The sequence below is a fragment of the Podarcis bocagei genome, assembly GCF_964188305.1.
Source record: "Podarcis bocagei genome assembly, chromosome: 1".
In the NCBI taxonomy this organism is placed as follows: Eukaryota; Metazoa; Chordata; class Lepidosauria; order Squamata; family Lacertidae; genus Podarcis; species Podarcis bocagei.
The window spans coordinates 136,174,499-136,246,245 of NC_138125.1; the positions used below are offsets into that span (position 1 = coordinate 136,174,499).

Below are 71,747 nucleotides of genomic sequence, written 5' to 3' on the forward strand. Positions count from 1 at the left end.
CCCTAAGCTATACATTAGAGACTGGATTCTCTGTCGGACGTAGATTCCCCACCACATGGGAACAAAAAGGGCAGTCCTCCAGGTATACCAGACACAAGCCTTTTAAGGCTTTACCTAGGCCAGCTCCCATTGCTCAGTTCCTGCTCCTGCCAACCTAGCAGTTCAAAAGCACGTCAAAGTGCAAGTAGATAAATAGGTACCACTCCGGCGGGAAGGTAAACGGCGTTTCCGTGTGCTGCTCTGGTTCACCAGAAGTGGCTTAGTCATGCTGGCCACATGACCCGGAAGCTGTACGCAGGCTCCCTTGGCCAATAAAGCGAGATGAGCACTGCAACCCCAGAGTCGGCCGTGGCTGGACCTAATGGTCAGGGGTCCTCTTACCTTTACCTTTAGGCCATTTACAGTGTAATGCTTTTGGTGTCAGCAGAAACATACTTGTTTTTCCAGGCTTTTAATAGATCCATCCACAGCAGTTGTTAGTTTTATGACACTTTAGGGTCCACAAATGGCCATTATTTAGCTTTTAATCTACTTTCTCCTTATTTGTATTAGACCAGACCCCCATATATAGGGGGGGGGGAAGTCCCTTTTGTCCCTGCTTTCTAATTTGTTGATTCTGTTATGCCAATTTAGTACCCATCAGGCATGGATGAGCACACCTTGGGTGTTTTTGTTTGTTTTTGTTTTTTTAAAATGACCCCCACCAATGTGCCCTTACTAACAGGCTAGAAAAGAAATTAAAGCAATTGTAAAGTCCCATCATATACCGTATTTTTTGCACCATAACACTCACTTTTTTCCTCCTAGAAAGTAAGGGGAAATGTCTGTGTGTGTTATGGAGGGAATGCCTATGGGTGGCATGCCTACGGATTTTCCTCCTCTAAAAACTACGTGCGTGTTATGGTCGGGTGCGTGTTATAGAGCGAAAAATACGGTACTTTTTGGATTGTTGCCCAATATATCTGGAGTAGGCAGATGTGGTTTGCTTGTGGAGTTTTCTGGTTTTGTACAAATCTCAGGGATCAAATGAAAATATATATCTTCCTCCATCCTGGAGTGCACCAGAAATGTTTACAAGGACAACCAGGAATGAAATAAATGAAATAAAAGCATTTATTGATCTTGAATGTAAGAAAAAAATCTCAAAGCATAAAAAGAGGCGCATCAGAAAATGACAGTTGATCCACTCACTCCTCAAACACCAAAACAAATAATCTGAAAACCTGAGTGGAATGGTTTGGAACACAATTTTCCCCAATTTATCAGATTATCCCCATATCGGGTAAACCTGAATCGACAGTGGGGAAGCATTGTGGTTGCTGTTGTTTGAGGGTAACATCATGTGGACTATTCAAATTAAATGGGAACACAAATAGCTACACACTCCCAGTAAACTCCAGTGTGGGCAAGCCCTTAATTCATTTCAATAATGGTTTGTCTGTTCTTACTGATGCTGATATGTATTGCATTTATATGCTTGTAACCCAGCCTGGGATCAAGAATGATAAAATCAATGATACTCTTAATATTTCTTGTAAGCTGCTTAGAGGTTTTATTATAATCAGACAGTATATCAATTTTGCTAAATAAAATAAAATAAATATTTCCTAAACAAATTAACAATAAAACCAATAAATATGCTTTCCCCTTCCGTTGAAGAGCAAGTTCTTGAGGTCTTTAGTTGTGATTTATTTGAATTTTATGATAAAAACATGTTTGAGTCAATGCTTAGAGTGACCATGGCTATTTTAAACCTTCACATTTTGAGAAGGTTTTATCCAGCAGATTCGTTACTCCTTGCAATACAACCTGTTGAATAGGAGGCATGTTCCACAATCTGGGTTGAGAGTTCATTTTTTTGGAATCTGAGAATTCCAAAATAATTTCATATCTCATATTTAAGAGATCTGTTCTGGCAAGACTTCAGTAGCATACAATAGTCACACCTCCTTTGCAAATGGGCCCCTTTTGTTAGGTTTAATAGCGTTTCCTTTCTTGTAATGTTTCAGTTAAGTCCAAAGATTGCCTGTTTACTTAAGGAAAGTAGCCATCAGATTGTGACCTCAGCCCATATTTATGTCTAAGTAATAATGCACAGGAACTGGACCATCCAAACCATGACCTCATGGGTATCCAGAGATGGAAACTTCAGTGAAGTACACAATATACCACACTGAAACTTTGTTCCAAGTACTGTAGCTACTTAATACACTGGCAACCCACTGTACTTCTATGTTGGGGGTGGGATAAATGTTTAGTTGGAGCCGGGGATTAGTTTAATTTTAGTTTTTTTGTTTTGTTTTGTTTTTGTTTAGTTGCTACTGTTTTACTGGTGTGTTATATAATTTATATTTTGTTCTTAAGGGGAGAGGGCTAGGGCTGCCTGGGAGTGGGCCTCAGTCAATAGAATGGCTGGGGCAGGTTCCACAGGGGGGGATGTATTGGGACACCCGATCTCAGTGATCACGTGTAGGAGGAGGAGTTACGCTAAGACCAGACCATGTCATTACCGAGGAGGCAGGTTTAGTCATTGTTTGAAGACTATCCCTGCCTCTGGGTATGGTCTTGACTGGAAGGATACTGGAATCACCAAGGGAGACCCACATGACCTGAAGGTGCTGCTGTGCAATGCCAGGTCAATGATTCACAAGACCACTGCCATCCATGACTTGATCAGGGATGGAGGACTTGACCTGGCATGTGTGATAGAGACTTGGTTGGATGAAGCAGATGGGCCTGTCCTTGCCACTGCTTGTCCACCAGGTTTCTCTTACACACAGCAACCCAGGTCATGTGGGAAGTCATTAGTTTACACCAGGCGTCCTATTGGGAAGACCCAGTTTTCTGAGTGCATGTTCTGGAAGTTGGGCAATAGGGTTCCATCACTGTGAGAAGTGAGGTTACAGGAAACCAGGCAGAAGGCCTTCTCAGGACAGTGGTACCTCGGGTTAAGTACTTAATTCGTTCCAGAGGTCTGCACTTAACCTGAAACTGTTCTTAACCTGAAGCACCACTTTAGCTAATGGGGCCTCCTGCTGCTGCTGCGCCGCCAGAGCACGATTTCTGTTCTCATCCTGAAGCAAAGTTCTTAACCTGAAGCAATATTTCTGGGTTAGCGGAGTCTGTAACCTGAAGCGTATGTAACCTGAAGTGTATGTAACCCGAGGTACCACTATAGTTGCACCCGCCCTGTGGAACGCCCTCCCATCAGGTGTAATGGAAATAAACAACTATCTGACTTTTAGAAGACATCTAAAGGCAGCCCTGTTTAGGGAAGTTTTTAATGTCTTAAGTTTTATTCTGTTTTTAGTGTTCTGTTGGGAGCTGCCCAGAGTAGCTGTGGAAAGCCAGCCAGATGGGTGGGGTATAAATACTGATATTATTATTGTTATTATTATTATTAGACATGGGTGATTTAGCAACACCCAGTTCTTACTGTTCTGCTTCAAACTGCATGCAGAATGCTATTTGCAAAGGGAAAGCTTGAGGTGACAAGAGTTCGTGGCTAGAGATGAGAGGCAGACCGCAAATGGCTACAGCAATCTACATTGGACATGAGATGCCGAGAAGACAGCTGTGGAATGGGTGCCCTACATCTGGGGTAGCTGCACTCCTGTTTTGCTGTGTGTGTTTGCACGTGCTTTAAAAAGCAAATTAAGCCGAAATGGGAAAAGGTGGGAGGAGAATGTTTTGTTCACAACATCATCCAGATACTCCATAAACCACGGCTATCCAGCAATAAATGTTCAGGGCAGAAATAGGTGTCATCTTCATTTCCTGCCTCTCACATCTTTGAAATGGAAGTAACAATGCTCATCTACCTCACATGGCTGTTGCAATGGCTGCAAGATAATGTATGCAAAGTGTTCTGAATTCTGTTTAAAAATTAAGGAATAACAGTATTTTGCTGTATAAAAGTAAATAATTTTAATCTTCATGCTGTGTAAACAGCAAGTTATAAGCCATCAATAAGAATGTTCCGATGCCATGGACATGACAGTTATCCATCTCTCTGTCTCACATATTGGCGACTTATGGACTGCATGCAACCCTTGACAGCTTTCTGTGCAGCCCACAGACCCCTTCCCCCCCTCCCCTTGCTACCCAGTTGCTTGGGGCTGGAAACAGTTGAAGAGCAGATCCTTGGCTGCTTCTATATAGCTGTATGACCAGAAGTTACCTCTTCACTGGACTGAAGACTGACTTTTCTGGGGGGTTTTTTTGCTTCTTGCCTGTAATCTCCTTAGGGTGTGTTAAGTGAACAGGTATACTTAACATGCTTGCAGTGCTAAAGGAGATTTAAAGATCTGAAACTGTGCCATGGTGATTTTCCTACCGTACCTTGCCTTATTCTTAAAAATGCATTCCTGTCTGGTACTGATAAGAAACTTCCTGTCTTTCATGTCATTTCCAGATGCTTTGGGAGGTTTCCTTTTATGTGGCACCCAGGGCCTCCCACCCCTTTTCTTGATCCCGCTTTGCAGATAAAGGATAAAGGAAGGTCTGCCATGTGGGCACCCATGGGACAGTCAGTGAACACAGTGGCGTAGAGTGGGGGGTGCAGGGGGGGCGGCCGCACCGGGCGCAACATCTGGGGGTTAGGGTTAGGGGGCGCAAATCCATGGGTTAGGGGGCGCAAATTACTTGCCTTGCCCCGGGTGCTGACAACCCACGCTATGCCACTGAGTGAACAAGCTGCATGCGCAATGCCCTCATGGCAAGACATTTGCAGACCCAGGACACTGAGCGCAGCCTCCCATGTCTGTGCATCACCACTCCAAACGCTTCCTGCAGATGACCACAGGCCCAGGTCTTGCCAGCAGCACCATACCTTTGAAGGACACGGCTTTTCCACAAGCCTTGGCAAGCGACAGTCCTCGGGATTCTTAAGGAGAAGCCATGTGCTTCATGGCTTTATGATGCTTTGCACAGCCCCAGTGAACTGCCTGCTCACAACTTCTTTTCACCTGGGCAACCAAATGGAGGTGGGAGCCTACCCAGTTGATTATTGCTTGTTACTTTGATGTGGAGTTGAGAGACAATGGAGTCATTCAGTCCCCTACATCAGTGTTTCCCAACCGGTGTTCCGCGGCACACTAGTGTGCCGCGAGACACCGGCTGGTGTGCCGTGGGAGGGAGGCGGGCGAGAGGCGGCGGCGAGAGGCGGCGGCGGCGAGGATCCGCGTCGAGCCGGGGGCGGCTCCGCGGTGGTCGTGCCGAGCGGCGGGGCAGCGCGCGCAAATGGAGGAGCGCGAGACAGCGGAGGAGGAGGAGGCCGGCATGTCCGGGCAGCAGCAGCAACAGCAGCAGCAGCAACTCCCGGCGACGGCTCCTCCTCCGCCCGCTATCGCAGCCGCCGCCGCCTCAGCTGCCGCCGCCGCCTCAGCTGCCCTCGCTCTGCTGCCTCCTCCCACCCCGGCAAGGGGGAGGGAAAAAACGTTCACTTTTGTGCGTCCCTCCCGGCGTGACGCTGCGCGCTGACGTCACGGGGCGGGGCTTTAATGGTGGTGTGCCGCGAGATTTTTTTCCGGTAAGCAGGTGTGCCGTTGCCCAAGAACGTTTGGGAAACACTGCCCTACATGTCTACCTGTGGGATTTAATTGCCCTACAACCTTCTGTGCTGTTGATCTTCCATAACAATGGCTCTGGTTCGCTTACTCAGGGGAAAGCTGTCTCTCAGAGTTTCTCTGCCTCTGCAGAACACCAGCCCTCTGATTTGAACTTGACTAGCTGATTTCTCTAGCAACCCTAGAGGAATTTTATTTACAGTTTCAATAACTCAGAAACAGGGGAACCTATTACATTTCTTCAGTTGTTTTTTACGATAAGGGTTTCTGGAAAAAGAAAAAAGTGAGAATAGTTTATTTCCTCAGGATTGGCCGGTTCTTTATTCATATTCAATTGAATTAATTGTCCTCTATCATGTTCAACAAATCCCAAAGCAATCAAATAATGCTTAGCCCACTTCTTAGAGCTCTCCATTTCTGAAAGCCTTGTTTAGCTCTTGTTAAACTGAACAAGGCACACTGGGGAGGAGCTGGAACAGTTCAGCTGGTTTATGTAAAATGAGCTTTGATTTTCGGGAAGGAAGTCGTTTGTGTGTTTTGCTTGAGAGCAGGCACAATCAGTACAAACCCAAGATTCTCAGGAGATATGGAAGGGTGTGGGGAATTTTTACCTTGGCTTTCTGTCAATATTCTGCTTACTTGGTGAGTTAAAAGTACATTTCCCATTATTGTACATCATGTTCAATTTTGGTTTTCCTGTAAAGTTTTCCCCCTTCACACAAGGCTTTTAAGGAGTTCAACTAAGCCTTAGATCAGCGGTGGAGGACCAGTGCTATAGGTTATTTCATGGGGGGGGGGCACATCCAACAACATGCCTAACCATCTCCTATGGGCCAATCTGAGCACAGGTCTTGCTGTGGAGACAACCAAACTCATATTAGAGCACATAACTAGCCTTACTGTACGACAGTGAAAGCAGCAACGAGGGCCTGATTTGCTGCTTCCAATTCATCCTCAGGTGATCTCCCAGCAGAGCTCTTCAAGGCTGTCTGTAGGCTGTTGACACCTGCATTAGTAGGTGGATCCTGGGGGCACCCCAGAGACCCTCTATGATTTGCTCGCTAGGCACTTTGAGGATCAAGTTGTTCACCTCTGTAGTGAGCCAAACACCACAACAGATGCACCTCTGAGTCAAGTTTCCGATGCTCCACTGAGCCCTGCTTTGTGGGATCACCAGTTCCACTTTTTGCAGCCTAAGGACCCTGGCAAGATGCTTGTGAGAACACGGCGCCCACTGGTGTGCCCTCTCGACCCTTTCCCTTCATGGCTGATCAAAGATGGCCAGGAGGTCCAAGGTGTGGTGACTGCACTGGGGGAGGGGGGCTGCTACCTTTAAGCAGGTGTCGCGGCAGGCGCTCCTTTAAAAAACCACCACCTTAGACCTGATGGCATTGAAGAACTACTGCCCAGCTGCAACAAAACAACCCCTTTTTTTGGACAAGGCTTTCCAGAGGATTGTGGCACAGTGGTTGCCGGCATTCTTGGGAGGATACTGATTATTTAGACCTATTCCAATCTGGGTTCAGGCCAAGATTTGAGACTGAATCCACCTTGGTTGTCCTGGTGGATGGATAGAGCCTCATCTTTTCAGGAAGGGACGGGGAAGTGTGACCATACTGCTCTTGCTTGATCTCTCATCGGCTCTTGATTCCATGCAGGATGTTATCTTCCTGGACCATCTATGAGTCTCAGGGGCACTATTCTGCAGCAGGTGCTGTCTTCTGTTTCTGAAGGTAGGATCAGATTAATGTTTTTGGCCCCTTGGGTCTTCAGCTAAGGGGTGCTCCAATTCTATTTAACATCTATATGAAACTGTTGTGAGCTGTTGCCACAGGAGTTTTGGAGCCAGGTGTCACCAGCACGCTGCACCATCTGAGTCAGGAATGGCTGTGCAGGCTCTTGACTGGTGCTGTCCAGATGCAGAGGTCAGGTGGGTAAGACTAATAAGCTGAGTCTGGATCTGCTCTCTGTGGGTGAGAGGTGTGGGGGTCCAGGAATTTGGTACAATGGCTGCCCTGGATGACACACAGCCTGAAGGGGCGCTCCTCGACCCATCTCCGTCACTGGAGGCGCAGGTAACTCGAGGGGTGGCTAGGAATGCCTCTTACCAGCTCTGGTTGCTAAGACAGCTATGTAGGGCTGTTCCTGGATCAGGGCAGCTTGGCCAGTTGTCCATGCATTGGTAACCTCAGTGCTGGACTGCTGCCATGGGCTCTGTGTGAAGCTGGTACAGAACATGGTGGCTAAGTTGCTTGTGGGGAAATACTTCTGCTAGCACAGCTTCAGCTGGTGGAACGGGTGATGGAGTCTCATGACCAAAAGTTCCCTTCACCATTTGCACTGGACTGTTGCTATGTTTGGATTCAGACATTTACACACACAGTGGGCATACATATTTAACATAGAGTGCAAAATAAAAAGCAGTCTATTTCATAGTGAAACTGCAGGAATGAAGACATTGTCTGGCTGCAATGTCTACCAGGCTGTTCTTTTTCTGACATGCCCAAGGGCTCTAGCTAGCTCATCCATCTGAACTTCAGCATAATGAATTGGCTTATAGCAAACAACAAAGCTACCCTGCGAGCTTTTCTGTATTGGTGAGATGGTCACCCTCTTAGAGAAATGTCTTGATAGAGAAGGAGGAAAGAATAAAACAGATCTATGCCAAAGTTACACCGCTATGGACGGAGAGGAAAAGTCAATGTTGGCTCTTGAGTGAGAAATAATGGCAGCCCTAGGTGGGCAGTTGGCAGTGCAGCAGCACCACCACCTGGAGGAAAGAGGAAACGCAGGCCAAGCGAGGCTGAACTACGCTCCAATCCCTCCTGTGGCAAATAAACCTGATTAACTGCTAGGAATTCAAAATGACACAGACCCATGCAGAGCCCATCTACCTGTTCTCACAGTTAAGCGTTTAATGCAGATTAAGCCTCTTCCAAACTGCATATTATTAATAATAATTTTATTATTTATACCATGCCAATCTGGCTGGGTTTCCCCAGCCACTCTGGGCGGCTTCCACTACACATAAATGCATAATTGCAACTTTCATTGTTAGAAGGGAGTTGTTAACTGCTGCTAAAGAAAGAGTGATCTTAGAAATTATAACTGCTCCATCCATGAGAATTAGCTGTCAGGCAGAACAACCCCCGTCCCACCCATGCACTGTTCTGCGGGTCCTGACACATGCATGCCTGCCAAGTAATAGGGTTCGTTACATGAATCCTGCCCAAGTTTTTTTTACTGATGATAAGGGGCTTGTGAGTGAGAGCAAGGCTTGCCTGAGAAGGTGGGGCTGGTTTTTTGGTAATATTTACACATTACCAGAAGCATTGAATTCACAAATGTGTGCCTGGCAGAGTGTGTTACAAATACAAAACCAGGGCATCTTTCCTATGGTAAAAGTACATGGAAATCTACCTAACTCATGCACCGCCAAGGCCACCTGAGCCTCCGGGAACAGTGTAGATTCCAGGAGCACCCCCAAATTGTGAACTTGCTCCTTCCAAGGGAGAGCAATCCTATCCAGGACAGGCTGTCTCCCTACCTCCGGACCATGAGGACTTGTCTTTTCAGGATTCAACATTATTGGTCCACATCCAGCTATGGGCATAGCCAGGATTTTTGTTGGGGGGGGGCAGAACCTCAGATGTGTATTGATTTAGGGGGCAGCTGCCCCCCTTCGCTACGCCTATGCATCCAGCCCCTCACCACCTCCAAGCATTTTAACAAATCTCCCAATGACAGCTCCCAGAAGCTTCCTTTGGATGTTACATAGCACAGGGGCCAATATGGAGCCCTGTGGGACACCCCAGGATAATTCCCAGGAGCCCTTTAAGACACTGCCTTCCTGAGACACCAGTGAAGCATCCTCCAGTGGCCAACAGTTCCAAAAGCTGCAGAGAGATCTAGGAGAACGAGCAGGGTTGCACTCCCCTTAACTTTCTCCTGACAAATGTCCTCTTTTTAAAATGATTTTATTGAGTTTTTGATGATTTTATACATATAAAACAAAACCATTTCAAACATTAAAATACAAGGTTGTTTCAAACCTTCGAACCTCCCTCCATGGGTTCCATATTTAGATTTAAGTTTACTGCATGTTTTACCCTTATCCATTTATCATAGAACCATAATTACCACAAATAATTCCACATTACAAGTGTCATTACATCCCTGCCAAACATTTTAACTGTTTACAGTGGTCTTTTAAATAAATTACAAATTTACTCCAGTCTTTAGAAAACACTTGATCTTCCTGGTTTCGGAGCTTCCCTGTCAGTTTTGCCATCTCTGCCTACTCCATCAGTTTCACCTGGCATTCTTCTTTGGTTGGTGCTTCTCCTTCCTTCCATCTCTGGGCTAGTAGCATTCTCCCTGCCGTCGTTGCAGACATAAAAAGTCTTTTATCCTCTCTTGGTATCTCTTCACCTATTATACCTGACAAAAAGGCTTCTGGTTTTTGGACAAATGTATTTGTTATGTACTGAGTTGAATAGGATCCAAACTGCAGCAGTCTGATTGGTCCTAGAACAATAGGATCCAAAATGCAGCAGTCTGATTGGTCCTAGAACAATAGGATCCAAAATGCATCAGTCTGATTGGTCCTAGAACAATAGGATCCAAAATGCAGCAGTCTGATTGGTCCTAGAACAATAGGATCCAAAATGCAGCAGTCTGATTGGTCCTAGAACAATAGGATCCAAAATGCATCAGTCTGATTGGTCCTAGAACAATAGGATCCAAAATGCAGCAGTCTGATTGGTCCTAGAACAATAGGATCCAAAATGCACCAGTCTGATTGGTCCTAGAACAATAGGATTCAGAATGCAGCAGTCTGATTGGTCCTAGAACAATGCAGCAGTATGATTGGTTGGCAGGAACCACCCAATCCTGCTCCAGATAGAAGTGAATCCACAACCTGATTGGCTTACAGTAGAATTCCGGAATTAGCCAATCATGTGCAGCCCATTGTGTAAATAATGTATATAAAGCAGATACTTTGAGGGGACTTTCATTCATTCCTCCTCACCACTATGAGCTGAATAAAGAGCATGAAATCACTTTGCAACTCTGAGTATATTTCAGTATTTTTTAACAAAATATTAAATATACAATAGAACACCAAACATTGAAAACTTCCCTAAACAGGGCTGCTTAGAGCAGGAGCTCCGCGGGACTTGCTCCAACTTGTCTGAATCTGACCCATTTTGTCCCTAAAGGCCTCCCCAAGTTGCCATAGCGGCCTTCCAAGGAGGGCAGAACAATTCCGTAGGGCCCCTCTTGCCTTTCTGCCTCCCGGGGTGGCCAGGGACTACAGCTCCCGTCACCCCCAGGCGAGGAGAGCCACCAGAGGGGATGATGGGAGTTGTAGGCTGCGAGAGGCTCCTCCACTTTCCATATCTCTGTGGCATCTTTCCCCCCCGTCGGTGCGGATGACGTCAATCCCCTGCGCCGGAAGCGGAAGCCGAGGGAGAGGGGCGAGAGCGCCCGCCTGCGCGCCTTGGAGGACCCGTCCCTCCGCCTGGGCTGGAGCCGGCGCCGGGCGCGAAGATGCCAGTGGCGGTGATGGCGGCGGCGGCGGCGAGCGGCGCCCTCGGCTACCGGAAGCTGCTGGAGCAGTGCGAGACGCAGGAGCTGGAGGTGTGTGGGGCGGGGGGGGGGCTGCGTTGCCTGAGGTTGCTTCCCCCCCCCCGCCTCCCTCTCGGCCTTCCAGGCGCCTCCTTGGGGGGCTCCTTGGCGAGGCCTCTCTCCGCGCGGGGGCTGGGGATTCCCAGGCTGAGGTTGCGCAGCCCAGACGCAGGAGAAGCTCCTCTTCGGGGGGCGAAACAGAGACATGAACTGGTTAAAACAGAGGCAGCCTCTGGGATCAAGGGATTCAAACAGCCTTGCGGGGGGGGGGGCGGGGGCGATGGCAGAAATAGATGCTAAAATTCCTTCCAGTAGCACCTTAAAGACCAACTAAGTTCTTGGTATGAGCTTTCGTGTGCATGCACACTTCTTCAGGTACACTTCTTCAGATGCATGCACACGAAAGCTCATACCAAGAACTAACTTGGTTGGTCTTTAAGGTGCTACTGGAAGGAATTTTTTTATTTTGACTATGGCAGACCAACACGGCTACCTATCTGTAACAGAAATAGATGCTGTTCTTCCTACGATGTAATCACCCAGTTGCCATTAATTCTGTAAACCGCTTTTATTTTTGTTTTTTAGGCCCCTGGAGGAATAGCAACACCACCCGTTTATGCGCAACTCCTAGCTTTGTACCTTTTGCATAATGACATGTAAGTAAAAATTATTTTCGATCTACCTCGAATACCTGGACTTGAGCAGAAGTGTGTCTTTGAAAGCAGCTTGCTGGGAAGTTTTTGCCTCTGCACATGAGTCTGAGAATCTTCTGATCAGTTCACATTGAGTTCAGTACCCGGACCTGTTCTTAATGCATAGTTGACCACATCTATCAGAATGTAATTGTTTAAGCTTTGCTATATTAATCACTAGTTATAATTTAATTAGGAGGTTTCATGCCTGTCTAGTTCTGTGCTCCCTTTCCCAGCCTTTAATCTATTGGTGATTAATTCCTATATGTAACCTTTGCTTTGTACTTGTGTTAACCAATCAGCAACAAGTTGCTTTGTGTTTGTGTCAACCAATCAGCAACGAGCGCACCTGTGGCAATGTTGTAATATTCAATAAAAGAGTCTCCTCAGGACTTGCTTGAAAGATGCCTCTCACATGACACTTGCTACCCGTCTGTCGTTATTTCAACCCAACATCTGGTGACCCTGACGTGATTTCAACCCAACAGCAGCTGCTGCTAGAGGGTCACTCTGAGATTTACTTATTTAATTCTTCAGTACTTTCATGTATCAGGTGGAGATGGGTAATGCTTGTGAAATTGGAAGAGTTTACAGAACAGGCGCACAAAAGGAGGCTTATTTTGTTTTGCTTTGTTTCTCTCTCACGCACCCTTCCTCCCAAAGGAACACATGGCAACAATCATCAGAACTGTTGAAACAATACAATTTAAAATTTAAAAAAAATGCATCTAAAGGCAATCACATACATTGTAGATACTAATTCCAAGTTGGCCACTGTCAGTATCTTTCAGTCCTCAAATGCCTGGGTAAACAGAAAATTTTACTTGACGTTCTTTATTGATACTGTTTTAAACAAGAGTGTGGCACAGCAATAGTGAAACACTTTGAAGTTCTCTTGTTTTCAGTGAGGGAATTGCACATGTTTTAACTTTTACCTTCAGAATCAGTGGGATTTTTTGGAAGGGTGATCATTTTGATCATGGCTATTTTCTCTGAGAGAGTGAAGTTGGTGTTGCTCCATCTCTTTAGTTCTTTGTTGATTTGCCACAACAAGGAATTGTAGTTGTTGAGGTATAATTTGTTGAGGTTTCTGTTTATTTGTACCCCATGGTATCTGAACTTGGTGCCACTAAGTTTTATCTTGGTGATGTTGGCAAATTCTTTTTGTGTGTGAGGGGGCGTGTTGAAGCACGTAACTTCCAACTTTGCAAAATTTACCTGTAGGCTCGACCTCATTCACACGTGAAAACAAAGTTCACCACAGCCAATCACAAACAAGCAACCGCACCCTAGGCCAACCCCAACCTCTCTCACCACCAAAGCTTTGCCACCTGACTCCACCTCTGCTCACCATGCCCCCCTCCACCTGTTCCCCCCCCTTTTTTCCTAATGTAGCACTAATGTCTCAGCAAATGAAACCGATCTGTAGAAAATGTACAGTGAGGGGGGAAAGTACAGTGGTACCTCAGGTTAAGAACTTAATTTGTTCTGGAGGTCCGTTCTTAACCTGAAACTGTTCTTAACCTGAAGCACCACTTTAGCTAATGGGGTCTCCTGCTGCCGCCGCACGATTTCTGTTCTCATCCTGAAGCAAAGTTCTTAACCCGAGGTAATATTTCTGGGTTAGCGGAGTTTGTAACCTGAAGCGTCTGTAATCCGAGGTACCGCTGTATTTGATCCCCTGCTAAATTTGCCTGTTTGCCCTCTGACAAAGAAATGACCAGTCCATAATTTTAATGGTAGGTTTATTGTAGCTGTGAGAGACAGGATAACAACAGGAAAACCCCCAGAAACCCAGAAGGCCAAAGTCAGAGACTGATGTGCATTATAATGAGTGAAATAAGTATTTGATCCCCTATCAACCAGCCAGATGTCAGGCTACCTGGTATCTTCACTGTATGTAACAAGCAGAGATTAGAAGCACCTGGTGTAAGGGAGAGGTCTTACCTGTAATCCCAGCTCGTTACAGTACCTGTACAAAAGACACCTGTCGACAGAAGCAATCAGTCCAGCAGATTCCAAAGTAGCCACTATGACCAAGACCAAAGAGCTGTCCAAGGATGTCAGGGACAAGATTGTAGACCTGCACAAGGCTGGACTGGGCTACAAGACTATTGCCAAGCACCTTGGTGAGAAAGTGAAAACAATTGGTGCAATAATTCGCAAATGGAAGAAACACAAAATAACTGTCAACCTCCCTCGGTCTGGGGCTCCATGCAAGATCTCATCTCGTGGAGTTGCAATGATCATAAGAATGGTGATGAAGCAGCCGAGAACTACATGGGGGGAACTTGTCAATGATCTCAGGGCAGCTGGGACCATAGTCACCATGAAAACAGCTGGTAACACACTACGCTGTGAAGGACTGAGATCTTGCAGAGCCCGCAAGGTCCCCTTGCTCAAGACAGCACATGTACAGGCCTGTCTACAGTTTGCCAATGTACATCTGAATGACCCAGAGGAGAAGTGGGTGAAAGTGTTGTGGTCTGATGAGGCCAAAATCGAGCTCTTTGGCATCAACTCAACTCGCCGTGTTTGGAGGAGGAGGAATGCTGCCTACGACCCCAAGAACACCATCCCCACCGTCAAACGTGGAGGGGGACACATTATACTTTGGGGGTGTTTTTCTGCTAAGGAGACAGGACACCTTCACTACATCGAAGGCACGATGGACGGGACCATGTATTGTCAAATCTTGGGTGAGCACCTCCTCTCCTCAGCCAGGGCATTGAAAATGGGTTGAGGATGGGTATTCCAGCATGACAATGACCCAAAACACAGAGCCAAGGCAACAAAGGAGTGGCTCAAGAAGAAGCACATTAAGGTCCTGGAGTGGCCTAGCCAGTCTCCAGCCCTTAATCCCACTGAAAATCTGTGGAGGGAGCTGAAGGTTCAAGTAGCTACACATCAGCCTCAAAATCTTACTGACTTGGAGAGGATCTGCAAAGAGGAGTGGGACAAAATACCTCCTGAGATGTGTGCAAACCTGGTGGCCACCTACCAGAAACATCTGACCTCTGTAATTGCCAACAAGGGTTTTGCCACCAAGTACTAAGTCATCTTTTGCAAAGGGATTAAATACTTATTTCACTCATTATAATGCACATCAATCTCTGACTTTTGTCTTCTGGCTTTCTGGAGGTTTTCCTGTTGTTATTCTGTCTCTCACAGCTACAATAAACCTACCATTCAAATTATGGACTGGTTATTTCTTTGTCAGAGGACTAACGGGCAAATTTAGCAGGGGATCAAATACTTTGCCCCCTCACTGTAAGTTGAAAAAAGAGACATTTTACATACTTTTGTAAATCAAGAAATCTTTAATAAAAAATAGGTTTTTTAAAAAAAGAATCAGTGGGATTTTAAAATACTGCACTTTTAAAATTGAATTTTGCAGATCCTTAATGGGCAAGATTGTTAAGTCAGATAGCAATATTTGTTTCTACAAAGCTAGCATGATTCACCCGGTACAGCTCACTTTACTAAATATCAGCTCAGGACAAATCAGTATGTGAACCGACTCACCCTTGCTTTTTGACCTTCATAGTTGTCAGTCACAGTCCTTCCGAGGCAACAGAAGCAACACTTGCCAGGATTCCCTTGTCAATGTCTCAGCTCTAGACCTAGTTACCACAAGCTTCCTTGCCCACATTCCCCAGCCGTCTAAATGTCTCCTGCTCCTTCCCATTGCACACAGCTGCATCTGTGTACTTTTGCCCACCTTCTGCTTTCTACAGATTCATGTCTCCTCCAGCTGTGCTCTGCCCACTGTCTGCATTTCAGGCCCCTGAATACTTTGAACACTTCTTGAGACACCTTGTTTCTTGACAAGCTTCTCTCTATCTTCTTTTCTGACCCAGCATACAGCCTTTCCTGATCTGAACCATTTTAGACGTTCTTCAGAGGCTCCTCTTCAATGAACTCTCACTTCAGTTTGCTGCTTCCTTGCTCTTTTCTTTGGGCCTCATTCTCTACCTATCCATCCTTCAGGTTCATCTGTCTCAGTCTACTCCTTAACCCACCCTCTACCTTCAGCTTCCTTGTCTCTGGGTGTTACCACCCCATCTCTTCATTTCTTTGCTCTTTCCAGTCTTGGCCAGTCCCCGTGTGAGGTTATAATCCCAGCCCAACAGGCGACTTTCACGTTACACTGGGCTACACATTGTTTTAACTACCTGAGCAACAGAACATTCTGTGCTACCACAGCTTAGCCTATGCACACATGTGTGGCTTACAGGAAGTATCAAGTGTGCAGAAGATGTGTTCCAAACCTTGTACAGTGGTACCTTGAGTTACAAATACCTCAGGTTACGAACTCCACTAACCTGGAAGAGTTACCTTGAGTTGCGAACTTTGCCCCAGGATGAGAATGGAAATCGTGTGCCAGCGACGCAGCAAGAGGCCCCATTAGCGAAAGCACGCCTCTAGTTAAGAACAGTTTCAGGTAAAGAACAGACCTCTGGAACTAATTAAGTTTGTAATTAGAGGTACCACTGTACTTGACGTTAGAAGCGAAACTTTATATGCTAAAATGTTTTTTCCTGTACATAGTATAGACTGCATGAGGACTAAACATGCCCATATGTGAACATGCTGCTAGATAAAAAAAGAAAGAAAATTTGTGAAATCTGTGTGTTTCCATTGTTTTGAATTGTTATCTGCAGCTTATATAAATGTGTTGCATTGTTCGGAATATGTTTCTTGCTTCTCTTTGAATTGTTGCCTCTTTTAATAGTTTTCTAGTAGTAAGCACTTGTTATTAGTTAATGTCATTTAAAAAAATACTTTAAATTGACACTTTTATGTTATTAGGAACAATGCACGGTATTTGTGGAAAAGAATCCCTCCTGCAATTAAGTCTGTAAGTACTTTTCAATACTTTAAAGGCCAGAGGTGTCACGCATAACTTTAGGGTTGTGTTTCCACAAGTGAAAGCTAAAAAGCAACACCTTTGCTGGTTGCTGAACGAATGTTCTATTGCTGTTGAGGCTGTGTTTTGCTATTGTTTAATAGATACTTGCTGTATTTTATAGATTTGTATTTTATCTCTTTAAGTTTGTACATCTCAGGTGCTCCATGCAGAGTATTTCATGTCGGAGTTCAGACTCATTTCTAGAGTACGTCATGGATTAGGTAGAAGAAGTTTCATTTTTCTTGCAAATGTGTTTTACCTCCCAGTCCCTCTTTTTCCATCGCAGCAGCTTACAACTATAGAGCACATGAGGAATTTTGCTTTTGCTTGGTAGGAATTGATGAGATACTAGATTCTAAGCATGCATTTAACACATGAAAATTCAGTGTGGCTGACAGAACTTGGGAGTGATGTTGAATGTTAACATCCTTAGGATGGGCACTCCACAAAGAAATAACAATTGCAGTAGAACCATTTTCCTTTAGAGCCAAACTCTTCACAAATTGCATACAAGTGGAATCACTTTAACCGATTGAGTGACCCAGAGAGTCTTGCATGTTGGGCTTTAATTAACTTTGGGAGGATAGTGGCAAGAGAGTTGGTGCAATACGTATTATCCCCCTCCCCCCTGATTTTCTGGAGTGGGATGTTGAGAGGCCAGATGGAGGGCACTGTGCTTCACTTGATGCTTAATGTGAGAAGTGAGAGGGCAGGGGAAGGAACTAGAGGAGAATTCCACTGAAGATACAAAAAAAGCAGCAGCGGTCAAAATCAAGCACAGAAGTAGGTGCTAGAGCAGATGGGAAAAAAAGAGGTTTTAAAATGCTGCTTCCTGCTCAGGGAAGAGTTTGTGACACAGCAACAGAGGCAACCTAATTCAGTTGCTAATAGGGGTACATGCTGGTTCCCCTCTCATGAGTTCTTGGTCGCTCCAGTTCCCTTAGTTGTGGACTTCTTCCTTTCCCTCTTCTTCTGCTGATCAATGGCTTGTCCCTCTAAATAATTTCTCTTCCTTTCTTTGTAGGCAAACCCTGAACTTGGTGCAATTTGGTCAGTGGGGCAGAGAATCTGGCAAAGAGATTTCCCTGGAATTTATACAACAATTGGTGCACATCAGTGGTCTGAATCTATTCAGCCAATCATGGAAGCACTTAGAGGTACATCTTTCTAAAACCCTAGTCATTTTCACTTGGTGTGGAAAGTGTGTTCTTTCAAATGGTTGCTCAAAATCAGCACAGAATTTATAATGGCTGTTTTGTCCTGTTCCAATACAGATTCAAAAGCTTTGGCTGTTAGTGTATGCATATTCGCTGTGAAAAAACAGAGTTTGCTTGAACTTTACAGCATTTCCTTAAAGATTTTGCTGGTTTGTTTCTCTTTTAATTTTAGTGCCTGGTGATTTGTCTCCTGTACAAGTTTGATGTAACACATTAGTTGGGGTTGGCTTTTACATGGCCATGTGATAATTTATGATGAAGCAGTTTGACTTATTTTGGGAGTTTCAAAGGGGTGGGACTGATGCTATCTGTGGATGGAAGTCCGCCCATAGGGGGAGAGAGTTGGTTTTTACCAGTCCCTCTGCAACCCACATTGGCCCTGAAAAGCTCTTTCTGCGAACTGGGAGACTCCCCAGAACAGCATGGGAAGCGGCAGAGGGGAAGGAACAATGAGTGACAGTTGCCCCTCTCCCTTCTCCAGTGATGACCTATAAACAGAAGGAGACCTGTCTGAATATAACAAAGCAAAACTTGAAGTTGTCAGAGGAGTTGTGTTTGTCTATAGAGAAGACGCCTGAAGGGTGCAATTCTATGCATGTCTACCTAATTGAAGTTCCACTGATCTCAGGATATTTTTTTCACAAATAAAGGTGCTCAGGATCACCTGCTACTCTGCTTGTTGCCAAGTTCTTGGCAGGTTGTTTTGAAGTGAAGAATGGGAAAAGTCCACTGCAGCTGAGGCAGCATACATGTTAGGATTGCTTTGTTTTGTTGTGGCCATATTTGGCAAATTCTTACTTGTATTGTATGATGATCCGTAAATTAAGGTAGCACAACTTGTCTGTATTCCCAGTGAAGCCTCAGAATGGTATCAAAGTCAAACTCTTGATAGAGGGTTGTACTTGATAAAATCTTACTCATAGTAGTCCCATTGAAATCAGTGGACTTATATTAGTCGTAAGTATGCCATAGGTAGATATAACCCAGAGGGCTGGGCAGTATCTGGTTTTCAGCATCGTAATATATCACAAGCTAGACATCATGATATATCACGATGTCTGAAATAAGGCTGGAGCTAACAAGAGGCATTGGCTGGCTTCACAGTTTTTCCTGCGTTGTGAATTTTGATGGTGCCTTCTCTTGTGATTCTCTGCCGCCTGCAGGAGGCAGGGGAGAGCCGAGCCAGCAGAGTTAACAGGGGCTACAGGAGTTGAGAGAAGGATTGACTGACTTCATGATTTTTCCCACATTGTGATTTTTGCATAGGGCATGCACACACACACACACACACACACACACACACACACATACCATGATTTGCAATATATTGCCAGGTCAAAAATTATGAAATCGATACCATGATATGGACTTCAAACTGGTTTTGGACCCAGAGTCCTTCTAAAATATTGAAAAGTGCAAAATGTTTTGGCTGAAGGCAGGTTTCTTCAGGGGCACTTTGTTTTCTTATCAAGACTACTTATCTCCAAGTTGAGTACTTAGCCAGCATATTTTAAAATGTTGCATCTTCACCAATTTTCCTATGTGGTGCCTCTGGTTACGAACTTCATTTGTTCCGGAGGTCCGTTCTTAACCTGAAACCATTCTTAACCTGAGGTACCACTTTAGCTAATGGGGCCTCCCGCTGCTGCCATGCCGCTGGCACGCGATTTCTGTTCTCATGCTGAGCTAAAGTTCTTAACCCAAGGTACTACTTCCGGGTTAGCGGAGTCTGTAACCCGAGGTGTTTGTAACCCGAGGTACCACTGTACATTGAAAATGCCTCTGTATAACCACTTTCCCATGGGGCTATGCTTTTGTCATACGCATTAAGCTCTTAAAAGCCCCCAATTTATAAACATGCAAAACATTTTTTTTTACATCTGATTTTCAACATTCTTCCCAATTATCTCTCGCAATAGATGCAACTAGGCGGCGAGCATTTGGACTGGTCTCTCAAGCATATACCTCAATAAGTGCAGATGACTTTGCAGCCTTTGTTGGGCTTCCTATAGAAGAAGCAGTGAAAGGTACGTGTGTACGTGTGTGTGTGTGTGTGTGTGTGTGTGTGTGTGTGTGTATGTGTGTAAAAACGCTTTATTAAACCTGGTGTTTCACACCTTGGAGTAACCTTGTACAGTGGTGCCCCGCAAGACGAATGCCTCGCAAGACGGAAAACTCGCTAGATGAAAGAGTTTTCCGTTTTGGAGGTGCTTCGCAAAACGAATTTCCTATGGGCTTGCTTCGCAAGACGACAATGCCTTGCGAGTTCCTGCTGGTTCCCCCCCCCTTTTTCTAAGCCGCTAAGCCGCTTATCAGCTGATCCGATCAGCAGATAAGCCGCTAATAGCGCTAATAGCGCTAATCCGTCAATGGGCTTGCTTCACAAGACGAAAAAACCGCTAGACGAAGAGAATCACGGAACGGATTCTTTTCGTCTTGCGAGGCACCACTGTACTGGTCTACTATAGATATGTTGTGGTTACCAGGTTTTGTTGAATGCCTTCACCTGCAGCCTAGAAAAGTGAAGAAAGACTATTTGCCCAGTAGTAATAATGGAGCACCCTTAGTCCCATCTTGCATATTCAGAGGCTGGCTGCTTTTGAGAAGCCTTTGAATAAAGGATTCTGGGGGTATGCATTGAAATTGCAGTTCAAGACTTATATCAGATTTCGACATACTTTACTGTTTCTTATGTAGAAGCATTACATAGAATATGCATTCCTTACACATAGCAGACATTCTGATGAACAACTTCTAATACAAATGTGAGTTGCATATACCTCAGGGTATGTGAGGGAGGGAGGGTGTGTTTATGTTTTCTTTTAACTAAATTTTTGAATGCATACTTAGAAAGTGTACTTATGAATTCACAGGATGCATAAGAGTTTGAAATTTAATTTTGCACCATAGGAAGCTACCTTGTGCAGAGTCAGACCCCTGGTCCATCTCACTCTGCATTGCCTGCACTGGCTGGCAGCAGCCCTCCAAGGTTTCTGTAAGGGAAACTTAACTTTAGTGATACAGAACAAGTGTCACAGTTGTGACAAGTGTCACAGTTGCCTTTATGTCATATGATGAAAGAGCTTCAAAACAAAAGTAAAACTTGTAGGTTTTCAAAGAGTGATGCCCAAGTAAGTCACACTCAGGGTAGACCCATTGAAATTAATGGCCTTTACTGTTTAAAATTACTGTTTAATGGCATCTGACTGCTGAACAGATATTATTCCCATTTTGCTTTTGGCTTTCAAGTGGATTTTTATTTGCTCTCATTATGGCAAAAAAGTATATGTGGGCATAGTAAAATAAGAATGCTTCTTGCACAGAAGATAAGGAAATTTTCGGAACAGAACTTACCTTGTTGAAGGTTCTGTATGGCATTGATGATTTTGCATCTCGTTTTAATCATTTTAGGTGTTCTTGATCAGGGATGGCAAGCGGATTCATCCACTCGCATGGTTATGCCTAAAAAGCCAGGTAGGGGGAGCTCTTGATCCATTAAGACATTGTGTGTGGGTGGGTGGGTACATTTTTGTTGCTTGCCTTTCCTGTGAATGAATTTAAAAGGATAATTAACATTTGCATGCCAGGACTTAATTCAAAGTTAAAAAACAGCAAGGGGTATTCCTGAGACATCATGTCAGAAATATGACTTGGTATATTTCTCATGGGCACAGACCGCTTTAATTAAGCAAGCGGGTGTAAAGCTTTTCGGCAAAGGAAAACAGAATGTGCCTTAATTTCTCTCGGCTAGCCTTGGCTTTGGAGACTCAGTTGAATATGTTCGTCAGTTTACTTTAACTCACATGTGTGACGCAAATAAAGTGTAGTGAAAACTTAACAGTAGTTGCCATTTTGAAATTACAACTAACTTGGGTGTCAGTTTGTAATTTGGTTGCTGAATCTAATGCAGAGGTCAGCAAACTTTTTCAGTACGGGGCCAGTCCACTGTCTCTCAGACCTTGTGGGAGGGGGGGCGGACTATATTTTTAAAAAAATATATGAACAAATTCCTATGCCCCACAAATAACCCAGAGATGCATTTTGAATAAAAGCACGCATTCTACTCATGTAAAAACATGCTGATTCCTGGACCATCCGCAGGCAGGCCATAATTAGAAGGTGATTGGGCCGGATCCGGCCCCCGGGCCTTAGTTTGCCTACCCATGTTCTAATATTCTGCATTAATGGAATAAAGAACAAACAGGGCATGTTGTGAGGTTTGATCAGTTGCTGAATACTGTGTGTACTCCAAGCCAACTAAAATTTCTCTAAAGTTTATTTGCTTACTCTTTAACTAGTTCCTAACCTTTATAATCGGGACGCGGGTGGCGCTGTGGGTAAAACCTCAGTGCCTAGGACTTGCCGATCGTATGGTCGGCGGTTCGAATCCCCACGGCGGGGTGAGCTCCCGTTGTTCGGTCCCAGCTCCTGCCCACCTAGCAGTTCGAAAGCACCCCTAAAGAGTGCAAGTAGATAAATAGGTACCGCTTTATAGCGGGAAGGTAACGGCGTTTCCGTGTGCTGCGCTGGTGCTGGCTCGCCAGAGCAGCTTCGTCACGCTGGCCACGTGACCCGGAAGTGTCTCCAGACAGCGCTGGCTCCCGGCCTCTTAAGCGAGATGAGCACGCAACCCCAGAGTCGGTCACGACTGGCCCGTACGGGCAGGGGTACCTTTACCTTTAACCTTTATAATACATACTTAACTCAGTTTGGGTTTCTTTTTTTTTGGTGAATAGTTCTTCGGGATATGGGAGTAATCTTACAGAACTGCTCTTTTTAAAGTTTTAACTTCTTTTAACAGCAGCAGGAGTTCCTTGAGGTGAATTCCCCACAGAGCAAAGGAACCTACAACAATTTTATATGGCGGAGATGGAGCATAGCTGTAGAACAGTTAATAATTACAGTGTTCTTTTCAGCCAGTGTTGGCTCCTGTAGTGATACTTAACATCACACAAAATCTTAAGCAAGTTTGTAACAAAAATTAATTAACAGCAAATAAGCCAGTCCTCCAACACACAGGCTTGGGTTTACAACCGCTCTCTTACAAATGGAAGAACTGGCTTACCCAATAGAGATTCCTGCATTACCTCTCATTCCATTCCAGAGCATCTCTCAACCCTCAGGAGGTGAATTTGATGTATTAGAGTATTTTAATATTTTCTTTTGGAAGCCGCCCAGAGTGGCTGGGGAAGCCCAGCCAGATGGGCGGGGTACAAATAATAAATTATTATTATTATTTTATTTTGGGGGGAAATCTCATTTCCTGTGACTATAACTCCATTTACTAGTTCTCTGGGTGCGGCCCACAGAGAATTTTGAGGAGCAGCAGTAATACAAATTTGTAGCCTTCACAATACGCCTAGTGCCCCCCTTCTCCAGGCCAAGAGGGAACGGGCTCCTTGTGGAAGGCAGCAGGACCATGTTCCAAGTCTTCACCCCAGACTTCCTGGCCTTCAAGCCTCTGCTGTTAATCCCCCAGGGCCACACAGGCACAGACATACCAGAAATAGGCTGCCAGGCAGAGCTGGTTGTGTCCCACAGGGTGACACCTCCGCTCACCTGGGCTAGGATAGTCCCAGCTCTGTATGGTGATGTATTAAACGACAACAACAGTGCTTTGAAAATAATGTAAAGAGCAGAATTATTGGCTATAATATTCAGATATATATTAGTAACATAGCTCTTTGTTCCAAAGCAATGCTAGTTTGTTAATTTCTTTTTAAAATCATTGCCATTTTTAAAAATAAAGGAGTATAGATGAATCACTGTTTTTGTATCTTGAAAGTGGAAAAGAGATGGAGTGAGCGACTGAGAACAGAATAAATGTCCATTTTCAGTAGCTGGCTTTCCATAGTCCTAGACATCATTTCTGACCAGCACTTAATTAATGTGGTAAATGCCTCGATGACCCAGTGCTTGGGATTTTTCCAAACTGCAGAACACCTTAATTTGATTTTTAGTATCTTCCAGTCATGCTAGGTGTGATACATGCCTTACTTGAGTTCAGGGTAAACTCTGCTTCAACTGATAAAGTCAGTTACTGAAAAAGAATGCTTTAATGAGAAGTTTGAAAGGATTCACTGAATGCAGTGCTTTTAGGCAAAGCAAGTAAAATCTCTGTAGCAAGTAAGCAACTTAGTAATGGATAGCTCTATAAAAGATTTCACAGTAAAATTAGGTACATCTAGAAACTCATTCTTGGTGCAGTGGTCCTTGAACAATTTATAAATGCCATTTTGTATCTCTGTTTCAGGTCCCCAAGAACCTTCATTCAACAGATTTCACCCGTTATCAGGTATGTGTTCATTCATGAGTTATGTCTAGAGGGTGGTAGTCTGCCATGGCAAAAACAGCACAGTTAAAAGGTATGGGTTGGATCCAGCATTGTTCCTATCCAGAGTTGGCCCGTGGAAATTACTGGGCACAGCTCATTTAGGTCTGTTAATTTTAATGGGTCTACTCAGATTGCATCCAGCTAAATTATACTGAAACAAATTTATTATGGCATATTCTTTCAGATGCAGGAAGTATAATCCTATATTGGCAAGGATGTATGCATATAATTGTAAGACAAGTATAGGAAAGTGAGGCTGGGAAGTTAAATGCAAAAGCAGGGGCAATCATCGCAGTAGCCAGTTAACAAAGTATTGTTGTCGATAACACAAAGTTGTGTAATCAGCAACACTGCCTTGTTGATGACTGTAGTTTATTTTGCTTTTAGGTATTCATTGCTGTTTGTCCTTAGATTTCAGTTCTCTCTGGCCTCGCTCCCCTCTGCCTGCCTTAGTCATATGCATGTTTGCTTGCTGATGAAGTGGACTGTGGTCCACAAAAGCATATGCCATAATAGATGTGTGTGGGCGGCCTTCTCCTTCCTCATCTGGTCAGTGCAACGACTGCCGCAAGTGCAACAGGACTTTCCCCCCACCCATCCCATGACCTCCCCAGATCTGCTGCAGATGGTTGGGTGAACTTCTCAAACAGATTTGGGGGGGAAAGAGAGGGAGGGGGACATTTCATTGCAGGAGCAAGAAATCCCTTTCGTTGGCAGAACTAATTACTTAGTGCTATGTTGAATACAACTGTTAGTCTTCAAGGCACCACACAAGTTGGCTTTATATCTACGCCATCTAATTTATGTACTAGTCTTGTGTCAGAACCTATGTAAAATCATGTACGACTTGGGCACAAGAATAGAACTTGAGCTTGGGCCTTGATTTCCATGTGGGAGTGAATCCCCCAACAGGGCAAGAAAGAGATCCTCCCCCCCCTCTCCAGATGACCCTTTACTTGGGCACACATCCTCTGCCTTCAAGAGGAAACCCATTGCACTTGGCAATTCAAAAGCAGTGCCTCCTAACTGAATATGGATCAGACCTCAGGTGTGACTTCTCTGTGCTTTTCAGTGGCAGGGAGCTATTACTCAGTTTCCCATTTCTTCTAATTTTCATCCCATTTTGTGCCTTATTTTCAGAACCTGCTTCAGTCCCGCCAATTCCCAATGAACAGCAGTTGGCTCGGTTAACTGACTATGTGGCTTTCCTGGAAAACTGATAACTCCAGTCACTCATCCATTGCATCCTGTGTACTTCTAGACCTTTCAACACTATGTTTGTCCTGTTGAATGTTGCAATATATGCACTATTATGGAATATGCTGGTAAAACATAGTTTTGCGTTTCATCTTTGTGTGTATTTTGCTGGAGCAAGGGTTTAATTCACTTGATTCCCCCTGATTATCAACCAGCTGCACAGCAGTATTATATATTCAGTTTTAAACTCTTGTGCTTTATTGTGAGGAAGGCAGATTCTCTCCAACGCCGATGTCTTGTAAATGCAGCAGTGGAGAAGAGTGTCATCCGTTGCCATGGGTGGAACAGAAACTGAACTCTGAAAGGACATGGAAGGATTGTACCCAGATCAGGGAACAAGGTGTAAGTCTATACCTGAGGGGGTCAGTCTTTGCAGTGTCCTTCCATAGAAAGTGGAGTCTGATACTACACGCTAAAGATTACACTCTTGTTCCTTTATAATGAGATTCTGAAGTTGCTTTTTCTGTTTTTAATTACCTGAAGTCTCCTTACTCGAGGTAGTTTTTGCCTGCTGTATGCAATGTGTCCTTTTCTCTTTAAAAGGAAACTAAGTGACCATTTTAAAAGCATATTTGAGCAGCCATTAGGTCTTCTGGGGGAAGATGGAAAAATATTGGGGTGTAGTTTTCAGATAGCTTCACCTGGCTTCAGTTAGCTTGATGATAGTCTCATTGGTGTTTAGGTTCTTTCAGACATATGTGGCTTGTATTTAAGCCAGCAATTCTGGAGCATGTTTGCCATCACTGAAAAAATAGTTCTGTGGTTGATGTAAATGGATGAAATTATGCTGCAACTTTGGATGAACATTTCTGAATTGGAATCCTGATCGTATTGACTGCCACCTTCAGTACTGCCTGGAAGGAAGCAGCTTGCTCTTGCCATGCCCTTGTCTGTAATGCTTCCATTTAAAATGCAGCCCTCCTCTAGAGTAGAGTCTCATTCTTTTTTCTCTTTTCATTTGTTCCCCTCTTCAGGTGTTGGTCACCATCATTTCATAGCTTGTCTCTGAAATGGGTAGTGTCTGTCCTTTTGTTCTCCCAATGCACTATTCCTGTACATTCTGACAGTGTTTTGGATGTTTTTGGGTGCAAGAAGGTCCCAGTATGTACACAGTTACTTTAAGAGGCTCTTTGTGAGTGTAACCATTGATCTCAAACTATTATTTATTGTGGGGAGGGGGGAGCCTCAGCTCTTGAAATTGTTGGAAGTTAATTTTGGTAATATTAAAGTGTGCTTACATCAGACCAGAATCCTACTCTCTAAGGTTTTCTTCTAGTGATGCCTTTAGTATTAACATTATTTCAGCACTTAGATCAACATTATCTAGCAGCAGTAGTCCTCCATTCTAGGACATAGATCTTGTGCAGAATGTAGATTAAATAGTTCCTTCTTAATGGACTTCACAGTAAGAGCCACACCATGTTTTCTCAGATGTACTGTCAAGTAAATTTGTTCAGGAATGCAGTGCAAGTGTTGCGCGATGGAGGAGCAGGGTGGGGAAGGCAGCAGAGAGGGTTTCTAGAGGACTAGAGAATATGCTTTTGAGGAAGAATTTTAGGTGCTGAGAATTGGACAGGGAAAGGGGCTTGAAATCCTATGGAGCGGCGTGGAAAGAGCTTGAAAGGCAGCTGAAAAGACAAAAAATGTGGAGCAAGCCAGTAAGTAGATGAATATGTCAGGTAAAATGGAATAAGAGACAAAGGGACTCCCCAATCATTTACTAAACTATTTACTTTTATTGATACAATAAAAGGGAGCTGGGCATGTTTAGCCTGGAGAAGAGGAGGTTAAGGGGTGATATGATAGCCATGTTCAAATATAGAAAAGGATGTCACATAGAGGAGGGAGAAAGGTTGTTTTCTGCTGCTCCAGAGAAGCGGACACGGAGCAATGGATCCAAACTACAAGAAAGAAGAACTACAAGAAAGGAAGAACTTCCTGACAGTAAGAGCTGTTTGACAGTGGAATTTGCTGCCAAGGAGTGTGGTGGAGTCTCCTGCTTTGGAGGTCTTTAAGCAGAGGCTTGACAACCATATGTCAGGAGTGCTCTGATGGTGTTTCCTGCTTGGCAGGGGGTTGGACTCGATGGCCCTTGAGGTCTCTTCCAACTCTATGATTCTATGATTCTAAACATTTGCAGTTTTAGAGATATGCACATGCAGTTGCTGAACAGGAGATAGTGAGGTTTTCTGTGCAGTTGCTTCCCTTGATAACACTGACCATAGAGAGAGAGTTTCACAGATTGGATGATTGAATTTCTCTCAGGAAACCAGCTATTTACACCAGGAGTCTGTGGGCCATGGTTGAATTGCATGTCTGTGATCCGGGGAGTGGCATGGAAGAAGCCGTTCAGATTGTATCACTGAAAGCATGTCCATCTTCCCTCAACTCCTCCCCCACCCTGAAGTCATTGATAGAAGTGCTGAACTCTGAAAATCCAACACGCCCCTCCGGTGTTGGCCTCCTGGGCCCAGGTGGGATCAGCACCACCAACTAGCAGGAAGAACTTGTTGCTTCCTAGGAACTTTTGAAATCTTTGTGCTCCTGGAAAAGTCTTCAGTTTTCAAGTTCAGTGGTGCCTCGCAAGACGAAAAGAATCCGTTCTGTGATTCTCTTCGTCTAGCGGTTTTTTCGTCTTGCGAAGCAAGCCCATTGACGGATTAGCGCTATTAGCGGCTTTTAGCGGCTTATCTGCTGATCGTATCAGCTGATTAGCGGCTTAGAAAAAGGGGGGGAAGGAAAAAAACCCAGCAGGAACTCGCAAGACATTGTCGTCTTGTGAAGCAAGCCCATAGGAAATTTGTTTTGCGAAGCACCTCCAAAACGGAAAACTCTTTCGTCTAGCGAGTTTTCTGTCTTGCGAGGCACCACTGTTCTTGCCTCTAGCTCATCAGTGCATCACTGAAGATACTCTCAGCATTCCCTGCTAAGGCTTGTATTTACACATCAATACCTTTCACTCTTTTTCCTTTGTACAGTGGTACCTCGGGTTAAGAACTTAATTTGTTCCGGAGGTCCGTTCTTAACCTGAAACTATTCTTAACCTGAAGCACCACTTTAGCTAATGGGGTCTCCCACTGCCGTGGCCATGTTATTTCTGTTCTCATCCTGAATCAAAGTTCTTAACCTGAGGTACTATTTCTCGGTTAGCGGAGTCTGTAACCTGAAGCGTCTGTAACCCGAGGTACCACTGTACTGAACTTGACAGGACTGCACTATGTATTAAATACCTCTAAAGTGCTTTTGTTTTCTTGCGGGCTTTTCTTTCTCCTCCTCCCACCCTCACTCCTGTTTGTGGAGTTCTGGTCTCATGGACTTCTGGTCAGAATCCAGCCATGTGCATCCCCCCCCTTCCCTCCTGACCCCTCAATTTCCTCTGTGTGCGTCCGCATGATTGTCAGTGGACTGTTGAATGAATTTCAGTAAAAGGGGGAGGGGAGAGACTGGTATGAGTGCTTAAAATCAATTCACTGATATGATTTGTTGTTAAATCAATGTATATTGATTTAAACTGATTTCAGTTGGCTAATGAATTGTTTTAAAATTGGCTTGCAGTGATTGTTTCTTGGATGCATTTTGTTTAGCTGTTTCACCTCTTTTGAGATCCCTCCTGTAATTAATTCCTGCTTCTACCATCACAGATAGCCAGCCTCCTCTCCTTCCCACTGTTACACCAGCCACCACGGTTGAGTCTTACAGCCTGTATATAGGCGGAGACCATGGGGTGGGGGGGGCACCAAAGCGTCAGGTTGCCATTCTGGTGGCAGTTACAACTTCAGTGGCAAAGGCTGGGCTGGTGCCATTCCGCCTCTGGCTCATGCCCACCCCTAGCCATGCCACTGTACTCACCATGTTAAAATAGGTAAAATAGCCTTGAGTGGTGGTGGCTTTCTTGTCTTGGAGGTCTTCATTATTAGTTTCTCCTGAATATTTTTGTAATTGTGTTCAAAATTAGTTTGGGTATAGATGCTGCCATTAAAGTGGCATTTGTTCACTTGGAAAGTAAGGACTTTGCATTTCTCTGAGGCATCATTTGTAAAAGTTAGAATAGTGATTCACTTTTATTGTAGCTCTTGCATAACCTGCAACCTAGTATTTTTCATGCTCCGATTAAACCAGAAGGAATGGAAATAATAAGTCAAATCAGATGTTTTATGACAAGTGATATCTGAAATCCCATAATGGCAACAGCACACCATTGTTTCTGACTCTATCCTCCCCGAATGTGAAAGGGTATTAGCACCTCTTTATTTTAGTTGTCCATTGTGGGTGGCTGATGAGGAGCCAAAGTTTCAGAAATGCATGGGTGGGTCAGTATCTTATGATAGGAGGGATGTTATGATACTGCTGCCAGAATTCTACGCACCATCAGGGCTTGCAAATGGCAGGAAGATGTCAGCAATATGCTTTATGTTTAGGAAACTCTTGTGGAAAAGTTTTAAAACCTTTACCCATTCTTGCACTCCAGCATACAGAGGAGATGGTAATTAACATTAACAGCATCTGCTTTGAGGCAATTTAAGTGCATGATAACGATGAATCACTGACTTTAATAGGACTGTTGCCTAACTAGCATATGTTAAGGCCACATAAGTCATAAAGCTGCTGTTGCCACGATGCTCCCCATAAAACAAGAACTATGGAATATATCTTCTTGAGAAAGTTCCTTGTTCTCAAACGTTTCAGCATTTTCAGTGTGCACAATCAAAACACAATTTTGTCTTTTATTTTTATCGACTTCCCACTCTGTTTTCCATGGAGTAGTTTCTCCCCTTCTGTGGCACCCTATCTGCTATCTTTTAAATTGTAACCACAGTATTATAATTAATTACTTCTGTTGCTCATAGCTCCAGTCTTTAGGGGTGTCAAGGGCTCTGCCCTGTAAAGCATGCCAGAATGTGAAGCGCATGGGAGGGGGTAGCAAAGTTGTTATGGCTTGTAGAGGAGGGAGAGCACTAATGCTTGAAATGTGATGTGATACTCCTGTTTGGTTGTCCAATACCACCATTCATGATATCTACTAGTTTCCAGCATTCTGTCACCCTGTACTATGGCCTAGAAACAGATATTAATAGGGCTGAGTCTCGGCATCTATACAAAGGACCAAACTTGCAGTTGGAAAGGCATTAAGAGCGGGTGCTAGCTGAACATCCCTCGGGAGAACATTCCATATGTAGTGTACATTCCATATGTAGTGAACATGCCATATTTACTGAAAATACTTTTTGTCCAGTTGCAACCCTGCTAACCTCTGCAGGCCAGAAAAACACCTAGAGAAAGATCTCAACCTTAATAAGCAGGCAGGATACCTTGTTCTGGTGTCATAAAGCTGTAAAGGATTTTAATGATAAGCACCGGCATTTAGAATTTTGCTTCAAAATGGACTGGCAGGCTATGAAGAGGCTCGAGCTAGTGAGAGGTTTCCTTTAGCAAAGCCCAGTCAACATTCTAACAGCAGAATTTGGGATCAATTAAAGTCAGCAAAAGGGACCCCATGTGGCATGCATTGCAGTAGCCTGATCTGGACGTTACCACTATAGATACAGCCTTACACTAGGTTAGTCTATTTATCACCGAGCCCAGCATTGGATGGCAGCAGCTCTTTAGGGCCACATATTAAATCGGGGTTCCTCCATTTGTAAAGCATGTGATCCACCACACTCCTGCAACTTGTCCTCCCTCAATTTTGGGAGGGATCAATTTACCTCTGTAAAGCATGTGTTTCTCAAAAACAAGTCATGCCAGTCAAATCTAATTTCTTTTTTTGATAGAGTTGCAAGCTTGGTAAATTGGGGGAATGCTATGGACGTAGTGTATCTTGACTTCAGTAAGGCTTTTAACAAAGTCCTCCATGATCTTTTTGCAGAGAAGCAGCTGAAATGTGGACTGGATGAGGTAACTGTTAGGTGGATTTGTAGCTGGTTGAATGACCAAACCCAAAGTTGGCTCCCTAATGGTTCCTTGTCACCCTGGAAAAAGTGACAAGCGGGGTGCTGCAGGGTTCAGTCCTGGACCTGTTGTTCAACATGTTGTTCAACGCCTTGGAGAAGGAATTGAGGGGATGCTCATCAAATTTGCAGATGATACCAAACTGGCAGGGGTAGCAATACTACAGAAGACAGAATTGGGTTTCAAGATGCCATGAAGTACTGGCCACTAGTATGGATGGTGAACACTGAGAGATTTAGGAGGCACAAACCTGAAAGCGTTCATGTGCAAATGCAGGTGCATAAAGCATACATGTGGAAGGAGTACATGAGTGCCCAAGGGGAGCGCAGCCTGTTCGTTGAAAGCTGCCCTTGAGTACAGTGCTTTTAAAATCATTTAGCTTTCAGTCTGGATATATATTCATCTTGGATTCATTCAAAACTGTTTTGCCATCTTTCTCTCAGATTGGGTTTCAGACTCTAAAATGCTTTAAATATGGCATAATAGCCACACACACACAGCCACTTACAAAGTACCGTAGTGGGTATATTATAATGTCCCGGTCAGTGGCAAGCATGATTTTGCCAGTGCCCTCTCCCATGGTTCTCTGATCAGATACATGTGCAGTAAAAAAAAGTTTCACACTTGGTAAAGGTAAAGGGACCCCCGACCATTAGGTCCAGTCGTGGCTAACTCTGGGGTTGTGGCGCTCATCTCGCTTTATTGGCTGAGGGAGCCAGCGTACAGCGTACAGTCATGTGGGCAGCATGACTAAGCCGCTTCTGGAGAACCAGAGCCGCGCACAGAAACGCCGTTTACCTTCCCGCCGGAGCAGTACCTATTTATCTACTTGCACTTGACGTGCTTTCGAACTGCTAGGTTGGCAGGAGCAGGGACCGAGCAACCGGAGCTCACCCCGTTGTGGGGATTCGAACCGCCGACCTTCTGATCGTCTAGTCCTAGGCTCTGTGGTTTAACCCACAGCGCCACCCACGTCCCTTCACACTTGGTGGGATGTTACAAAAGGTTGGGCTCCCACCTGGTTACACAGGCACACCATGCTAAGTTCCTACTTTGATAATGCCACCTGCACATTTCTTGGATTGTTGCTTGCCAAGATGCACAGCTGTGTGTCACAGCATCCAACACAAAGGCTGTAACTCAGCTCAGGTATGTTCAAACTTCAGGACACCTGGATTCATTTTATTATATAAGTAATACCATGCAATATTTACCTCGGGTGTAAAGCTGCCTGTGAGTTCTAACAGTGTTAGATAACACCTTTCAGTTCTGTGCATCAGCTTGCTTGACAGATCCTATATGGAGGGAGCTTATCAGGAACGCAGCCAGCAGTGGATGGGGAAACTACTGTCTGTGGGAGTCCAGGGCCTCTTGGGGGGGGGGCACTGGGTTTTCCACCCCTGCTTAGGCCTTTTCCTGTCCATTGTGGAGATGGGCTGTGCCTGGGCTGTAGTGCTTCAGACGGGGGCTTCCATGATTGAAGGCTTTCTTTTCCCCACATAGAAAAGAAGACTAAGAATTCTAGCCAAACCTTGACATGCCAATTTTTTGTTTCTGTATACGGGTGAGCCTTCCATCTGAAATAGTAGTCCAACATAACATTGGCTTCCTCCCTCCGTGACACCTTGGCCTTTGACTGATGGCACTGGAGATTTCTACTGGGGAGGCCAAAGCTGCAGTCCATTCTGTTCAAACAGCCTAATAGCTGAGAATTGTTGGTTAACAATTCAGCAATGCATCGCTCTCACAGCTTGGAAAGGCGGATTTCCCCAGCTAAGGGAAGAGGCAGGTGTCTGAAGAGATTGTGGGAAGAAAATACTGCTTTCTTTTTGTTCTCATAAAAAGGCCCTTAAAGGTTCCTGCAACAGTATTCTTGATGGATCATTCTCATATGAATTCATAGGAGCATCTGCTCAGAAATATATTTACAGATATGCTGTACTGATATTGTTTGATATTCCCATAGATCTTATAAAATATGCTGCCCCTTGCGCATAGTCCAAGAGGTGGGGGGCAATTTGTTTGCTAGAAGTGGTCATTTGGCTGGTGGATGATAACTGAAAGCACAATGAAAAACTGGTTGCGAAAATTCACACACATGCATGTCTAAAATTTGCTTTGTGCCCAGGACACGACCTTAAGAAGGGAGTGTATGCAGAGCTAAATGTGAGCAGCAAAGCAGAGGCGTTCATTGGGGAACAGTTTGCTCCAAGAATGTGGGGTCCAGATGTTTGAAGAGTTTATGAGGACGAAAACAGCTTTTGTGCAGCTGCATCTCTAAAGCTCTGTGAGGGTTTTCTTTAAAAGACTTTGTATAAATGGCAGCAGAAGGTCGCTGGTTCAATGGCCACACAGGTCCATTTTATTGACTACCACTGGTTTTTCCCATGTTGTAGAACTGGTGCTTGCAAGTAATGCATCTGATACTTGATTCCTAAAGAATATTTGAATCTTGGCAGATGATCCTGGGCACTCTCCCATTTCAATTTCCCTTGGTATTACTTGGAAATAAATTTCCACATGAATCCCGCTGGATCTGTTATTTGCTTGGAGATTTATTGTTGTTCCCCTTTACCACTTCCTCTAAAGACTTGAATGTGCAGCAGGATAGCTGAAAGCGAGCACCGCTCTAAAGCGAGTGAAGGTCTGCTGGGATGAAAAGCATTTTTTAAATTATCGTAATCACCAATTAACTGCTAGGCGTTTTTTGCTGCTGAGAGAGAACAGTTCAGATTGTGGTTTGGATGACAATGTGGCTCTAGTTTTGTTTTACAAAACAAAATAAATCATGGCTATCTGTCTGGCACACCAAATTCAGTTTTTGCAAAGTTAATGGTGTTAGGGATGTGAATAGATTCTAGGAGAGGATATATTTATTAAATATCCTTCCTTCGCGTTTGTGAGTGAATCCCTTTGCAGATTAAGAGGAAGCTTAGATAGGCTAGTTTTAGGCTTCTAGTTTAAATAATGCAGGATGCTTTAAGGCAGACTGGATTCTCCTGCTATTTCCCCCTTTTCTCCCCTTTAAAACAATAATCACACACAAAGTAAAAAAAACCCAAAAACGTTTACTCGGAATACTTGTGTTGAAGAGTAGCAGATATAGCAGCTTTGTTCAGGCAGGCTTAAAATGGTAATTCGGTTACATGCTTAAGTGTATTTTAAAATGCTGCCTTAGCACTGGAGCACAGATACAGCAGAACGTCTTACATTGCTGACTTGATGGAAAGTGGTGAAAAACGGATTGTGTGTCCAGGCAGGTCAGGAGAATATTTATATGGCTTTGACCCGAAAAACTGTCTGCGGACAAACGCCAGCTCCCTTGGCCTATAGAGCGAGATGAGCGCCTCAACCCCACAGTTGTCTGCAACTGGACTTAACTGTCAGGGGTCCTTTACCTTTACCTCTTTTTTTGCCTCCCCCTGTCAGGGCACGATGGGAGTGTTTACAGGAAAACGCCTTGAGCTTCTGATCAAATTCCTGGAATTGCAGATCACTGAAGTTAAGGACCCAAGAAGTCTTCAGGTTTTCCTGAGGAAAAATACAATGCTGATGTATTCTTATTCATACAACAAAGATAAATGTCCTACTTTGTGGCTTACCATTGGCCTAATGAAGGATAAAGGTAAAGGTACCCCTGCCTGTACGGGCCAGTCGTGTCCGACTCTAGGGTTGCGCGCTCATCTCGCTCAAGAGGCTGGGAGCCGGCGCCGTCCGAAGACACTTCCGGGTCACGTGGCTAGCGTGACGAAGCTGCTCTGGCGAACCGGCACCAGAGCGGCACACAGAACACCATTTACCTTCCCGCTATAAAGCGGTACCTTTACCTCTATCTACTTGCACTTAAGGGTGCTTTCGAACTGCTAGGTGGGCAGGAGCTGGGACCGAACGACGGGAGCTCACCCCGCCGCGGGGATTCGACCATGCGATCGGCAAGTCCTAGGTGCTGAGGTTTTACCCACAGCGCCACCCGCGTCCCATTATGAAGGATATGGTATACTTAATCAATGCACATCTAGCTATTTTAAAAAAACAAAAACTTCAAAGGAAGGCTATTTTTTTCAGTTTCCCTTAGAACAGGTGTGGGGAATCTTTGACAGGTCCCTGGTGAGTGTTGTAGTTGAGCGTCCCTTAGTGCCCCTGGGTGATATTTTTGTTTTGTTTGATTTAAATAAGTGTATATACATTAACAAATATCCTGGGGTATTTTTTTAATGAAACAATTAAATTCTAAGTACATAGATACATAAAACAGTTAAAGCAACGATGGAACAGATAAAAGCAGAGTCAAACAAGCACAGATAAAACTGCGAGTAAAGAGACCTGAGAAAATAAAAATAAGATCTTCACCTGCTTAAACAAAACAAAACCATCAGTGGGAGTCAGGTGAAAAGCATCCCTAGTTACCTGCTTCTGCTGAAGTGAGGCATCCATTAGCATCCCACCCCCCTCACAAGCCAGGATAGGAAACCCATGTATTTTTACCATTACATTTGGTTCCAAGTTAACCATCACTCAGGAAAGAAAGAATCACATAAACACATTGAATTTGTTTCAGTGGCCATTGAAAATGAAACCATGTATGGCATACCACTTCTTTACAAAGTAAAAGTGCTTTTACAAAGGAGCAGTAAGACCCCTTCACAAAAATGTTCAAAGCCTTTTCTGAACGCAACATTCAAACTTTTTCTTTTTAAAAGAATTGCATTCCTTTGCCCCATCCCCTTGGGCGGGCAGAAATGGTGGCCGGGCAGTGGCGCTGTGCTTGGCCGTAAAGACAGAGAAGCTCGTCGTGCACTCTGCGCATGAATGCCTCCCTTGGCACAGCCCCTTGCGGAGGCTGCGTTTCCCGCCTGCTCCATTGCCTGCTGCAGCAGCGATTTGTCATCCATTGCCTGTTTTCAAATGCATGACATCCAGGAGGACTACAAATGCACCTTTTTGTAACAAAGGCTGTTATTCCAGATTCCGCTTGTAGTAAACAAAAATTGCCCTTTTCCCTTATGAGGTATCCAAGAGCCCATATAGAGTCCTTACGTAGGTTCCCTATTGGTAGGAGAGAATAACAGAGGCCAACCAGAGAATATTGAGAAGCAAAGCAGCTAGTAAGCTTGATCTTTATTGATCTGTTGCAACAGGGTGCTCCCCTCACACGCAGGAAAGGAGGAGGAACCCAGAACAATGGCGTGCAAGGCCTTATATAGGCATTTTGAAATTGCCACCCTGTAGATCAAGACCGCCCCCAGAAACATCATACATACATCACAGAAAAGGTGGTCTAAAACAGAAATTTGAATATTGTTTTTCTCCTGTTGTTTAGCTCTTGTCTGGCAGGTTACTTGATTGGATTGCCTGGGGAGCCTGGCCATTCTTTTGTAGTGATAAATACCGTATTTTTCGCTCTATAAGATGCACCAGACCACAAGACGCACCTAGTTTTTGGAGGAGGAAAACAAAAAAAAACTATTCTGAATCTCAGAAGCCAGAACAGCAAGAGGGATCGCTGCACAGCTGTTCTGGCTTCTGTGATAGCTGCGCAGCCTGCATTCGCTCCATAAGACACACACACATTTCCCCTTACTTTTTAGAAGGGAAAAAGTGAGTCTTCTAGAGCAAAAAATACGGTACTTAGTTCCTGGGCCAGGTCACAGGCTCACACCCTATTCAAACACAGACATACGCTTAAGACAGAATTTGTGAAGGAAATGACAATGGGGAGGCTTTTCCACTTTGACCTTGCAGAGAAAACATTTGATCAGTTTGGGACAGTTTGGGAATCAAAATGGTTCCAGATTGGTCTTCCTGTGCTGATCTATGTATGTGCTTGGTTGGTACACTTATGAACATTTAACATATATCTAAGACCTCAAAATTCCTATCACACACTCAAGCATCTATGCAAGAGAGATAATTAACCTTGCTTATATCTCACTGACAGAGGACATCACATTTCACTGATAAAAATGTGTGCTTTGGCCAAACCAGGAAGGGCTTATGAGACTTACACAAGTTGCCAGAGGAGCTTGTGCTAAAAGGGTAATGATTGGGCTATTTACTCCAAAAGCAAACTATCAAAGCTCCCAGAGCTCACTGTTAGCAGAGAACAATGTGTCCTGGCCTGAAAGGATCCTGGTTGTTTACACTTGGTAGCCTTTGCCATGTTCTGCTTCCTCTCGAACACACATGCCAGCCAGACTCCTTCTCCGACTCCTCCTCATGACCCTGGAAGCCACTGGATGGAACCCAGTTTGCTTGAAGTGGTTAAACAAACAGTTGTGTTTGATTCATCTGAGGAGAGGCTGGTGGGAAAATGCGTGTGGGATTTGCTGCCAAAGCCATGATGAGTATACTCTTTCCATCTGGGAAGACTGAGTCATCTTGCGGAAGAAAAGTGCTTGCCTTTCTTGGGAATGAAAGAAAACAAGATGAAGAGTCTCCAGGACAGAGATGCAGGTTCTCCCAGGTTCCCTCCTCCAGCAAGTCCTGGTCTGAGTTGGGGGAACTCAGCTTCATTGAGGACATCCCATTGGAGACTCTCCGCTGCCATCTTGGATAGGAGGGCTGCATGTTTCCATGGGAGTGCCAGTTGTGTGAAGAAGTAATAGTGCCACTGTATTCTGCTCTGGTCAGACCTCACCTGGAGTACTGTGTCCAGTTCTGGGCACCACAGTTCAAGAAGGACACTGACAAACTGGAACGTGTCCAGAGGAGGGCAACCAAAATGGTCCAAGGCCTGGAAACGATGCCTTATGAGGAACGGCTAAGGGAGCTGGGCATGTTTAGCCTGGAGAAGAGGAGGTTAAGGGGTGATATGATAGCCATGTTCAAATATATAAAAGGATGTCACATAGAGGAGGGAGAAATGTGGTTTTCTGCTGCTCCAGAGAAGCGGACACGGAGCAATGGATCCAAACTACAAGAAAGAAGATTCCACCTAAACATTAGGAAGAACTTCCTGACAGTAAGAGCTGTTCGACAGTGGGATTTGCTGCCAAGGAGTGTGGTGGAGTCTCCTTCTTTGGAGGTCTTTAAGCAGAGGCTTGTCAACCATATGTCAGGAGTGCTCTGATGGTGTTTCCTGCTTGGCAGGGGGTTGGACTCGATGGCCCTTGTGGTCTCTTCCAACTCTATGATTCTATGATTCTATGATTCCCACAGGTATCTGGTGGGCCACTAGGAGAACAATGCTTTGCAAGATGTTGGACTCGATGACCCTTTGGGTCACGTTCAACCCTCCAATTCTATGACTAGGTGAGCCTTTGGCCTAATCTAGCTGGGCTCTTCTCCTGATCGCATGTTCAAATTTTGTGTTTGTTAGTTTCTGCAGGGCAGAATGTGTAAACTGGGGTGGCCCACTCACAGCTTGGGAGCCTCATCTGCCATTCCCCACCCCTGACAACCCCACCAATTTTGGCAGTGCCAGTGATAATAAAATATTTTTAAAAACTAGACACAGCACACCAGTGACATGTGGTTCCCAGAGGGCAGGTCAAGCACAAATACAGCCTTCAGGCAAAAAAGAAAGGTTTGCCACCCTAGGCTAAATTGCTCAGCATGGAAATTTCTTCTTTGGTGATCACTTGTAGTCAAGTAAGATGGTCTACCATGAACATGGTCTTAATACCACCTGCAACCCCATATCATTTGGCCCTGGGGTGCCAGTATAAAAGAAGGTAAAGGGGTAATTCCAGTTGCCTTCGCATGAGATTAGGAAACAGAGAAAAAGCATTAATGACTATTGCTTTCTCTTATTCCACTGGGCATTGTGCAAAGTAGGAAGGCATGTACACCTCTTGTGATGAGAAATGCGTGTCTCTGCCTTCACACTGGCAGAGTATGGCGGGAGGAAGCAAGGGTCACTCACAGTTTTGCTTGTGTGACAAGCAGAGGCAGTTGTGGCCCAAAGAGCTCTGCCAAAGAGGTCCTAAGGATGTTGCATAATCTAAACCAACACTGAAGGGAAATCTTGCCTAAAGTTTCATTTGAAAATGCCTCTATTTTGAAACTCAAAATCTCATGTCAAAACTTAAAGCGTGAGTGCTGGAATTCTGTAAACTAAACCTAATTTCCTTTCACATTCAGTGACCCAGACCTGCCATTTAGGGAGTGCAAAAAGTGCACATCTATCAAACTATATCTATCTATCTATCTATCATCTATCTATCTATCTATCTATCTATCTATCTATCTATCTATCTATCTATCTATCTATCTCTCTCTCTCTCTCTATCTATCTATCTATCTATCTATCTATCTATCTATCTATCATCTATCTATATCTATCTATCTATCTATCTATCTATCTATCTATCTATCTATCTATCATCTATCTCTTTTTTATTTTAAATGTACATTTCAAAAGACGCACCTGGAATGGGAAATGTGGAAGATCTGAATTCATACTGCATCTTTCAGGCTGGTTTAAACAACACATTGCTTTGCAATTTTGGATAGTTAATAAGACATTCTGTGTCAATAGAGCTCAACATACAAGGCTCTGCCCAAACTACAACTGGATAATTATTTTTTACTGGCACAAATGTCAATTGCAGGCCCATCAATTGCAGTCAGTGTAGCATTTTTCACACTTCCTTTGTTCCTTAGATAATCACAAACCATTGGGGTTTTCTGAATACCTAAATTATTGTGTTGGAATTATGGGGTTGGTGTTGGTACACTAGGAGAAGGTTCAGGGGAGGGAAAAGTAAATGATATCTGAACTGCTGCAGTCCTGTTATAACTTACATTGCAAGCTATCCCTAACCTGACCCAAAGTGCCATGGACAATTGAGGCAGCAGATAAGATTCAGAGTGGACAGAAAAATCCAAATTCTGCCCCTCCTCTTGCTCACTAAAATGGCAGGGCGTTCTCCTGCGCAGCTTCTACTGAATGAAAGAGACACTGCAAGGCTGCATCACTGAGCCTCATGCAAGGAAGATTGTTCTACACTCCTGAGTTAATAAAAGGAGGGTGGGGTGCCATCTGAACTTCCTGGTACAAGCTTAAAACTGCCCCAAGCTGGCCAGCCCTGCATTTGTCAAGGCCAAACTCTCACATTTCTGTTCCTTTACTTGCAATTCAAAGGTAATAACAGTTATTACCTTGCTCACTCTGGATTTTTGTAAAAACCAGATCACACTAACAGCAATGCCCCCTTCCTTCCCCATTCAGTTCTTCACCCGACAGCCCATTCCACTCAGGAGAGGCTTCAGGGCTGCCAGGAGTTGGGGGGGGCACCTTTTGCTGGCACTTTGGGGGATTCAGGCCCCTGCATGCAGAAAAATAGTGTGTCAGAGTTGAGGCTAAATTAGACCATTTCTCCCTGAACTCTAGTTTTGATTTTGATGGAGAAGTAGCAATCGATCAGTAGGTGCATTGAGAGGTACTGGATACCTGTGATTATGGTTTCTGCCGAGTCATATAAAAATCCATTAAACTGTCTTCATTAGACATATTAATTATTTGTTCAGTAATTTGTTCATATAAGGCAGTCTGAGAATCCAGGCAAAGGTTCACCAGTGCATGGAAACTAACCCTCAGAAAGCAGAACTATGTATTTATTAATTTGCATCCCTGTTGCTGCTAGAGCCATTTCCCAGTGGAGATAATTTGCCTCTTTCCTATAAAAACACAGGCACATTTTTGAAAGCAAATTCTTAAGAGAAAGACAAGACAATAGCACTTCCTTGATGTTATTCTGATATGGTAATTTGTTATTGCAAGTCTGTCACTTACGGCTATTTCACCTAGTGAAGAGGAAGGAGAATTGCAATGTTTCCTGCTTGGCAGGGGGTTGGACTCGATGGCCCTTGTGGTCTCTTCCAACTCTATGATTCTATGATTCTATGAGAGCTCTGTCCCAGCTCTGGGTCATGAGAAGCATGTTGTTTTGAACAAGGCAAACTGTGTTTTCAGCCAGCTTCTTCAAGCTGAAGGTGCTGAAATCTTTTGTCCCCAGAGGATAATTTCCAAATTCCATGGCACAGTAGTTACCCAGTTTCCATCTACTGTGCCCAGTTGACTAACTTATTGGCTGTATCTCTCATCAGATTAATTCAGAGTCCCATGATGTTCCATTTGCTCCATCTCTTCCCACTAACTGAAATGAGTAATACAGTAAAGGGACCCCTGACCATTAGGTCAAGTCGTGACCAACTCTGGGGTTGCGGCACTCATCTTGCTTTATTGGCTGAGGGAGGTGGTGTGCAGATTCCGGGTCATGTGGCCAGCATGACTAAGCCGCTTCCGGAGAACCAGAGCAGCGCATGGAAATGCTGTTTACCTTCCCACTGGAGCGGTACCTATTTATCTTCTTTCACTTTGATGTGCTTTCGAACTGCTAGGTTGGCAGTAGCAGGGACAGAGCAACGGGAGCTCACCCCGTCACTGGGATTCGAACCGCTGACCTGATTAGTAAGTCCTAGGCTCAGTGGTTTAACCCACAGCAGCAAAAGAGGCTGAAGATTCATACCACCACCGACAGAATTTGTAGGGATCTTAACGCCAGTTGACAGGTGTGCATCCACAATTGATGTTTAGTTTTACAAATGCTCCCCTTGCTTTGTCAGATAAGAGGTCAAGAAAGAACACACACGCCACACCCTGCACCCACCAAGTTGGAAGAATGCACAGGGAAGAAACCTATAGTGCACCCAGAGGACCCCCTTTTGCACATTGCCTTGCTAGGTGGGTGGGGCCCCAGGAGTGGCCTCTCATAATGTCCTTCCTTGGTGGAGTACATGATACACCTGTCCCATATCACATTAAGAGATGAATAGGGAGGGGGAGGGGAAGCGTCAGGACCCCTGGTTCATAGAATCATAGAATCATAGAATCATAGAATCATAGAATCATAGAATCATAGAATCATAGAATCATAGAATCATAGAGTTGGAATAGACCACAAGGGCCATCGAGTCCAACCCCCTGCCAAGCAGGAAACACCATCAGAGCACTCCTGACATATGGTTGTCAAGCCTCTGCTTAAAGACCTCCAAAGGAGACTCCACCACACTCCTTGGCAGCAAATTCCACTGTCAAACAGCTCTTACTGTCAGGAAGTTCTTTCTAATGTTTAGGTGGAATCTTCTTTCTTGTAGTTTGGATCCATTGCTCCGTGTCCGCTTCTCTGGAGCAGCAGAAAACAACCTTTCTCCCTCCTCTATGTGACATCGTTTTATATATTTGAACATGGCTATCATATCACCCCTTAATCTCCTCTTCTCCAGGCTAAACATGCCCAGCTCCCTCGGCCATTCCTCATTAGGCATCGTTTCCAGGCCTTGGACCATTTTGGTTGCCCTCCTCTGGACTCGTTCCAGTTTGTCAGTGTCCTTCTTGAATTGTGGTGCCCAGAACTGGTTCCACTCCATACGCATTGACATCAAGATATGAAAAGAGCCGAGGTGCCTACAAATTCTACACAGGTAGGTTTTATCCTGAGGATGGCGCCTAAGGACGTAAGTTTAGCCAGCATCCACAAGGGGAGTAGTACCCCTTCCCACTGTGGGTGCCCTCAATGGAAGTGTGTAAGGGACTGGCATGGGCAGGGAATTCCCCTCCCTTTGCTAAACAGGGAAAAAATGTCTAGACTTTTCCATCTAGATCAACTGAGGATCCCTCAGCTACTCAGCAGGTAGCTCAGAGGACAGAGCTCTTGATAGCCTCCTGCTCTGCAGGGAAACCCAGGTAGCAAACGGGGCTTGAATTTCAGTTTCTGTTGCATTTGGATGTCAGAGTTTAAGTGTGGCTTTCCCACACTTACCTTTTGCCCCACTCCTTCCAGGCAGATGCCAAGTGCCCACACTTCAGCGTTCCGTATCTGAGTGTGGGCTTAGTTTTTTTCTCCCCCCGAAGCTTTCTCTGTGAAAATATTTTCTTCAAAGTTGAGTTGGAACAAATGTCAATTCAGTTCTTTTGCAGGCTGACACTTGCTCCAATTTTTGCGTGGGGAAAGCTCCCAAGCAAAAAAAAAGGGGGGGCACTCTGACTGTTCCTGGAAAGACCAGAGGAAAGTTAAGTGTGGATAAGACCAAACTAAGGCCTTTTTCATTTCACTTCTATCCTGCTTGTCATCCAAAGATCTGAAGGTGGTATTGCATGGTTCATCCCTTCCACTTTTACCCTTGCAACAGCCCTGTGTGGTTAGGCTTAGTGGCTGGCCACAGTCACCCAAGGAACAATGGCTGAATTGGGATTTTAACCCGCCTTGTCTCTGTTCTAGCATCTTATCTGCCTTGCCACACAGAGATCTGAATCCAGCGCTGCCCAGCTGCCCCCCTATCTGGACAGGGATAGCCCAACTACTGTTGTCTATGCTCTGGTGACCTCTAGGTTGGATTCCTGCAACATGTTATATATAGGGCTGCCTCTGAAGATGGTTCGGAAGCTTCAGCTGGTGCAGAATTTGGTGACCAGGTTGCTCACAAAAGCAAGACGGTTTGAGCAGATCACACTGATCCTGCACTGGCTGCCAATTAGCTTCCAGGCTCAATTCTGAGTGGCTCAGGACCACAATACCTCAAGGACTGCCTTTCCCCATAGGAGCTGACCGGGACTCTGTGACCATCCACTGAGGACCTTCCTTGTGTTCCACAAGAGGCCCCTCTTTGTTCGCCACCTCCACATGAGGTCCAGAGGGAGGCAACAGAAGAAGGGGCCTTTTTTGCTGTGGTTCCCCATTTGTGGAATGCTCTCCCCAGGGAGGCCTGCCTGGCACCTCCATAATACACCTTTAGGCGCCAGAGAAAAACCTTCTTCTTCAACTAGGCCTTTGGCTGCTAACATTCTACAACCTATTAAATGTGTTTTGGAGGAGAGGGCTTTTGCTTTGTTGCTTCTAGTTTAACTATTTACTTGTGCTTCTATCCTGTATTTTTATGTTGTGAACCACCATGATGAAGAGCAGTACAGTGGTACCTCAGGTTAAGTACTTAATTCGTTCTGGAGGTCTGTACTTAACCTGAAATTGTTCTTAACCTGAAGTACCACTTTAGCTAATGGGGCCTCCTGCTGCCGCCACACCGCCGGAGCACGATTTCTGTTCTTATCCTGAAGCAAAGTTCTTAACCTGAAGCACTATTTCTGGGTTAGCGGAGTCTGTAACCTGAAGTGTATGTAACCTGAAGCGTATGTAACCTGAGGTACCACTGTATATGAATCTAATAAAATTAAAATTAAATAATAACCAAACTTTTAATAAACTGTGATGATTAATTTAGTTTTTAATTTGATACTGAAATTCTGACTGTTAAGCAGTGAAATAATGTTATGGTTATCTAGTCAAGATTTCAAACTATAAAACCCCCGCAAAACAACCTATAGAACCTGGCATTGTGTCTGCACAATCAAATCCTCATTCTAACCTTGATGGAATTTAAAACTCCTGAAAATTGCAGGTTGTTCTGTTCTTGTAATCTCACTAGGTGGCCTTGGCTAAGCCATGGGAAAATCATTCTGAACAAATTTACAGGATTATTAGAAAGATAACAATGCGTAACTGGCTTCTGCATGAGGGAGAAAAGCTCAATAAATAGTCATTTATATGTCCGAACTCAGCCTAAGATGGCAAGTCAAACCAGGAGTCCCCCACTGCTCCAAGGTGCCAGAAGAGGGCAGCTGCATCTGCCCCTGCAAGGATGACCAGCCCTGTAATCCTCCTCTCCCTCCAGACTGATGCATGGAAAATCCAGCTACATTAGCTTTGGCTGGAACATCAGGCTATTTTAGGAAACTTTATAAACAGCCAAGAGTGTGTGCCTCTCACAAATCTTAATTTGCTCAGAAAACAACTTTTACATGGCTTAAACTGGCTTTTAACAGAGCGGCAAGTTCTGCCATTAAGAAGCACCAGGAGTTATTCTGCTGTTTAAAGCAAGTACCACCAGTGTACTCACATACAGCACATGTCCCTAATTTAAAGAACTTGCAAAAAGACACTCCCGGGAGAGAAGATAAACTTTGTTCCTGGCCTGTTCATCCCAGTATTTTCCACCCTTCTCCTGGAGAGAGTGAGAGTCCAAAACTGAAGTTTTAGGTCCAACTCTGATCTGGCAAGCCTGTCTGGAAGGACACCTGAGGACAGGGCACGGCAGGAAGTCTCTACTGGGCGCTTGCCACCCGTGGAAGTGAGGGGCGTCTTCTTTCAAATCTGAGAAGTTTTGCAAACTATTCCCAAGCTATATGGTGAGAGAAGAGGAGTCTGGAGCCCTCAGTTAAATGTGAGATCATCCGAAACGAAGATGGACATCATGTACAGATTAGTTCTTCAGCTGCATCCAAGTACAGTTGGTGCAGAACATGTGAGTCACGGCCCTGGCAGAAGGAAGCTGAAACAGAAGCTGAAGGCTTGTCGGGTGTCCAGGGCCCTCAAGACTCAGTGGCTGCCATTGGGAGGAGAACGTTGAACAAGGTCACATGCAAGTTGTTGTCGCATCTGGGCACCGTAGGCTGTGGGGGAAGAATACTGAGCAGGGCCTCCAAGAATGCAGGAGTTTCTAAAATCAAAACCAGATAGCTAAAGATCCTGATTGCTAGAGCTGCCATACGTCTGGATTTTCCCAGACATTACCGGGATTTCCAAAAGGCGGCGCTTTGTCCTGCATCTCAGGCAAGTCAATAGAAAAAGTCAATAACTTTTGGGGTGTCCTGTTTTTTACTTTTTGAAAAATGGCAACCCTATGATTCCAAGCTGAAAATAATAATACTGTTGCACCCACAATTTGTGTTAGAAAGAGCACAGCCGGCAGCTCCTTCCTCTGAAGCAGAGAAAGAATGGCCCACATTTCGATAGGGGGCATTTTAGGCTCTACCTATTTAAATGAAGTAGCAGATGAAACAGGAAACTCTCCAAGGGTGGGAGGGGAACGGTGAGGTTTTTTCCACTTAGCAGGACAGTGAGAACCTCTTCCAGACATAGGAAATGTTGCAGAAGATGCCGTGGAGAGGAGAATGAATACACTTGGGATGCAATCTCCTTTTGCTGTACCTGGAAGAGTGGAAGTCTAATTCAAAGTACCACTACATTCAAATTGTTCCTATTTTGTGTGTCTGTCTCATGAGTCCATTTCCTGAAAACTAAGTGAACCCTCCCCTCCTTTTAGATTTATATACCACTCTTCATCAAAAGATCTCAGAGTGGTTCCCAAGATAAAAATACGAAGTGAAAATCCAAAACTGCCACCATTTTCAACCCCCTTAGCACAGATGCTGCAGGCAATGGTGAGAGATGTAATTGGCCATACAGGATGAGCTTACAGTCTCCCACTTTGCAAATGAGTTGTGGTGAGTCTCAGACTCATGAACTGCCACTCCTCTCTTGTGCACCAGAGAAGGAGATCAGAAGCTTTTGCTCCCACTTTTAAGCAAACCACAGTTGGATCCTGATCTGTTTTCACTTACCATGGTTTAAACAAACAACCCTGAGTTGGGTGTTGTCAGGGCTGCCTCAGGTCTCAGCTCACCAAAGACCAACGCCAAGTTCTTCTTATATACAAGGATGTTTATTGCAGTTCATAGTAAGTTCCACAAGCGAGGCGTGCAGCCCCCACGTCTGTTAACCTTAGACGGTAGAAGTCCCCTCTGAATCAGTCCCTCCCCTACACCAGTTTAAGAGGCTTACGCTGCTCCACCTCTTTCTCTCTTTCCTTTTCCACAGGGTCCTTCTGCCCGCTGGGGTTCCGCTCCTCCTGGATTCCCCTGACGCTGAATCCTCAGACTGCTCTTCCCCCCTCCTGCGTGCTTTGGGACCTGGCTCCTCCTCCGGGCTCCCTGTACTTCCGCGCGCCTCCACATTTGAACTTGGCGCGCGCGCCCAACCTCTAACCTTCCTTTTGACAGTTATGCTACTCCCCTCACTGCCCTCCTCCCCTTCCGGGAGAATGGCTTGCTCTGACCCCTCCTCCTTCTCTGCTGCCGGAGCTGTTTCCCCTGACACACAGGAACCTCCCCCCCCCTTCGCTGCGCTCTGGTGGGGAAGCTGGCCCTGATTCCCAGCTGCCGCTTTGGGGTCCCCTGCTGGCCCCCCGCTCCTGACACTTTCCCCCTGGGGCTCCCCTTGCCCTGACCGCAGGCGCCCCTTTCTGGGAATCCTCTGATTCGCTGGAGAGACTCATGGAATCCCTTGCGTCATTGTCATCCTCTTCCTCGCTGTCCTGGGATTCCTCTCCATCGCTCTCCATTTCCTGCCTTCCCTGTGCCTCTGTCCCTGTACCCCTGACAGGTGTGTTTCAAATTGGAGCTGCAAAAGAGAAGAGGGGAGGCAAAGTGAGGCTTGTTGCAGCTCTTACATACAGTCGTAAAACCATGGTTCCCTGTTACATCTGAACTAAACCTCAAAGTAGGCAAAGCAGTCTGAGTGACAGAGATGCTTCTCCATTCCAGCAACCCAGGCCACATGCAATTACACTAACCTCTATCATGGGGATTTCATGGACTCCTGCACCTCTCCAAAGCATGAGTGAAAACTAGGACTCTGTACACACACACACCCCTAATCCACCTTGTGGTCCCAATCTGTGGTCCTCTGATTGGATCAATTTGCCCACCTCAGGGAGTAAAGGTAAAGGGACCCCTCACCGTTAAGTCCAGTCGTGGCCGACTCTGGGGTTGCGTGCTCATCTCGCTTTATTGGCCGAGGGAGCCGGCGTACAGCTTCCGGGTCATGTGGCCAGCATCACTAAGCCGCTTCTGGTGAACCAGAGCAGTGCACGGAAACGCCATTTACCTTCCTGCCATTTACCTATTTATCTACTTGAACTTTCCAAGTTTCCTATTTATCTACTTGTGCTTTCCAACTGCTGGTTGGCAGTTGCTCCCCAGATTGGGTCAATTTGCCCACCCCAGGGAGTATATAAAGCTAAATCTGGCTTTTTAAAGTAAAGGAGAATCAGTTATGAAAACGTACCTGTAAATCAGGTGATATGAGCAGAGGCGGGCTGTCAAAATGGAAGGTGCCCCCCCAGCCTTGCTTAGCTTAGTTGGCACAGCATGAGACTTGGGTTCGTGCCCTACCTTGGAGATGGACCTTGTGGTCCCTTCCAACTCTGCAATTCTATGATTCTACTGGGGCCGCATGGTGTCTTCCAGCAACAACTCGCAGAATTCTCTCAATATCCTGCATGAGCTTTGTGAGATCTTGCCAGAAGCTGCAACCTCAGTGGTGAGGGTTGGTGGGGCAGCTGCCGGGTCCCCACCTTGTGGAATGACACTGCCCAAGGGGGCTGCTTCAATGGACCTCCTGGGATGGCGCACCCTGTGTGCCAGCATATGAGATGCTTCTCTGTTTTGACTGCTGAGAACACAGGAACCACACCAAGTCAGGTCGTTGCCCCCTGAACTCAGTATTTTCTGACTGGCAGCAGAGGACTTTCCTAGCCCTGCTACCTGAGGTCCTTGTAGGGGGAGATTCCAGCAACTGTTCCTGGCAATGCTGCCTACCTGGCACCTCTCCTGCTGGGCCCAGGATTTCAGAGGAAGCCGCTGGGAAAGAAGCATGTCTCCTCTTGCCCTCACTAGATGTCACTGTTGTTCTCTGCGCAACTGCTCTGGCCATTTTCTCTGGCTGCAAAAGCAGAAGGGAGGAGAGGGAAGCCACTGAAATGCGGCCAGTTAAGAATCAGCTACTTTTATAATCTGCATGATTCAAAAGTTTTCAACAGAATCCTGAAGATCTTTCTTCTGCATCCTTTATTCTCCAGTGCCGCCCCCATCAGAAAACTGCCTCAACAAGCAAATTAAGACAGACACGTAATTTGACTGGACTTCATATAAAAGTGCGAGTGATTTTGCAGCATGCCATAAATGGAATGATTTCCAGTGCATTGAGACAAATGACAGGCAGAGCTTTCCCACCCCTTTGCTCTTAAAGGGGGAAAGTGGGGGAACAGGATCCAGACTATATCTTGCACCTTGTACCAGATTAAAGAGACCCAGCAGAAAGACTGTTTTAATTATACTTATTGGAAACAACTGGCACACTGGGAGAATTACCGTAATCTTCTGCCAAGTATGCCATCAAATGACCCCCTGAAAGGGAATATTTGCAAACCACAATGACTAACCTGTTATTATGGGATAGATTAAGAAAAGCAAACAAGAGAGAGGAGAGACACTGGTGAAGACAGGAATTTGAGGATCATTTAGTTTTTGCCAAAGGAAATAAAGAATGCAGCCCTCCAACATCTTACTCAAAGTAGGTAGGTCCCACAGAGGCCTCTCCAGAATAAACAAATTGAAAAGTGGTGATGAAAAAATGAAAGCGCAGCATCGGAGCAAACTGGGGCTTCCTGACTTCTCAGTGCCATCTGTGGGCAGGAAAATCAAATATGAATTCACTGATTATCATTATTACTATTTGCCATTTTGCTGAATATTATTCAGGGAGGACTCCAACAGCTCAAGAGGAACTTGACTTTTAAAAAAATAGTTTTTCTCTCCTGAGAAATTTATTTATGTTGCAATCCAAATACAGTCCTCTGCAAAAAAAAAAGGGGGGGGAGGAAAGGGCAGCCCATAGTACCACTCCTTCCCCCTCCCCCCCATACAGTGCTCAGGGTGCCTGTTCTAGCTACTCTGTGGGTGGGTCTGCCTCACAGTGACTGGTGGCGAGTTGCATCTGCAGCAGATGGTGGAATGGATGGGGCAGAAAGAGTTTCACTACGTATTAGGCATGAGAGATTTTTTAATCAATAGTTTAGTGGGGCAGGGGTTGCCCTGCTTGAAAATGACCCACAGAGGGCGATAGACATTGGGCATAATATTGAGTTGGAAGAGTGGATAAAATTATGGAATGAGGGTTTGAGATTTACTGGATGTATGGCTTTGAAAGGGGATGTATTAAAAATGATGTATAAGGTAAAGGGTAAAGGGACCCCTGACCATTAGGTCCAGTCGTGGCCGACTCTGGGGTTGCGGCGCTCATCTTGCTTTATTGGCCGAGGGAGCCGGCATACAGCTTCCGGGTCATGTGACCAGCATGACTAAGCCGCTTCTGGCGAACCAGAGCAGCGCACGGAAACGCCGTTTATCTTCCCGCTGGAGCGGTACCTATTTATCTACTTGCACTTTGATGTGCTTTCGAACTGCTAGGTTGGCAGGAGCTGGGACCGAGCAATGGGAGCTCACCCCATCACGGGGATTCAAACCGCCAACCTTCTGATCGGCAAGTCCTAGGCTCTGTGGTTTAATCCACAGCACCACCCACATCCCAAAAATGATGTATAGATGGCATTTAACACCAACAAAATTGGCTAAAATGTATAGAAAGAGAGATAGAAGAAATGTAAAGAAGTAGAGGTGATTATTTTCATATGTGGTGGACCTGTGACAAGGTTAAATTTTTTTGGGAATCAATCTACAATGAGCTTAAAAATATATTTAAGTACACCTTTCCCAAAAGCCCGGAAGCTTTTTTGCTAGGTCTAATGGGAAGGGAGATTAAAACAAAAGATCAGAATTTGTTTATGTATGCCACAGCCGCCGCAAGAACCCTACTAGCCCAAAAATGGAAAACACAAGATATACCAACCATCCAGGAGTAGCAGGTGAAGATATAACAGATTTTGCGGAACTTGCCAAATTGACAGGGAGGATCCGGGACCAAGAGGACCAGAGATACAATAACAATTGGAGCAAATTCATTGAATACTTAAAGGAGAACTGTAAAAACTTAAAGACACTAGCAGGACTAGAATAATACCTTCAGTGTAAAATAGTAGAGATATAAGAATAATATACTCGATAAGAATGTGATAAATATACCAACTGAAGGGAGGGAGGGAAATCGAGTCAAAGGGAGTATATTGTGATGGTATGGATTGTTGGAAAAAGAATACCTAAAGAAAACAATAAAAAATTATTTTAAAAAAAGAAAAGAAAATGACCCACAGAACATGCGAATCATCACCTAGGATCCACAGCGGCAGACATGAATACAGCTGTGCAAATTAAGTCAATGGGGAAGTCAGATGTTATTCTGGCAAGAAGGTAGAAAATTCCTTCTTGGCACCCTAACTTTCTGACTGTCTTGTTGCTGTGCGATCATCTTGTCGCTGTGCCAGTTTGTGTGTTAGTGATTCCCCCTGGGCCGCGGAAGACCCTTGAAAGTGTGTCACAAGACTGAAGTGCAGATTTGGAAACAGCTCAGTCAAGGAGCTGAAGGTGCTGAGTTTTGTGGGAGAACTGCAGGTATTTCCTGAACAAAGATAACAAGTCTTACTGGCAGGATTCCAATTTAAAATGGTTGAGAAGCACCCCCCCCCCAGGACTTTGTACTAATATGGAGGGTCAGGCATTAAATGAGCAAAGGTGAATACAGAAACCTCAAGCCCAGTAGGAAAGACACATGTAAAATGAGTCTCTGAAGGTACAAACAGCAATACATTGTTTATTGCTGTCTTTTCCATCCACCTTGTGTGCAGCTATACCAATATAATTTGTCACAGTTTTATTTATTTATAGGGTAATTTCAAGAAGATTGCCGTGGGTGCCTTGTTAACCAAGAATCATACTTCTAAAATGTGCTATTATCAGCAGTGTGACCCACGAATTACACAAACGTCACAAGCAGAGCCCTCTCAACACGTCCCATCTCAGAGTTCCCACAGTGTGGCCTTTAAGCTCGTAAAAAAATCCCTCCTTCAAAGTGGGGGTGCACCACTGAGGTTTGATTTTCATTTCATCTCTTTTGAAATCACACTATTGTTTCTTAAATGTTGCTCGAGAACCAAAGCCCAAAGGATTTGCACACTTCTTCCATAATGTTCCGTTTAGCAAGTGATAGATAACACACTGTAAGATTATTTAAAGAGCTCCTAATTTTTAAAGCGCTATGTTTGGCATTCATTTATTTATTTACTGTATTTGCAAAAGTATTTCTATCCAGCTTGCTGCTCCACAGTGGAGCCTCTCTGACTGCCCTGCCCTTGCCCTTAAATTTGTATTGCTTAAAAACTGCAAAGAGAGAACACAAACAAATATTATTTTTTTTAAAAAAAGAACAGCAGTAGGATCCTCATAAAAGAAACAAAATTAAGTAGAGAATAGTATTGAACCAGTAGTGAACAGACAGCTAAAAAACACCTGAGGTAATCATTCAAGCCACAATTTATAAATAACTTAAATTTGCAGCTAAACAACCCAGGTTTTAGCGACTACTTAAAGGTGTCCAGAGGGCAGGGGATGTGTGTGTAGGTGACAGCCGCCTTGCAACCAGTTGTGGTGGGCATCAGTCTGTCTCAAGAGACAATGGAGTGTGCTTTGGGGAGTGAAGCCAGACCCCTGTGTTCGCAGCACCAAAGCGACCTCTCTGGGCCGCGTGTGTGTGGCAGTCCTGGCTGGCTAGATAACAAGACCCCGCTCTCGGGCTCACTGGAAAGCAGAGCACCAGCTTGGCCCAGTGGTGTAGCGTGGGTTGTCAGCACCCGGGGCAAGGCAAGTAGTTGGCGCCCCCTAACCCGTGGATTTGCGCCCCCTAACCGGTGGATTTGCGCCCCCTAACCCCTAGATGTTGCGCCCGGTGCGGCCGGCCCCCCCTGCACCCCCCACGCTACGCCACTGGCTTGGCCACACTGGAAGAAGGAGTACAAGGCGCCATCCAGCCATCTTAGGAACTCCACTCCAGATTCATGTCGGATTTACTCCATAGCCTTTTCTTCTCCCACAAGTCAGCAGAGGTTTAAAATCAGAGCTTTCCTTCTCCTAGAGGGCTACTTTCCCAGGTTGATGAGCCCCATCTGCCCCTCACTTCCCTCTACAGCACATGCAGAAACCACCTTCCTGACCACTGGGTCCACTATTGGTCTCGGCTGCTCAATGCGCCAGAGCCTCTCTTTGCATGTAGCGGAAGTCCCTAACTCACTGAGGGTTTGAGATGCATCAGCCACCCTCACCTGGTTTAGCCGGCCAGTCAAAGGCATTTCCAGGGGTGTGGCTGTGGCCGCCTGCTGACAGCTTCCAGGAGCCACAGGTGAGAGCCGAGTGCGCCTGAGGGAGGGGGCAAAAGGTGGACAAACTACCCCAGAAGGAGCACGACATGTTCCCCACCTGTGGTACTATTCCTTCCCTAACACCCCACACACCCCAGGATCCGTTCCCATTGGGGTAGAATCACACCTGCACTCCCATTTTGCACCATGAGCCATGGCTGGTGGGTCAACAGAAAACAAACCCTCAGTGCTCTCTGCACATATGATGGAGCCTCCACAGCATGAAAAGATGCTCCCAAGGGTGTTATTAGGATGGTGCATTATGGGGTCTAGAAGCGAACTTCTTTCGCTTCTTATGGTGCTGTTTTGGCAGTTGTTCTGCCCGGACCCTGAGGTCCAGTGCTGAGGGTCTTCTGGCAGTTCCCTCGCTACGAGAAGCCAAGTTACAGGGAACCAGGCAGAGGGCCTTCTCTGTAGTGGCACCTGCCCTGTGGAACGCCCTCCCACAAGATGTCAAAGAGAAAATAACTCCCAAACTTTTAGAAGACATCTGAAGGCAGCCCTGTTTAGGGAAGCTTTTAATGTTTAATAGGTTATTGTATTTTAGTGTTCTGTTGGAAGCCGCCAACCCAGCCAGATGGGCAGGGTATAAATAATATATTATTATTATTATTATTATTATTATTATTATTATTATTATTATTATTATTATTATCACCACTGCTGCCCCCCTGCCCTCACAGAGATGGGAAGATCTTAGAATCATATAATTGTAGAGTTGGAAGGGGCCGTGAGGGTCATCTAGTCCAACCTCTGAAAAGCAGGAATATTCTGCCCAAAGTGGGGATTGAACCCCCAATCCTGAGAATAAGAGTCTCCTGCTCTACCTACTGGGTTATCACAGTCGAGTGTCTTTTGTCGCCCATTTTGAAGTCTGCAGCTTTGTGTCAAAATGGGGCTGCAAAGATGGAGCTATGCAATATGTTTGAAAGTCAAAGTTTATTTTGAATAAATTCTGGCTTTAAATTTTGTGCTGTATAGAATATGCCAAAGCTTCTCAAACTTCAGGAAACAACAACTTAGCCAGAACTGAAACTGTTGGATGTGGACCAGGAGATAGAAGCAAAGGGGAAAGGGAGAGATCAGAAACATCTGGATTCACAGCAGGATCAAAAGTTAAGACTCTGAAGAAACAACTTGATGGATTTTTGAAGCCTGGAAAAAATATGGGTTTAAGCTTTCAATATGATTATTGTTGCTGTTGTTCTTTTTACTATTGTTTTGATTTCTTAGCCACCCTTTACCATAATGTCTGAGGCAGGTTAAGGTAAAGGTAAAGGTAAAGGGACGCCTGACAGTTAAGTCCATTTGCGAATGACTCTGGAGTTGTGGTGCTCCTCTCGCTTTACTGGCCGAGGGGGCCGACGTTTGTCCGCTCCGCAGAGTTTTTCTGGGTCATGTGGCCAGCATGACTAAGCCACTTCTGGCATAACGGAACACCGACACCAGAGCAGCGCATGGAAATGGCGTTTACCTTCCTGCCAGAGTGGTACCTATTAATCTACTTACACTTTTTGACGTGCTTTTGAACTGCTAGGTTTGCAGGAGCAGGGACTGAGCAACGGGAGCTCACCCTGTTGCGGGGATTCGAACCGCCAACCTTTTGATTGGCAAGCCCTAGGCTCTGTGGTTTAGACCACAGCGCCACCCATGTCCCCTGAGGCAGGTTACAACCATCAAAAACACAATATTAGAAACAGTTAAAACAAATTATCACTGGTTGGGCCCTAAAATATATATCTCAAATGCAGACCCTCCAAGTGCCCCTGTTTTCCAGGGACAGCCCTGGATTTACAGAAGCTGTCCCAGTTTTTGGTTTGATCCCGGAATGTCCCGCTTTCCCTTAGGACATCCCTATTTTCACCAGAGAAATGTTGGTGGGTATGGAAGTGCTAAAAGTCAGGGTAAAAAGTGTGGGGACAGTGGGAGGGTGAAATGTAAATGGTATGGAATAATTTGGAGGGAGAATGGCTATAAATGACACCTCCTAGCACAATCTGTTTCCTTTGGGCTGTAGGAACAGCAGCAGACCTGAATGCTATTGGGAAGGAAGCTGAACCTGCAAAGACATTTTATGTTGCAATATCAAGGCAGTTCCAACCAATTCTCGCAACAGAGCTAAGAGGTGGTTAGGCTGATTTACACCAGTTACCTGGTGTTTGCAACAGAACCATATACAGTAAATCTGAAATTTTATTATTTTCAACTTTTTGTTAAATTTCTACAGTGCCCTTCATCTGAAGATCACAGAACACTTTACATTATAAACACACAAAAAATACACAAAATAGTAAGAAAATAGTGCAGTATGCAGGCACAAGATGGCAATGGGAACATAACCTTTCCAGGCCAGCAATTAAGCAAGGCCATTGCTAGGCCATTGAAGTCAAAGTTGGCTTGGACTCTGGCTACCTGGAAGACCACTTTCTTCAACACATGCCCAGCAGACCAGAGAGATCATCTGCAGAGCCCCTCCTCCATCCACTGGGTGCCCCTCCCCTCTGAAATGAGGCAAATGGCAATGGAAAGGGGGGGGGGCTTCTCTATGGTAGAAACTTGTTCTTCTGTTTTCCTTTTTCTAGACTTCATTTTTAAAAAGTGCAATCAGGGATGGCTGTTGCTTTCCCCCTGCCGACATCTTGATGCGGACAGTTTGAGAGGCCAGGGCCTAGGAACATTTCAGCAAGAGCTGTGCTGGGGGTCTTCAACTAGCAGTCAGCTGGTGAAGCTCCATAAACTCCCTACTGTTCATCTGCCAGAAGGGTGAAAAGAGAGGCTACAGATTCTTGGCTCAGCTGTCGCTGCAACACACAAGAGACGCTACCTGCCTACTTATGTTAAGTTAGCAGTTAGGGAAAGTTCAGAAGACAGTTCTGAATTTTCTGGCTGCAACACCATGTTATGTCTATTTTGTTAATAAATCAAATTGATTGGCTGAAGTGCAGCTGCTGTAGTCTGATCCAAGAGAGTTCTGAACAACTCACTGCATCTCACCCTAAATCCTTGCCTTGGGCCTTTCAGACCACCTATGATTCCGTCCTAATATTCTACGCAGCTGGCTACCCTACTATGGGAAACAAAGGTGAGGGCATTTAGATGCCCAGCTAAGCTGGTCTTCCTTGTGGCCCCATGGGGCACAGAGAGGGGTAAGGACTCTCCTGGGTACCTTAGTACACATCACTCACAGGTTCAAGGGCTGAAACTGGACTCTGGTTCAAATTGAATGTAAGAGTTTGGCTGCTCTCCAAGGGTTGCAGCTGTTACTAGAACAAACATAGAGATGGTTCTTGACATAATAACAAAAGCTAATCTGTACGCAATAGATATAGAAATTCTTGAAAACTATTCAACTATTGAAAACAAAGTCCAGAAGTGCATGGACTTTGTACCATTATTACCTCCATAGCAGTGGTCAGAGTTGTGGCAGCGGCATGGTGAGCAATTCTGGTCAAGGAAATGCAAATCCCATACTTGGAATAAAGTAACTAAGTTAAATAATTGCTTTTGCATACTTGCCTTGCATAATTAGTTCATTTTCCAGTATTCACAACATGTAGATCAGCTATCATCTTCCTGAGTATAAATCTGTTTAACAGGCAAAGGGTTGATCCAGTCTGAGTATATCTGTACAGAAGTAAGTGCCACAGTGACTGCATTCACACGGCAGGTTATTTCATTTCCCCAACTTATAGTTGAGTTTTCACATGATGTCAAAGCCACTTCTGGAAATTTAGTGAAATCCAGTGGAGGTTTAGCACTGATTTCCTTGTTCTTTGGCAATCACTCATAGCCAAGTAAGATTGTCTTCCTTGAACACGGTTTTAACAGTGAGTCCGTAAGTGACTGTGGAGGCCAATTCTGGATCCACACATCCTTCTACAGGGGGGACATAGGTTTCTGGGAGAGAGTTGATGACGATGTGGATTTACCAAGCGTCCCTTCCTCTTAGAGCATTTCTCCCTTGCATCCTGAGTTCGAGTGTCTTCAGTTATGTACTGAAGTTCTCACCCTGGGCCAGCAGGGGGATACTGTAGATAGTTATGCAAATAAGGGATCGAAAGTGACGTTCAGTGATTGGATAGTTTTAGAAAATTGTTACAGTTACATTGTACTGGAGCTCTATATAAGCAGGCTGACTGAACCCTTCAGTTCAGTTCTGTCCTGGCCTGTGAATAAACAAGAGCTGTTTGAAGAATCGCTGTGTCGTCTGATATGTTCACCCACAACTTCACACATGACATCTTTGGTAAAGGCTGTTCTCCAATTGAAGCGCTCGCAGGCCAGTGTTTACCAGTTGTCGGTATTTATACTACATTTTTTTTTTAGATCATGTACTCTGAGTTCACAAGGACATAGTTTCAGTTAAAGGGTAGATATTGCGGCAGGCAGCTGAAAGTAGTTGAATTTTGGTCTCATTGAACTCAACAAAATGTGCTAAGAGCCACTTCTTTCAATATTTATTTTGACTAACCTAGTTAAAAACTTTCATTAAAAATAAATAAATCCAAGTGTGATGTGACCCTTTCAGGCTTTTGGCTTGTTCGAAATGGCCTTCTATGACAAGCAGCAGCTAAAACTACAAAGGCAGAGATGGGAAGATGGAACTCCCAGATTCCTTCCCCTTTCCTTTCCTTTTTACAGTAGTAAAGGGAACATGTGTTTGCACTCAGAACCAATACTATTAAAGAACCAGTTAAGCAGACACAAGCATTTGAAAGAAAAAATTCTACATTTCAAATGAAAAAAGTAGTTTTTCATATTTCTTTATAAATCTGTGTCTCCAGATTTTATTTCCCCCCCCCCCTTTGTTAGACAAAATTGGCAAGAGAAGCCCAGGGGGAGGGGAGGCACAGGGAGATAGACAGCAGCTTCACGTCAGAGGTCAGACGCTGGCTTCGTAGCAAAGTGACCTGAGTGGAAACTGAGATGTCTGCCGTGACACTGTCTTTTATACAAGTACTTAGTGGCTCTGTTACTCACCCATTTCCTTCACAGAGCAAGAAGTCCCAAGAGGGGTCCGTTCTTCTTCCCATGGATCTCTGCTTATTCACAGAATAGAATAATAGATGTTGTAGAGTTGGAAGGGACCCTTGAGGAACATCTAGTCCAAGCCCCTGCAAGGCAGCTGCCCCATATGGGGATCAAACCTGCAACCTTGGCGTTATCAGACCACATCCTAACCAACTGAGCTATCTGTAGCTCTAGGAGGAGAATAGGGGCTCCAAGCAAGCACCCCAAACAAACTACAGCTCCCAGAATTCTTTTGAGGAAGCCATGAGTGTTTAAATTGCTGTGATACTGCTTTAAATGTGTAGTGCAGATGGAGCCATGTTCTCATTTCCAAAAGGGAGAACGGAAGCCAAGAGTGGATCTGTGACACAGGAATGCTTGTGGCTTTGCCTCACAAGATTCTGTGAGGATGAATGATGGGGAAAGTCATGACCCATTTATATTAATGGCCCTACTTGAATCCTCTCCATTAATTTCAGTGGGCTTACTTTGAGTAAAATTTCGATCCATTCCACCCATGCTGGGGTAGGACACTCCCTGAGGTTGCGCCTTGAACTGGGACAGAGTCTGAGTGTAAGAAGGAGCTCCTAACAATCTTGCGATACATGAGGCTAAAACAGGATGTGACAAAGGGCAGATGAGGAGCTTTTAAAGTGTTTTTGAATAGTGTGAAATACTTGGACAGTCCCACCGGCACCCACTTAAATGAATTATGAGCACACAAATCTAATATATGTGGAGAGATTTACACATTTTGGATTTCCTCAGACCTTCGTACTCTTTTCCTTCTTCAAGAGCTGTGATGGGAAACGGCAGACAAAATGGATACCTGCTTACTTTACACCATTATAGCAAACAGGAAAGGACAGCCCTTCTTCCATGCTAGGAAATTCCTGTAATTATTCAAGTTGTTGCAGAAAGCCACCTATTTAGCATATACATAGCTGTCTTACCAACAGTGGCTTCTGACACAAACTGCTTTTGTTACGGGTTGGTCTGTGGGGCCATATACTCAATGCAGCCGCCATGCACTGAGTGCATTTAAACAAATGGAATACAGTGGTGCCCCGCAAGACAAATGCCTCGCAAGACGGAAAACCTGCTAGACGAAAGGGTTTTCCATTTTTGAGCTGCTTCGCAAGACGATTTTCCCTATGGGCTTGCTTTGCAAGACGAAAACGTCTTGCAAGTGTTCAGATTTTTTCCCCGCTCCCCCCCTTTTTCTAAGCTGCTAAGCCGCTAATAGCCTTTTAGCCGCTAATCCGCTAAGCCTTTAATAGCCGCTAAGCCTTTAATAGCCGCTAAACCGCTAATAGCGCTAAGCCGCTAAGCCGCTAATAGGGTTGCTTCGCAAGACGAAAAAACCGCTAGACGAAGAGGCTTGCGGAACGGATTAATTTTGTCTTGCGAGGCACCACTGCATTTCACTAGCTTTCCTTATTATAGTGCTAGCACTCCATTATGGAATGGAGGCCTTTTCATCAATATACCGGCATGTTGTGCTAAATTTAATTCACACCAGTGGGTGCGGTTTGACACAACAAACATTACTGCCCAACCTCACTACTCTATGCAGATGCATGCTTCTGAACTTTGTGCAGCCCCAGATTTCATCACTTTACTCCTGGGATCTTTGGGGTTAATGGAGTTGCAAACAGATTTTTTTGTTTAGAAACAATTAACATATCAATGAATGTTGAACTTTTACTATATTCTGCTAGATTTTCAGAATTGGCTTTTACATCACACAAAAGCTTAAATATATTGTGGAAATTAGCAGGGGAAATGGAATAAGCTGCTGTGTGAATGCAGCCACTGCCCAGGTTCGAAGGTAGATCACATCCCAAAGCCTAGAAATAGTTATTCTCTGCATTTCTAGAGGCTGCTGGGTTCTCTAAATGTATCCACGAGATTCCCTTGCCCTGCATGTGTCCACTCAACTCCTTTGATCAATGGAATTGGCACCCTTAATTTTGTTGATTACATTTATCATGGGTCACCCCTGGCCAGGGGGCGGCCAGTTGGCATCCTTAAATGAGATAGCTACTGTATTTTCCCGTCCCCCATGTATAAGATGCCCCATTTTGGGGGACTCCTATTTAAGAAAATGGGGGGAAATGGCCCAGAGTTGTTGAGCTTTTGGGGGGGAGGGTTGCCAAAAATCACTCACCTGACTGACAAACGCTGCCAATCGCATGCGTCAATAAACCCACAAAGCGTCGGCCTGATCGCCACCACCAGCCGCCAAGCGCACGCACAATTGCTGCTGCTGCCACCGCCGCCACCAGTCCACAGCAGTCCTGGCCGCAGCCACCAATCACCCACCCAATCGCCGCTGACAACCTCCTGCTTGCGGCTGCAACCAATCGCCCGTCCCCCCCTCTGCATTATCTGTGTATAAGACGAGCCCCAATTTTGAACATTATTTTAGAGTAAAAAACCCTCGTCTTATACACAGAAAAGTACGGTAATTTGCTCCATGCCATTTGCTAGTAAGCAATTCATCTTGTGAGGTGAGTAACATTTACATGTTTCAGTTCCGGTGTGTCAGTCAGGCCACTTTCTAGACCTGGCTTGGCCTGAACCAGAACTAGACAGAATAATTTCTGTCATCGCTGAAGCCAAATGGGAATGAAATAAACAGAAATGCAATGGTCTGACTCTCTGATAAATATCTATGTCTGTGACTCTGTTGTGTGAGCGCTGGTCCCCCTGGACCCCTGGGTGACTGCTAATAGAACTGGGCACATGCTTTTGCACAGGTGTTGCAAATTTTGTTGGTTTTTATGAGCAGGACAAGAACATCTGGCTTTCCAGATCCTCTGGCTCTGAAGTCACTAATTGCTTCCAGTTGCCAGGAAATAAAAGAATATTTCTGCCACGAATGAGCTTTTGTGGGAGTAGGATAAAAAAGAAAGAGGGAGGGCGAGAGAGACTTACAAAGCAGAAGAGGGTGTAATATTTTATGAAACTTTACAGCTAAGTGTCTTCCAGAGTTTTTTCATTATGAGATGGTTCAGCAGATGTCTGAGCACTTGGGGATGTAATTTGAATTTACATGACAACAGGGAAAGCAACCCAAGCCCCTGTATTATTCTTGGTTTGTACTTCACGTTGGGTTTCCGATCCACTTTTATGTCCGTGCAGATGAAATAAATTCCTCCTGTCAGCAGGTGCTCACCTGGAAGCAATGGGAAAGCCACAAGTTTAACTTTTCCATTCAGCTCCATCTTAAATCGGACTCTATGGATGGGTTTCAGACTCCAAGGAATGGCCTGTTAAACTGTGATTACCAGTTCAGACCACACAGGGGTTGGCAATGTAACCATCTGGTGTTTCTGTGCACCCCTGAATTGGGCTGTATCACAGCCCATTTGGGCTTGAGGCACCTCTCACATCTGGATTGTGTTATTCTATTTGTATCTGCAGCTAAGCTGTTTAATCGATACGTTGCTTCTGCTGGCAGTTTATGTGTTGGCTCCTTGTTTGGCGCGACTGGTCTTCAGGGCCCTTGGGGGTGAATAGATTCACCAATGATTGTCTACTATCTGCTATTCTAGAAAGACAGGATGTTTCAGGTAGAGTGGTGTGCTGTTTTCTTCCCAAGCTGATTGTATCATCATCACCATCATCATTATCATCATAATTTTACTCAGAAGTCAGTTTCATTGGGCTTCTTTGCATAAAACATGTGCGTGTGAGAAAAAGATAAGGCAGGAGGTGGGTCCTGGGGGGGGGGCAATGGGGAGTGTGTGTATGAGAGAGACACACAATGAGAGAGATAAAAAATTGGCTCTGTCGCATCCCTGATTTGTCTGATTAAGGCTGTTTTTGGTCAAATTTGTGCATATATGGGAAGAAGAAAACCTTGATTTTAAATTAGAGCTTAGAGACTGAATAGACTTCTCCCAAATGCTATAGAGGGGATGCGGGTGGCGCTGTGGGTTAAACCACAGAGCCTAGGGTTTGCCAGTCAGAAGGTTGGCGGTTTGAATCCCCGTGATGGGGTGAGCTCCTGTTGCTCGGTCCCAGCTCCTGCCAACCTAGCAGTTTGAAAGCATGTCAAAGTGCAAGTAGATAAATAGGTACCACGGGAAGGTAAACGGCATTTCCATGCGCTGCTCTGGTTCGCCAGAAGCAGCTTAGTCATGCTGGCCACATGACCCAGAAGCTGTATGCCAGCTCCCTCGGCCAATAAAGCGAGATGAGCACTGCAACCCCAGAGTCGGTCACGACTGGACCTAATGGTCAGGGGTCCTTTTACCTTTTTAAATGCTATAGAAGGCCATGGAAAGATTCTCATAAGCTTTTCTGGCCTTTGGCTCAAGCTCTTAGGCCCATGGTGTACAGTCCCCTTAAGGAATGGGCGGTTTGTGGCCCTCCAGATGTTGCTGAACTACAACTCCCATGATCTCTGGTCATTGTTTATGCAGGCTGAGCATGAGGGGAGCTGGAATCCAACAACATCTGGAGGTTCACAGGTTCCCTAACCCAGAACTAGAAAATATCTATCTTAAGAGGCTTGCAACGGGCTTAGTAGTAGCAGAATTTGTATCCTCCTCCTCCTCCTCCTCCTCCTCCTCCTCCTCCAAATTTATATCCTGCCCTTCCACCAAAAGAAGCCTAGAGTGGCAAACAGTGATTAAAACATCTAAAGACAATTCCAGTACAGCAGTAGACTGGCAAATATCTCTACTTGTATATAGCTCTGTTTAATCAACCTGCTGCATTACTTTTGTGGGACCAGAAGTAAAGAAATGGTCTAGGTCTGGCAGCACAGCCTCCAAAGCAGCTTATTTTCTAATGTACTTGTGTACATTAATGTACTTATGTACATCTAATGTAGCTTATTTTCTAATTTCTAATTATTTTCTAATTCCAGGGGCTGCTGGAATCCAAGCACAAATGCTTCCATACAAAGCACACTTTTCCATGAAAGATACCGAGGCCCAGCTGAAATAATTCAGCTGCAATTGTTAATGCAGAATTGCGTGCAACTGGGATAAGGATGATTGTACTAGAATAGGGTGTTTTCATAAGCTGTAACTTCAAAGCAGTACAAGAGAAACTACTAATGAAGGATGAATCAACCCTAGGCAGGGTTACTTAAGGTGGCCACTTATACTTCACCAGAAAATAAGAAATGTATCACAAAGGACAAAAGAGGACACAGATTTCCATACGCTAACTTAAAAGCATGGGTGCAAATTTGGAAATTAGCACCATAATTTAAATAGAAATACAACTGGCAGTATCCAACAAAGTAGTTTTGCTGCACACTGCCCAAAACATCTCACCCCAGCAGTGAAAAGTGTGACCAGGTGACCTCTATGTTTGTGTTTTGAAGTCTGACGTTTCACTCACACAAGACCCCCCACAAGATAGCCTGTGGTAAATTCTGGAAATACATTCAACTGGCATATCATGTGGTGGGTCTGCTCTATTTACCTGGGGGCAGTTAAGGGGGTGAGTCCGCTACAAGTCTATCAGCCATTCACATCACAGGTAGAGCAGCACAGGAAGCACATAAGCTATGTTTCTGTGTCTTAACTCTGTGAAGGAACGTCTTTTCCTTGGCATTCTCATGTTGATTTTTAAAATATTTAAAAATGCTGTTGCAGAATACAAGAACAGAGAACACATGTGAACACTTTTGTAAATGTGTGCAATGCACTTAGGAATCTCTTTTATTTTATTTAACTTTCTAGTTTTCATAGTTGTGTGTCTGGTGAGGTGGGGGTGGCAGCTGCAAACATGTTGGACAAACTGGAGAAGATTTGTACAAACGTTCTGGTTTCCTGTGTGTGGGTTTTCTACAAGTCTTTGCACATGAAGTTCAATCTATGAGCTGATTTTGCAGATCTGTGAAATTTTCTATGAGTTCTAATCCTTCTTTTTGGATTCCAACAACAGCAACAAAAGCTGAAATGGAAAAAAAGGCTTGCTTTAAGCACTCCAGAAGAATGACGTATTTATGCACACACAAAATCTGTCATCCCAATTACACACAGTGGGTTGAAACAACTAAATAATTTTAAAAGAATGTGTATTCAACAAGTCAACTGAGTATTCGGTACTTCACCCTCAAGTAATTTATTTTCTATTTACTGGCAGGAGTCTGAATGACAGAACTGAAAGGAAATAAATTTGGGAAAGTCAGAAGGTAACAAATTACGTTTAACCATGTTTATTAAATTATGTTTCTTGGATTAGCAGTGATATGCTTGGTTCCAAATTCACAGACATAAAAGCTGAATCCAGAAAACATTTGCTGTTCAATCAAGTCAACTGGCGTACTGACCCTATTGCCACACTAGAATCAAGCCCAGTATTTAAGCCCTGTGGGAAAGGCATGCCTGGCTCCATCACAGAATGATAGAAGTGGAGTTGGAAGGGACCCGGGTCATCTAGTCCAGCCCCCCTGCAATGCAGGAATCTCAACTGGATCATACAGGACAAGTGGCCATCCAACCTCTGCTTAAAAACCTCCAAGGAAGGAGAGTCCACCACCTTCCAATGTCAAATGGCTCTTGCTCAGAAAGTTCTTCCTAATGTTTAGTCAGAATCTCCTTTCTTATAACTTGAAGGCATCGGTTTGGGTCCTACCCTTTGGAGCAGGAGAAAACAAGCTTGCTCCATTCTCTGTGTGATACCACACTCATGAGTAGTACTAAGAGCATGAACAACAACCGCCACAAAGCCTTCCACACTCACGCCCATACTATTGGAACTCAAGGACAGCCAATGACATGGACTGGCAGTAGGTTAAAGGCAGACCAAAGGAAAGACCTCAAACTAGTTCGTCAAGAAAATCCCCAATCGCGGTTCCATGGGTGACTCTGGGTCCTCTCTCTGCGGTAGCTTATCTTAAAGTTTTAAGTGTTTATACGATTATCGCATTTATAAATGTATTGTTGTACATTGTTTTAAATGTTTGTTTTCCTTCTGGGATTGTACCCCCAAGTGTGTTTTATAAGGTGGTCTCCGACCGTAATAAATTATCTATCTATCAAAGGAAAGACTTCTGCACACAACATATGCTTAAATGTGTAGAGCTTGCCACCACAAAAGAAGAAGTCCTAGAGAGTTAGGTGTATTAACAGCTATTCCTTCTGTTGGTTCAGTGGAGTCTCCATGCATAGAGACGGTATACCTCTGAGTTTCAGGTGCTGAAATGGAAACTTTTGATGTCCATCTCCTGCTTTGAGTTTTCTGGGGAAATATATGCCTGACCGTAATTTGAGAAAGAATGTGGATTCGATGGGCCTCTAATGGGCCTCAGCACTCAGATCAGAAATGGCAGAACTTTTGTGGTGTTGCCTGTTTACATTCTATGTTCCCTGAGGAAAAGTCCTTTGCTAATTGTGCCTGTGCTTCCTGATGTTAACAGGTCAGCATTCCCTCTGCGGTCTTTCATAGCAGCTGTCTAAACTGCATGACTACATCTCTTAGCTGTGTTTTTACAGTGCTTTCTAGGGCCAGACAGTAAAAGCAGCTGCAGTAAACAGTCAGCTGTAGTTTTCTTTCTTAATCAGCTGCACCAGGATTACCATAAACCCACAGACCCCTGTTTAAAAAGTTCCAGCGAAGCATCCTTCTCGCCATGTTCCCAGCCATCAATGTGGCAGAGCTGAGGGAACCCTCCGGTGCCGAGAGCTACAAGCCTAACACGAGCAATACAGGATGTTCCTCTCTTCTTTCCTTTGTAAGGATCAGCTTGTTCTCTTCCAGCCAGCCAAGAAAAGAAAGGGAGGTGATAGCATTCTCCTGCTGTTCTATAACAAAAATAGTTGAGGTTCTGTGTTGCTGCGGCTGCTGGCACTGCGCTACCCTCTGGGGCCAGATTAGCAGCAGTACAGTAGCCTTTGCAGCAATGCACTTCATCACTGCAATTGTCCAAAGCGTAATGCGCTCATTGCAACAAACCTCACATCAAATAATCCGAGAACATTATAAAATCACTTCAAATTAACTATAGCCAGCTTAGCATTAACACTCGCTGTAAATCTGTCTCCCGCTTACTATTGGGGTTTCTGTCAATGCCAGCTCCATCTGGTAACTGAAGAAATATACTTGGAAGTTCTCAAAGTGTCCTCTTTTAAATTTACAGTTTAAAATGAATGAGAACATAACCTCCTGGGGGAGGCAGGAGGAAAGTGGGGAATGCAAGTCCAGACTCTCTGGACTCTTTGACTTAAGGGTCTCCCGGCACAATTTGTTTGGGGTCTGGTTTAGTACTTTCAAGGTGCCAAAGCACTGGGGGAACCCTTAACAGACATTCCCATAAAGACAGGTGGATCAGTCCGTGCCATGTGCATTTGCGGTCATGTAACTCCACCCAGGCAAATGTATAATCTAGTCCTCTTCAGGTGTTCCCAGTTCACCCAAACACCCCTTCAGACCTTCTCTCACAGCATGGAAAGGTCTGGAGTGCAGCTGGCACCTGTGCAGGGGTCTTGGGGTGGGACTTGCATCCACAGCCCTGCTCCTTCCCCACTTTTAGCCCATATCCTTCCAGGTGAACTCCTGAAGAGGGCTACACAAACTCGTCAGAGGCATATGATCCTACAACACATGTAAAGTAAAGGTAAAGGGACCCCTGACCGTTAGGTCCAGTCAGGGACGACTCTGGGGTTGCGGTGCTCATCTCGCTTTATTGGCCGAGGGAGCCGGCATACAGCTTCCAGGTCATGTGGCCAGCATGACTAAGCCGCTTCTGGCGAACAAGAGCAGTGCACGGAAACACCGTTTACCTTCCTGCTGAGAGGTACTTATTTATCTACTTGCACTTTGAGGTGCTTTCGAACTGCTAGGTTGGAAGGAGCAGAGACCGAGCAACGGGAGCTCACCCTGTCGCGGGGATTTGAACTACCAACCTTCTGATCGGCAAGCCCTAGGCTCTGTGGTTTAACCCACAGCACCACCCGCATCCCTACAACACATGTAAGGCTGGGTTTATTCAATTTATGAATCGCTTCCCACAACCCAAAATATAAAATAATAAAATACAGTAATAAAAATGCACAAAATAGTAAAAGCATCCAATAGCAGGTGCTGCCCAAGTGCCCAGAAAAATGAAAGTCGCCTTTCCTAGTGGAAAACAATGGCAGAATTAGCACCTAGAAGGCTTCCTTAGGGAGAGCATCCCTTAGAGAAGGTACTGCAACAGAAAGTGCTGCCTCCGGGCCTTCCTCAGAGTTGGCATGAAGGGGAAGACCTCAGGAATGATCTCTGGGTTGGGGCAGGTTCAGATGGGCAAAGGTAGTCGTTTAGGTATACAGATCCCCAGCTGTATAAGGCTATCATGGTCAAAACCATTACTTTGAATTGGGCCCAGAAACTAATTGGCAGCCAAGGCAGTCGGGCCAAGTGGGTGTTATATGACCATGCCTTCTTGTTCCAATCAACAGTCTAGGTGCCACATCCTGCACTAGTTGTAGTGTTCAAGCTGTTTTCAAATGTAGCCTCACATTCTTCAGTAGTCTAACCTGAAGGCTAGAATCATAGAATCATAGAGTTGGAAGAGACCACAAGGGCCATCGAGTCCAACCCCCTGCCAAGCAGGAAACACCATCAGAGCACACCTGACATATGGTTGTCAAGCCTCTGCTTAAAGACCTCCAAAGAAGGAGACTCCACCACACTCCTTGGCAGCAAATTCCACTGTCAAACAGCTCTTAAAAAAACAAACAAGATGAACTTTAACAGGGAGAAATGTAAAGTATTGCACTTGGGCAAAAAAAATGACTCAATGGCCCTTGTGGTCTCTTCCAACTATGATTCTATGATTCTATATTTTGTCTACAGAGAGATAATTTAAAAGTGCAAAAGTGATGTTCCAACTGATAGTTTGGAACTATTACAACAGGAACAAGCAATAATTTTATTTTATTTATTACATTTGATAGTCCGCTCCTCCTCCTCAGTCTCAATGCGGCAGTAAACCTCTGGCGTTGCCAGTTCACCCACAGATCAAACTCTCCCGCCCAATATCCTTCCATGCAGAAAACTAGCATGCAATTGGAGAAAACATTCAGCCCTAATCTTCTTGACAAACCAGTTTTCTGTCTTTCAATATGCATTTTATTTTTATTTTTTTAAGTAATAATTATTAAAATTTCAAAAGGTACAAAAAACAAAACAAAAAGACAAAAAAAACACAAAAAAGATTACACCTTTAAGATCTCATTTTCAATAACTTCTTTTCACGACTTCCCCTCACCTCCCCTTCTTGTATTCCAAGTCCAATTATTTGTTCAACAAGTTTTTATCCCTAATGTCTTAACCTTAATTTGTTAATGTATTTATTTGTATTAGATTTTAACCCTTAATTCATTATTATATTTAGTTCAATTTATAAATCAACTTTTAAATTATAAACCTTAATCATATGTAAAAGAACACTTTTTCTAAAGGTTGACCCTATTTCCCTTCCACGAATTCCCCGTTCTAATAATGATAAACAACGTAAAATTTAACACAGCATAAAAAAGATCAGGCCCCCTTTGGACTTCCAAACCCCACCTTTCTCTCCCCGGTTTCAATCCCAAACCATAGTCCATTAGTCCATCTATTTAGCCTGGTGACCTTACGTCCGAGGCTCTCAAATCTCTCTCAGTCCCTTTCAGCCGGCTTCTTTGAAAGTCCCTTTTGATTGGCACCCAAACTCGAAGGGGCACTCTCTCAATAATGTCAATGATCCTTCCAGCCAGGCCTACTTGTTTAAGGGTGGAGCTCAAGCTCTGTTTCTTAAAACCATGTGTCCCAAAAACTCCAGCTTCCACCTTAGTCGAGCTTGAAGCCATCTTAACAGGCCTCCGGCTCTCGTTCACCTTCTGTAACATTTCGGCCGCCCCTCCTTTCTGCTCCTCCTGTTCAGCAAGTGTCTTTTCCTCCTTTTCAGTCTTTGGTTTCTTTTCTTCTCCAGCTGCCTGTGTTTTGAACATCAAGTCCTTTTCCAGCTCAGAGGGTATATTTACTGCTGACTTCAGTTTTGTAGGACTTGTAGACAAAACATGGCCTTGCTCATACATCTTTCGCAGCTTTCCCATGAGAAAGACGACCTCATCCAGATCTGCCAGAATTTTCCGACCTATTTCCATTCTTGTAATGTCCGTGAATCCCCTCTAGAGGGATTCTGGTTACTTAATATTCCTTTCACTTCCGATCCAAAAGTCAAATTTATTTGTATCAATCTTTCTTTACTAATACTTTGTAACGATATAACCAGCTAAAGCCAAAGCTTTCAGTTTTTTCCGACTTTGACAGCTAGTTTGACAGCTGTCAAAATCTTCTGTAAACCCTCAGCAGGCTCCTTTCATGGGTTACTCCCGGTCTCGAGAAAAGTGGCACTTAATCTAAACAAATAAACTCTTGTCCTCCAGCACAGTAACTTAGACTTTTAAATCCGTGGAATTAATAACTTTTATCCAATCAGGGGGAAAAACAGCTCTTCTCGCAACCTTAGTTGGCAAATCCTTGCTTTAAACTGTTTACAATGGGGGGGAGACGGACTTCCTCTTTGCACCTCCCCCACTCGTGCCAAATCCACAAAAAGAATAATTTTAGTCCAATTTCCAAATTACTCACGGGTTGTTGTTCTTGATTTTAAGTCCAAATTTTAAAAGGAAGAAGTCAGCGCTCTTCGACAAATGGCATGCGGCTTCGCTCGGCAGGGGAAGCAGAAGACTCACAGCACCACGCCGCTCCCCTTCCCCCGTTCCGTAGCCTTTAAAAAGGCTCCTTCGCGGGTCGGGAGGGTGCTAACGGTGCCCGCCGAGTCACCATGTCCACGGGCATCCGCGCCCGTGGTTTTTAAGGGTCCCCGCGTCGCCGTCGCGGCAAGACCCGGCCCCTGTCAAGCAGATTCCCTGCGGAGCTCGGAGGGAATCCGCCATTAGCCGAATGCGCTAACCCGCAAGTCTCAATATGCATTTTAAAAAAGAAAGGGAGAAGTATTGAGCTGCATGATCTGAAGAGGAAGGTTTACCACCTTCTGAAAACTAGGCCATGGTTACCCAGTGCCTCATTGCACCCAAGTGCAAGCAATTCTGCAGGTTGCATTTTCCACATGACAATTGTTTTGCTTTGTTATTAGGATTGTAAATTACTATAGCAGATCCATCTGATGCAGAAAGCCTGCAACTCTGGAACCTTTTTCCAGCAGGGCCCTTTCAGATCACAATGCTTCTGACCTTTAGGAACGAGCTCATAACCCACCTGTTCTCTCTGGCTTTTTCTTGAAAGGCTGATGGTGGCAGCAATTTGTTGTGCTTTTGCTGTTGTTGGCTCTGTTTATCTTTTAATTCTGGGCTGGAGGTTTGCTTGGTTTTGTTACTTTCTGATTAGGATCCTTAAGAATGGATAGGTTTGATCTTCTTGCAGTCCATGGGACACTCAAGGGTCTCCTCCAGCACCTTAATTCAAAAGCATCAATTCTTTGGCAATCGTCTTTCTTTATGGTCCAGCTCTCACTTCCACACATCACTACTGGGAAAACAATAGCTTTAACTATACGGGCTATTCTTGGCAAGGTGATGTCTCTGCTTTTTAAGATGCTGTCTAGGTTTGTCATTGCTTTTCTTCCAAGAAGCAGGTGTCTTTTAGTTTCATGACTGCTGTCACCATCTGCAGTGATCATGGAGTCCAAGAAAGTAAAATCTCTCACTGCCTCCATTTCCTCACCCTGAGTGCTCACTGGAAGGACAGATCCTGAAGTTAAGGCTCCAATACTTTGGCCACCTCCTGAGAAGAGAAGACTCCCTGGAAAAGACCCTGATGTTGGGAAAGATGGAGGGCACAAGGAGAAGGGGACGACAGAGGACGAAATGGTTGGACAGTGTTCTTGAAGCTACTAGCATGTGTTTGACCAAACTGCAGGAGGCAGTGAAAGACAGGAGTGCCTGGCGTGCTCTAGTCCATGGGGTCACAAAGAGTCGGACATGACTAAACGACTAAACAACAACAAAAAAGGTGTCATAAGTCTCCAGTGCTCGTTTCTTCACAGGATGCTTGGCAGATAAAGGCTACCCTGTTCATCTCACTGCACTCGGCCATTGTCTCCCGAGACAGACGGATGCCAGACAGCCAGGTTCATCTCACTCCAAATGAACAGAAGGGCCTAAATAGTCTTAAACCTTTGCTTCAGCAAATATGCTGTTAGTTGTTCTTGGGTGAGCTTAGGGTTAGGGCTTC

General features: G+C 44.7%; 1 protein-coding gene and 2 long non-coding RNA genes across 3 annotated transcripts; 2 read left to right on the top strand and 1 right to left on the bottom strand.

Moving 5' to 3' along the window:
- Window positions 1-9,530: 9,530 nt before the first annotated feature.
- On the bottom strand, window positions 9,531-11,012 carry LOC308582374. Its single transcript, XR_014005642.1, has 2 exons — window positions 10,773-11,012; window positions 9,531-10,007 (listed from the first exon to the last, which is right to left on the bottom strand). It is a non-coding gene; the product is annotated as an uncharacterized lncRNA (long non-coding RNA).
- A 33-nt stretch (window positions 11,013-11,045) lies between these two features.
- On the top strand, window positions 11,046-26,860 carry COPS8 (COP9 signalosome subunit 8). Its single transcript, XM_081183788.1, has 8 exons — window positions 11,046-11,210; window positions 11,784-11,854; window positions 16,703-16,751; window positions 17,827-17,959; window positions 19,939-20,046; window positions 21,431-21,493; window positions 24,273-24,314; window positions 25,494-26,860. Exons 1-8 carry the CDS (start codon window positions 11,121-11,123, stop codon window positions 25,571-25,573), a joined length of 636 nt encoding a protein of 211 aa, XP_081039914.1. The 5' UTR covers window positions 11,046-11,120; the 3' UTR covers window positions 25,574-26,860.
- Window positions 26,861-27,802: 942 nt separating this feature from the next.
- On the top strand, window positions 27,803-28,850 carry LOC308581781. The gene is made up of 2 exons (XR_014005280.1): window positions 27,803-28,169; window positions 28,475-28,850. It is a non-coding gene; the product is annotated as an uncharacterized lncRNA (long non-coding RNA).
- The last annotated feature ends 42,897 nt before the right edge of the window (window positions 28,851-71,747 follow it).

Excerpts from the sequence above, each read along its gene's own strand:
- COPS8 (XM_081183788.1), top strand. The coding sequence starts at position 11,121 with ATGCCAGTGGCGGTGATGGCGGCGGCGGCGGCGAGCGGCGCCCTCGGC. Across the intron at positions 11,211-11,783 it reads GCGAGACGCAGGAGCTGGAG|GCCCCTGGAGGAATAGCAAC; the intron begins GTGTGTGGGGCG and ends TTTGTTTTTTAG. Across the intron at positions 11,855-16,702 it reads TACCTTTTGCATAATGACAT|GAACAATGCACGGTATTTGT; the intron begins GTAAGTAAAAAT and ends TTATGTTATTAG.